The following is a 72,089-nucleotide window of genomic DNA, read 5'->3' on the forward strand; positions in this document are numbered from 1 at the left end:
ATTGACTGTGGCCTGACCTGCAAACTCCATCTAGGACTGAAACACATCTGCCCATTGTGATTCAAATCACATTGATCTTCCTATGTAAATAGATTTTAAGCTGCCTCAGGCCATGTCTATGCCCGAAACGACCTCACTGCATGTATGAATTCATTGGTGTTATGGTTGCTGAGAAAATAATCTCTAATCATTCCCAGAAAGTTGTTTAAAGGGAGAGCACAGCACGTATTGTTAGAGAAGGCTGGATTCCCAAGAGTGTAGGGTTTTCTCAACTAACCTGTCATTGCAACATTGTTTATTTTCACCATTGGATAACAGCAGTATGCAGCTTGCAGGATGCCATGTATGTTGAAATGTGTCATGCTGAATTTATCTTGTGCCATTTCCTAACATAACTAGACTGAATTGGTGAATCTAGGGAAGAATGTACACTTGAACCCTGGCACCAGTTCAAAAGCTGCAAACTACAGCTGAGAGTAAATGCAATGAGGCACAAGCCTTCATAAGGAATCAAACAAAGCATAACATTGGTAACCCAGAGATATGAAAACAATAATGAGGCTCTGCACGCTTTTGGAACTAGAATTTTCTGAAAAGAATAAAGGAAGTGTGTTAGAACCTGATGACTTATCAATTGTATGAAACTGTGGAAAGAAATATAAATCAATTACATCTAAAAGATAACAAATTTAATTAAAAACGTATGTTATCTCAGCAAAATCATTGCTGATATTTCTGGTGAACTCTCTGAAAACTGCATGTTCCCACTGTCCTCTTCTTGAACGCAGCTGTCATGCACACCAACGTATCCATCTCCTGATACCTAAACCTATCCCACCACAAATTAACTCACCTAAGTGAAAATTCACCTCACGTGAGTAATTTGTTACCCTAACAGCATTTGATTTTCTACCATTTACAATTCTATTCCTCAATAAGTTTCCCTTTTGCGATTGCTGCTGAAGCTGTTTCTTTGTGTAGATGCTACCCCTGTAATAGAAGGAAGTAAAGTGGTTGTTCAAAGATATCAACGAATGTCTCCTGGGATCGAAGTTGCAGTCCTTATCTTCAGAACCATTGAAATTTCGACTTCAGCCAATTCTTCAACATAGTGAAAATTCTCCACTGTAGCTAAAGGTCCATGCTTTCCAAAAATATAATCTCAGCAGGATAGCAGAGTAATTTGAGTCATCTTATTGCCAATAACATGTCCCATGCTTGAGACAATGAGCCACGGCAAATGGTGGGGCTGGCATTTTTTTTTGTTGGTGCACTTCTGAGGAAGGATCACTGGATCTGAAATGTTAGCTCTGATTTCTCTCCACAGATCTCTATGGTGCTATGACATCTAGCATTAGCATTTTCAAAGCACAGATGTTCAGTTTTCTTGCACCTGCTGTGTCAAAACTCTAGAGCACTATTAAATGGGAGGGATTAGCAAGGCCCCTTTGGTTCCCATTTTTAAAATGGATTCAAATATCCCCATACTCTGTAATAACTCAAGACTCTTTCCAAATAGGGCATTCTGAGCTGTATTGCCTTACATAATACTTTGTAGCTAAATAACTTTCTTCTGCCATTTTTGGATGCAATTTTACACCCTTATAAAGGATGACACATCAAAGTGTCTTTCATGTTAGTGGTACATCAAGTAATTGAATTAGTGCAGTGAAGATGCGGCATTATAATGGTTAAGTCTTTCGTTAAATTTGGACAGGATTATAATTCTCAGCCTTTTTTGGTATCGTTCATGAGAGCACAGAGCTGGGCAATTTTATTTACATTTCAAAATTTTGAACCATCTTTATGTTTACAATTTTTCAGCTTGATATCACATCTCAAGAATTTCTGTGATAATATTCTCAAACTATTACAGATTATAAAACACTTTGATAAGACGAAAGGTTCCAGACAGCAAGCATCTTGCAAAGAAACATGTCAATCATACATAAAATACCAATCTGCAGCATAACGGTCTCATTGCAGCATTCAAATAGATCTGTTATTTTCCATGATTCTGTGATGCATTAATAGACAATTGAATAGCTATATTACCTCCGATTTTACAATTCGGGTCAATTGGACCAACATATTGGTCACAAGTTTAAGATCCAACTTTACTTGACATCGCCCCATCAGCATATTCTTCATTCTTTTTGCCCTCAGATAAAGGGGTGGCACGGTCGCTCAGCGCCAGGGATCTGAGTTCAATTCCACCCTTCGGGTGACTGTCTGTGTGGTGTTTACACATTCTCTCTGTGTCTGTGTGAGTTTCTGCTTGGTGCTCCAGTTTCCTCCCACAGTCCGAAGATGTGCAGGCTGGGGTGGATAGGCCATGCTAAATTGCATATAGTGTCCTGGGGTGTGTCGATTAGGTGTGTTAGTCATGGGAAATGTAGGGTCACAGGGAAAGAGTAGGGAGATGGACCTGGGCGGGATGCTCTTTGGAAGGTTGGTGCGGACTTGACAGGCCAAAGGATCTGTTCCCACACTGTAGGGATTCTATGAAGTACCTGGCTTCTCCATATGTGCATCTACCCCAGTTACCTCAATGACTCCATGTGAACATGAGTCACACATTTTAACTGCACTCTTTGAAGCTGTGATAGTACAGAGGAAAAGTGCACTAGTCTAGTATACAGGACGCTGTAAACTCATAATGCAGCCATTGATAACTTGAATTGCATCCATACGTAATTAGAAGGAGTGTGAAATTAAGCCAGCAGATGAGTAGTTAAACTAATTTACTGATGTCCCTCTAAAATGTAACTTTTCCTGCTTCCCCTAAGCTTTAACCTTGCTGTACTAAATGCAATGATAATTGATGATCCCTCGTTGCAGACTCAGAAAAATGTGAATTTGTCTTCCTGAATTCTCTGTATCGAAATACCCCCTTTTTAACAAAAAGGCCATTTTTTCTTAATTCTTTTCCACAAACCATGCTTTTATCTGTCATGATACAACATTTCTTAAAGACTTTTTAAAAGTTATCCTCCGATTTAATAAATACACTTTACTTGTCTCATCATAGCTAACCATCAGGAGCTTGCCTTTGTGGCTATTCTTCATATGTGACCCTCGTGCTATATGCTATTCAGCCATGGGAGCATCATTACTGAGCACCATTCTGTCCTTATGCAATGTCCTAGCATTAATACACACAGCAGGAAGAACTGGTTGGCTATTAAGTCTGGAAAGCCTACCTTTAAATTGTCCTTCCTGTAGCCCTGGAATGCTGGGGCCAATTATGATGTCCCTCCAATACCATGTTGTTCTGTTAATTCAATGTGGTCTGGATATTGATCCATAAAACGTTGTGTGTGATGGTTCTGGAAGAGCCCAAAAGGTTTATTATTTGGTTGGGTGCAGCAAAAAGCACCCAACTTGATAATGGCACAGTGACTTGGTCAGAGAGTAAAGAAGGAGTTTAGAGGAAGACAGACCTGGGGCTAGTGTGCTCTGTGCACAGTCCCTGTGACAGTGTGGTTCATACTCATACAATCTTAAATAGTTACTTCCATACAATAAATTCGAAATGTTTTCTGAACAAGATTCTTCTATTTGGGCCAGAAGGGTGGATGTTCTGATTTACACTATCACACCTTAGATATGAAAGAACCCATATACAACATGTAACAATTGTGAGCCCTGCCACGAAATGGTGAACAGTGTCTATCAACTCTATTTCTAAATAGTGCCAACTGAGAGAAATTAGAATAAGGACTTCATGAAAAAAATAGAGTAAGAAAGAACTACTGGTGACTAGATAGCTTCAAAAAGACTATTACCACTTGCTGAATCCCAGATACTTTGCAGCAACACTCAACACAGAAGAATATTTCAGAGAACGACACAGAAAGCATTCCAGACCTGACAGGAGATACGCAATGAAAGAAGCAGTCTGCAGCTCCCAGGTACAGGTGACATTGCAGTGTGGTCTGTGGGAGTGGTGGTGTTTCTCACTTAACCTGGAGAACCAAAGGGACATTGAGATTGCTTCATTTCTTGTACAAAAGGGGAATCTTGAAAAGCACAATATTTCAGGCTGAAAGAAAATGAATTAACAAAAAAGGTTGTGTTCATTCAGGCATTATTGCCTTAGCACACGGATACCACAAGGCTGGGCTGGAAAAACAAAACTAAGAGGTCCACGACAGAAAACCCAAATAATCTGCGAGTGGAAAGTTGAGCAGATCACTAAACAAGCAGTGGAATGCCCCTAAAAATTGAACAAATTAAAGAAGTTTTTTGAGGCGAAAGGCAAAAGATTTAAAAAAGCTATGAGGGGCAACTTATTTTCACACAAAGTGGTTCATGTGTGGAATGAACATCCAGAGGAAGTGGTCGATTTGGGCACAGTTACAAGGCTTAAAAGACATTTGGATGGGTACATGAATAAGAATATCTGTTTCCATGATATATGACTCTGTACCTGATTCTGGTCTAACACAGAATTAATGTAGGGATTCCAGGAGAATGCATGAGGAGTCATAATGAAGCTCCAAAGCACAGGAAGACATCCTTTACAACTATAAAGGATTGGAAAACCTTCATTATAATTATGGAGTATGGAAAGCCCTTAAGTACAGTGAAGAGCAGGAAATGCTATACTCCAGAATAAATATCTTTTAAGAATATAAATTATCTATTTGCAGGCAAGAACTCTAGCATCGGGAATAGTATTGCCGGAAAGATTTAGTTTCAGAGGTCAGTCAATAAGGACACAAAACTGGACATCTTGGAGAAAGCAATTCTTGAGCTATATAATAGATTTTACATTGAATAGTAAACCACAAACATAAAAAATAAATGCACTGCTGTACATAACTGGGAGCACAGCAGATGCTTGCCGAGGTATAAATTAAACATCAGAAAAAGTTTAAGAGGTTTTGGAAGCCTTTTATAATTGTTTCAATCATGGAATGAATAAAATTCCTGAATGGGGTAGATTTAACAAAAGGGTACAGCATCCAACTGAATCCATAAGTGATTCATTAATAATCGCTACAGGTTATTGGAGATATGCAATGTTGGCTACTGAAAATCAGAATTCAGAAGAGACTTGACTATTGGAGGGACACTGACCAGAAGACGTTATTCAAGAGAAAGCCATTCAAATGGTCAGTGAAGCAGAGATACAGAAGCTACCAGTTAATCCTAAGAGTAAAAGATAAACTTGCAAAGGAGATTTTCTGAAGAAGGGTCCAGACCTGAAACGTCAGCTTTATTGCTTCTAAGATGCTGCTCTGTCTGCTGTGTTCATCCAGCTCTACCCTTTGTTGTCTTAGATTCTCCAACATCTGCAGTTCCTTTTATCTTTGATAGAATGCATTCACAGCCACATACAGTGCCCTGCTTTTAGAGTTAATTTCATAGGGTCACAGAGGCATACAGCATGGAAAGAGGCCCTTTGCCCAATTTGTCCATGTTGATCAGGTTTCCTCAATTGAACAAGTCCCGTTTGCCTGCATTTGACCTTAGTTATTTACCTTATTTATGTTCCTCATGATCTTATAAACCACTATAAGGTCACTCCTCAGCCTCCCATGTTCCAGGGAAAAACGTCCCAGCCTAACCACCCACTTCTTATAACTCAAATCTTACAGTCTAGGTAACATCCTTGTTAATATTTTGGCATCCTTTCCAGTTTAGTAATATCCTTCCTATGATAGGTTAACCAGAATTGTACACAGCCCTCCAAATGTGGTCTCACAAATGTCTTATACAGCTGTAACATGGCATCCCAACTCCTCTACTCAATGCTTTGGTCATTTGAAGCAAACATGCTAAATGCCTTCAGAGATAATGGGAACTGCAGATGCTGGAGATTCCAAGATAATAAAATGTGAGGCTGGATGAACACAGCAGGCCAAGCAGCATCTCAGGAGCACAAAAGCTGACGTTTCGGGCCTAGACCCTTCATCAGAGAGGATGATGAAGGGTCTAGGCCCGAAACGTCAGCTTTTGTGCTCCTGAGATGCTGCTTGGCCTGCTGTGTTCATCCAGCCTCACATTTTATTATGCTAAATGCCTTATTCACCATGCCACTGACCTGTGATGCTACTTTCAAGGAAAAAAGTACCTGTATACCTAGGTCTCTGTGTTTGACAAAACTCTCCAGGACCCCACCATTAATGGTGCAAGTCCTGTCTTGGTTTATCTTACCAAAGGGCAACACCTTGTATTTATCTGAAATAATCTCAATCTGCCATTCTTCAGCCTACAGGCCCAGTTGTTCAAGATCCCATTGTGCACTTAGATAACTATCTAGTCTACCATGCAGAACATTGTTGAAGGCCTTGCTTGAATCCATGTAGACAATGTCTACCATCCTGTCTTCACCTGTCTTCTTGGTCACCTCTTCAAAAAATTCAATCAAATTTGAGAGATACAATTTCACATGCACAAAGCCATTCTGACTATCCCTATCAACTCTTGCGTCTCCAAATGAATTTACATTTTATCTCAGAAACCCTTTCAATAGCTTACCCACCACAGACGTTAGACTCACTAGTCTATACTTCCCTGGCTTTTCCTTGCAGCCTTTCTTAAATGATGGCACAACATTAGCCATCCTTCAATCCTCCGGCATCTCACCTGTGACTATCAATGATACAAATATCTCCTCAAGGGGCCTTATCTTTCCACAATGTCCTGAGATACACTTGATCAGGCCTTGGGGATTTATCTACGTTTATGAGTTTCAAGACCTCAAGCACCCTTCTTCTATGATGTGTACTCTTTTCAATACATCACTATTTATTTCCTGGCATTCCCTACCTTCCATTTCTTTCTCCATGGTAAACCCTCATGAGAAATATTTTTCCAATGAATGCTTTCAGTGTGGGGAAGGGGGTCACTTTCAATAAATGTTCTGAAGCAGGAAACAGCTATAGAAAAGTAAAGGATCACAGGCCTGGCCAAACGAAGAGATAATTAGGGCCTAACAGTCTCCAAAAGAAGATGAACCTAAAGCTTTTCTTGGCGAAATTGGTTTCCAAGACAAATCACAATCATGTAATCTGTAATTAGTTTTAGTGAACCAATAAACCTCATATCATTCACTTAAAAATACTTTTCTAGATAGACCAGAAAGACAGATATCTTAATCCATGCTACATCACTTTGGGCTTGAAGGAACTCGTACACTGAATTACCGTTTGGTTTCAGTCAATGCACTGCTATTACTATACCCTTATTTATACTGAAGTTTACAAAGTAGCTCTTACATTAATTGGGAACTGACGGAATCCTGATTTGTTTCTCACCTGAGAATTGGAGCGGGAACAGGGATTACAAAACTTTATAAGACTGCCATTAATCCCAACCAAGTTTTGCTAGGCTGCTTTTCATTCCACACAGCACACAGTTTCATCAGAGATAATGGGAACTGCAGATGCTGGAGAATTCCAAGATAATAAAATGTGAGGCTGGATGAACACAGCAGGCCAAGCAGCATCTCAGGAGCACAAAATTGCTCCTGAGATGCTGCTTGGCCTGCTGTGTTCATCCAGCCTCACACAGTTTCATCAGTTTGATTTTAGTTTTCTCTGTTGCATGATAAATATGTCTGTACACTGCAAAAATTTGCACAAAATCTATGTTGAAAATGTGCCATGCCTGCATGTTATTTTTTGCAAATACATTTTTAATTTATTCTTGGGATGCAGGCATCATCCTCACAGCCAGCATTTTATTGCTCTTTAATAAAAGTCCTTGAGAACAAGGTATGGAGGGACCTTCATGAGCCACTGCAGAGTCCATGTTGTGTAACAATACCCACAGTGCTATTAAAGAGGGAATTCCAGAATTTTGACCCAGTGGGAATGAAGAAACAGTGATATAGTTCCAAGTCAATATGGTGTACAACTTTCAGGAGAACTTGCAGGACAAGTGTTCCCATATGTCTGCTGCTCTTGACTTTCTAGGTAGTATTTGAAGTTAAATTTGAAGACAATTGGAACACAGACTTAGAAAACAAATAAAATGTGAGATTCAATACAATAGTGGGTTTAAACCAGCCATATTCATGTTAACAGCCAGTTATGACTATTCTGGCTTAAACATACCACATGGACAGTGATAAACCTGTTAACACTGAGGAGACAGATAACAATTGTGTAAAAGTCAATCTTCATGTGCCATTGAAGTGCTCAAAATATTCTGGTATGTAGCTTCTGGCCATGAGTTCAGAGAATTGAGTCATCATCCTTGTTTATTAGTATAATGGTGGAATTTGGCAAATGCTGAGTTCTTTCTACAATCTGACTGCCAGTGTAAACAAAAAATTATTTTAGTTCAAAATCTAGAACAAAATATATTTTATCTTGGTCATATTTATGTTTCAGTTTACATTACTTCTGCTACTTTATCCATCTGAGAACACACAGTCTGTGAATGGGGTAAGTGACAGTGAGCTCCGAGTATCTACATGTTTTGTTCGCACACTTAAACTTAAGAAAACAATGAGGATTACAGTGGAACCACATTCATCTGTGTCAAGCCCTTCACCTAGTGCTTTGCAAAGAAATTCATATGTAGAATTGAATACCCTGCCCTTCTTGCAGAAATACAGAGTATTTCTGATCAAGATGGCAGTGAAATAGGATGCTCTAACTGGAGCTCCTCCACTCCTTCTGCTTCCTTTTCTTCTTTGTCCCCCTTTGGTCACTCAGTGGCTTTCAGCCTGGTCTCTCAGCAGGTCCTGGCCAGCCCTGGACTGGTTTCTCAGCAGCTCCTGGCCAGGTCACTCAGCAGCTCCTGGCCAGTCCCGGCCTGGTTTCTCAGCATTTCCTGGCCAGTCCCAGCCTGGTCTCCCAGTAGCTCTTGGCCAGTCCCAGCCTGGTCTCTCAGCAGCTCCTGGACAGTCCTGGCCTGGTGTCTCATCAGCTCCTGGCCAGTCCCGGCCTGATCTCTCAGCAGCTCCTGGCCAGTCCTGGACTGGTCTCTCAGCAGCTGCAGGCCAGTCCTGGCCTGATCTCTCAGTAGCTCTTGGCCAGCCCAGGCCCGCTCTCTTGGCAGTTCATGGCCACTGTCAGCTTGGTCTCTCAGCAGTATATTGCTCAGTCTCTCAGAGGCTTGTGGTGGTGTCTTGTCTCGGCGTGTGAGTGGATCCTGCTCGGATCTGCTTCCTAGACACCGGGGAAGATCAGAAAGGAAGCCGTTTCAGTAGCAGCGATGGTCTCTGTGGCAATGGCATCGAGAACTGAGTGAGATAAGCGGAAGACTAGACAAAGACTGTTGAACTTTTAATTTATTCCTTCATTTTCCTAGTTTAAAAAAGGATAGACTTGATTGTAAACTATTACACTTTTTAATTGTTTCTACTATGAAATAATGCTTAACTTATTAACTATTGTTTCTCTTACTACTTTTTAACCTAAGCTTTTATGTACCAATGTGTCCAGGGACCTGAAAGGGCACCATGTTTGGCGATATTATACATTTTTCACTATACTCCTGTACTTCTATACGTGAGAACACATGACAACATAATCTAAAATCTAAAATGGAAAGTCGTGAAATGGGTGCTCAACTCAAATCCTCCTGCAATGAAGGTCTATATATCATTTGCCTTCCTAATTGCTTGCTGCACTTCCCTGTTTCCAAGGCCATCAAGATCACTTTGTATAACCGTGCTTCCAATGTATCACTATTTAAGTGACACTCTTCCAAATATTGCAGAAAAATGTGTTGTCACCAATTTTGATAGAAAAAAACACGCAAATGAAAAGTGTTTCTTAAATGGTTTGATATTGAGAAATGTTGAAGTGCAAAGATATCTGGTTGTTTTTCTTCACAAGCTTCAGAAAGCTACCGTGCAAATGCAGCAAGTGATTCAGAAAGTAAAGAGATCGTAAGAACTGCCAATGCTGGAGTCAGTGATAACACAGTGTGGAGCTGGAGGAGCACAGCAGGCCAAGCAGTATCAGAGGAGCAGGAAAGTTGATGTTTCATGGCAGAACCCTTCTTCAGAAATGGGGGAGTGGGAAGGGAGCTCCAGGCTAAATAGAGAGAGTAGGGGTGGGGCAGGGGAAGGTAGGTGGGATGGCGATAGGTGACTGCAGGTAGGCAGTGGTGGGGATTGGTCATTGAGGTGGGAGGAGTGGGCATGTGGGAGAATGTCGGACAGGTTGTGTCATGCTGTGTCAGGTCAACGAGATGGAGCTGACAGGGAAGGTTTGTCATGGGATGAGGCTGGGGGTTGGGGAGGTTTTGAAACTGATAAAAGTTCAGAAAGTAAAGAATTTGTTGGCCTTTATTACAAGAGAATTTGAGCACAGGAGTAAAGCGTCTTGCAGTAATTTTGTAGGGCTTTGGTGAGACTTTACCTAGGGTATTGTGTACACTTTTGACCTCCTGAAGAATGGAAGGAGATACTTACCGATTGGAAGTGCAATGAAGATTCACCTGACTCACCCTTGGGATGGTGGGATTGTCCGATGAGGAGAGATAGAGGAAACATTTCCCCAGAATTTAGAAGAATGAAAAATGATCTTATTGCAGTATACAAAATTCTTTCAGGGTTTGAATAGTTTGATGTAGAAAGGATATTTCCACTGGCAAGTCTACAGCTGGGGTCACAAGTCTCAGAATAAGAAGTACTCATTTCGAACTAAGATGAATAGGAATTTCTTCATTTAGATGGTGGCAAATGTTTGGAATTCTCTATCCTGGAGGTCAACTGATTTCAGTCATTGAATAGAGTCAAGACAGTGATTGATTTCTAATTATCAAGGATAAGGAAAAGATGTGGGGAAAAGGTGTTTATGGAGGTAAGTCAAAAAAAAATTGAGGAAAAAAAGTCATTTGGAATTAAGAATTTACTGATGACCATGAAATCGTTGCTGATTGTTAGGAAAACTGCACCTGGCTCATCAGGGAAGGAAATGTGCCATCCTTACCTGGTCTGATCTACATGTGACTCCAGACCCATAGCAATGTGATTGTCCCTCAACTGCCCTCTGAAATAGCCCATCAAGCCATTCAGTTCAAGGACAGCTGGGATGAGCGATAAATGCTGGTCAGCCAGAGATGCCTATTTCCCATGAGTGAATAAAAAAGTAACCGAGATCCAGCTGAAGAGTGGAACAGTTTTGAGGGTCTGAAATGCCTCCCCCAGTTTCTATTTTGTGTATTTCTGTGTAATTCCATTGAATATTGGCATTTTTTTATCCAGCACATTTTGTTTTCCATTTTTCACTCAATAAACTTAACTTCAGTAAGGCCTCAGATAATTTCCCCCTGAATGATAACTGCAAGTAACTCTCAGACAGTTTCAGCTTCACGGAACACTTAACCAATATTTTAAACAATGCAATGAAAGCAAAATCTTGCAGATGCTGCAAATATGAGGCAGAGTCGTATTTGACATGAAAAACTGTTTCTCTCTCCATAGATGCTACCAGACCTGTTGAGCTTCTCCTGCATTTCAGTTTATGTTTCAGTGTCACAGATTCTTCATATCTGCAGGATTTTTAAACAGCTTTGGTAACTTGCAGCATTTTGAAACTATTCAGTGTGAATACTCTCTCCATTGTTTAACTAGTTTTGTGAAAATCATAGCTCCAATTTCAGACTTCTTTGAATCATTGAGGACAAATTACTATCAACTCTAAATGTGGTACTATTGTTTAATAACTATTCAGCTTTGAATACTGTCTTTCATGCCTTTGGTTCACTTGTGGGATGCGGGCATGAATAGGTGGCCAATGTTCATTGCTCGTCCCTAGTTGCCGTTGAGACGAAGGTGGTGAGCTGCCTTCCTGAAATGCTGCAGGCCACCTGCTGTAGGTAAACCCACCATTAAGGAAGGAATTCCAGGACTTTAACCCCAGTGACAATGATACAATAATGATATATTTCCAAGTCAGTAATGGTGAGGGAAAACTAACAGGTAGTGTTTTCGCAGACCTGCTGCCTTTGTCCTTTTAGTTGGAAGTGATAATGGGTTTGGAAGGTGCTGTCTAGGATCTTTGATAAATTTCTGCAGTGCATCTTGTAGATAGTACACACTGCTGCAACTGAGCATTGGTGGTGGAAGAAGTTAATGCTTCTGGGCGTGTTGCCCATTCAGGGCTGCTTTGTCCCTGATGGTGCCAAGCTTCTTGAATGTTGTTGGAGATTCTCTCATCCAGACAAGTGGGGAATATTCCATCACACTCCTAACTTGTGCCTTGTAGTTGGTGGGCAGGCTTAGTAGAATCAGGAGGTGAGTTACTTGCCACTCCATTCTTAGCCTCTGTCTTGCTCTTGTAGCCATTATATTTGTAAATTGAATCCAGTTGACTTTCTGGTCAATGATAACTCCCAGGATGTTGATAGCAGCAGATTCAGTGATGGTAAAATCATAGGATGTCAAGGGACAGTGGTTAGATTCTCTAATTTTTGGCTATAGCCACTGCCTGATATTTGTACAGTGTGAAAGTTGCTTGCCACTGTCAGGTAGGTAGATATTGAGATATTGTCCAGACCTTGCCGTGCTTGAAAATGGACCACTTCAGCAACTGAGATGTCATTAATGATGCTGAACATTGTGCAATCATAGTCAAACATCCCCACTTCTGACCTTATGATGGAGGGAAGGTGATTGATGAAGTACCTGAAGATGGTTGGGCCGAGGACACTACCCTGAGAACACAGGCAGAAGCAGTGGTGTGCCATTTATTACAGCAACAGGTTTCTGGATCGTGGACAGAGCTACCTTGCTTGCTGTTCTTGTCAGCTAACTTTGCTTTCCATTAAGTTACCCAAATTTGCTGTTGTCATTTAGGGGCGGTGCAGTGGCTCAGTGGTTAGCACTGCAGCTTCACAGCACCAGGGAGCTGGGTTTGATTCCAGCCTCGGGCAACTGTCTGTGTGGAGTTTGCACGTTCTCCCCATGTCTGTGTGGGTTTCCTATGGGTGCTCTGCTTTCCTCCCACAGTCCAAAGATGTGCAGGCCAGGTAGATTGGCCGTGCTAATTTGTCTGTAGTGTTCAGAGATGTGTAGATTGGATGGGATAATCTGAGTGTCAGTTTGGGTTTGTTGGACTGAAAGCCCTGTTTCCACACTGTAGGGATTCTATGATTCAATGATTAACTCTTGCAGAGATGTCCTGGAACTGAGATGACTGACCTCCAACAACCACAATCTTCTTTCTATGTAAGACCTTAAGACATAGGAGCTGGAATTAGGCCATTCAGCCCATCAAGTCTGCTCCACCATTCAATCATGGCTGATATGTTCCTCAACTCCATTCTCCCACTTTCTCACTGTAATTCTTGATAATCAAGAACCTATCGATCACCGTCTTAAATATACTCAATGACCTGGCCTCCACAGCCTTCTGTGGCAATGGATTCCATAAATTCATCACTCCCTAGCTGAAGAAGTTTCTCCTTATCTCCGTTCTAAAAGGTCTTCCCTTTACTCTCAGGCTGTGCCCTTGGGTCCTAGTCTCTGCTACCAATGGAAGCATCATCCTAACATCCACTCTGTCCAGGCCTTTCAGGTTCTGTAAGTCTCAATTGGACGCCCCTCATCCTTCCAAACTCCAATCAGTATAGACCCAGAGTCCTCAAATGTTCCTCATATGTTAAGTTCTCCATCCCTGGGACCATTCTCATGAACCTGCTCTAGGGTCAGTATATCTTTCGTGGGATAGGGGGCCCAAAACTGTACTCCAAATGTGGCCCAAACAGAGCCTTATAAATTTCAGTTGTACATCCTTGCTTTTGTATTAAAGTCCTCTCAAAATAAATGCCAACAATGGATGGCACAGTGGCTCAGTGGTTAGCACTGCAGCCTCACAGAGCCAGGGACACAGGTTCGATTTCAGCCTCTAGCGACTGTCTGTGTGGAGTTTACACATTTTCCCCTTGTCTGTATGGATTTCCTCCAGGTGCTCCGATTTGCTCCCACAGACCAAAGATGTGCAGGCTAGGTGGATCAGCCATGTTAAGTTGTCCACAGTGTTCAGGGGGTGTGTGGATTATAGGGGGATGGGTCTGGGTGGGATGCTTCAAGGGGAAGTGTGGACTTCTTGGCCAAAGTGCCTGTATCCACACTGTAGGGAATCTAATCTAATCTAAACATTGCATTTGCCTTCCTGACTACTGATTCAACCTGCAAGTTTACCTTGAGAGAATCCTGATTTATAACTTCCAAGTCTCTTTGCACTTCAGACTCCTGAATTTTCTCCTCATTCTCCCTACTGGGCTTTTATTCTTCTTATCAAAGTGTATGGCCTCACATTTTCCCACATTTTACTCCACCTGCCACTTCTTTCCCCACTTTCCTTACTTGTCCAAATCCTCCTGCAACATCCCCACCTCCTCAATACTACCTGTCCCTCCGCCTATTTTTGTATCGTCTGCAAACTTAGCCAAAATGCCTTCAGTTCCTTCATCTAGATCATTAATGTATGAAGTGAAAAGCTCTGGTCTCAAAACTGGTCCTTGTGGAACACGACTTGTCACCAGCTGCCATCCTGAGAAAGATCCTTTTATCCCCACTCTCTGCTTTCTGCCAGACAGCCAATTTGCTATCCATGCTAGCAACTTGCATCAAACACTGTGGGCCCTTATCTTACTCAGCAGTTTACTGTGTGGCGCCTTGTCAAAGGCCTTCTTGAAGTCCAGGTAGATGACATCCATTAGGTCTCCTTGGTCTATGCTACTCATTACTTACTCAAAAAATTCTAGCAGATTTGTCAGGCATGACCTGCCAGGTATGATTCCAACCAGCAAAGAGTTTGCTTCCTTGATGCTGGTGGGTTCCAGTTGTAAGCCATCTATGAGATATACTGCAACAACTCATTAAACCTTCTTCAACAGCACCTTCCAAATACTGACCTCTAGCACCTAGAATGTTAAGGTAAACCATTAGGGAAGAACACAAAGTCTGCAAGATCCCTTTCATGCAATACAGTGTCCTGACTTAGAACTAAATCATTATTCCTTTACTATCTCTGGGTCAAATGCCTGGAATTCCCTCTCTAACAGCAGTGAAAGTCTAACATCTCACAAATGGACACAAGAAGGCAGTTCACAGTCATCTTCTGAAGGGCAATTAGAGCAATTAGGGCAATGAATACAGGCCTCACCAGCAATACCCAAATCCTGTGAATGAGTGCAGAATATTCGGTGAAACTGGAGGATGTTTATCCAGCAGTGTTTATTAATGTCCCTTCACTTGCCCTCGGAATAATCTAACATCTGTTCAACATGCCTTCCCCATAGTGTACACAACACTCTCTGAGTCCATGTTTTAATCATATTTCCTGCAGTCAGGAACAAAGAATAAGCATGCCATTGAATATTTTTGCACCTCCTAATGGGTATAGCTTCTTTTCTTACAAAGTTGAGTAGGTCCAGTGTGGTATGTCAACATCTCATTCTGTTGTCCTTACATAATGCCATGTGATAGTCTTCAATAAGCAAGCAAACTTGATGCCAATCTATAATTATGAATATTAAGGGAGAGAAATTGCACCATTTCTGGCGTCAAATCAGCCCACAATCAAATAACTTTATCTGGCACAAAAATGAGGCAAAAGCTGTTTATTGAGTTCTCAGATTCAAAGTTATCTTGCACAAAACTCTCTTCCTTTTCTTTTGGCTCTTCCTGCAACCCACAAGCCAAGGCCTGCGTGAATTCATTTGAATAAATTGTAATGAGTACTGTAGGCATGGTAGTTTCAAGTTTTCTATTGTTATAAGCACAAAGCACTTATGCTCCATTTGTCACATATTTGTCCATTTATTTAACCCCTGTCTATCTTTGTATAGGACAAAAAGAAAATGGTGGAAGGAGAATAGAATGCATCTTGCAGTTGCTCCTGAGCTCGGAAGTCTTTTTTCTTGTGATTTCACTGTGCTTCCTCAAACTGATTTTATTTTCAAGAAATAGAGGCTCGGGAACTCGAGAAAACAAATATTGATGTCTTGAAAACAGTCCACATTACAGAGGAGAAAGCTCTGGCAGTCTTAAATAAACTTAAAGGTGGATTAATCTCTGGGACCTGACCATGTGCATCCCAGGATATTATGGGAAGTTTGGGAAGAAATTGTGGGGCCCTTACCAGCGATATTTGTATTATCTACAGACATGGATGATGTGCTAGAGAATTGGAACATTGTGCCTTTATTTAAGAAAGTCTGTGAGGTGAAGTGTGGGAACTATAAAACTGTGAATTAGTCATCAGTGGTGGTTAAGTTATATGAGGGAATTCTGATACAGGAGCTATATGCATTTGGAGAGGCATGGGCTAATTAGGGATAGTCAGCATGACTATGAACTCTTGTCTCAAAAGCTTGATTAAGTTTTGTTTTGAGGACATGAGGTCCGAGGGTTAGACATTGTCTGCATGGACTTTAGTAAAGCTTTTGGCAAGGTTGCATGTGGTAAATTAATTAGTAAAGTTCAATCACATGCGATGCAGGGTGAGCTCTCCAATTGGATACTAAATTAACTTGATGGTTGGAGACAGAGGGTGGTGGTGGAGAATTGTTTTTCATACTGAAAGCCTGTGACAAATGGTGTTCTGCAATGATCAGTGCTGAGTCCATCTCTATTTGTAGTTTATATGAGTAATTTCAATGAGAACTTAGAAGGCAAGGTTAGTAAGTTTGCAGATGACACCAACATTTGTGGTATAGTTGATAATGAGAAAGGTTATCTGAGATTGTCTGATCTGGATGAAGGTATAGATGGTCTGATTAGCAAGATTGCAGATGACAGTAAGATTGGTGGAGTGGCAGATAGTGAAAGGGTCTGTCAGAGAATGTAGCAGAATATAGACAGATTGGAGAGTTGGGTGGGGAAATGGCAGACGGAGTTCAATCCAGGCAAATGCGAGGTGATGCATTTTGGAAAATCCAATTCAAGAGCAAACTATACGGTAAATGGAAAAGCTCTGGGGAAAATTGATACAGAGAGCAATTTGGGTGTTCAGGTCCATTGTACCCTGAAGGTGGCAATGCAGATCGATAGAGTGGTCAAGAAGGCATATGGCATGCTTTCATACTTCGGATGGGGTATTGAGTACAAGAGTTGGCAGGCCATGTTGCTGTTGTATAGGACTTTGGTTCGGCCACATTTGGAATACAGCGTACAGTTCTGGTCACCACATTACCAAAAGGATGTGGATGCTTTGGAGAGGGTGCAGAGGAGGTTCACCAGGATGTTGCCTGGTGTGGAGGGCACTAGCTATGAAGAAAGGTTGAGTAGATTAGGATTATTTACATTAGACAGACCAAGTTCAATGGGGGACCTGACTGAGGTCTACAAAATCATGAGAGGTATAGACAGGGTGGATAGCAAGAAGGAGTGGGGCCTCAGTTACCAGGGGTCATGATTTCAAGGTGAGAGGGGATGATGGGTCTAGGCCCAAAACGTCAGCTTTCCTGCTCTTAAGATGCTGCTTGGCCTGCTGTGTTCATCCAGCTCTACACCTTGTTATCTTTGTGAATTTCTTTGTTCTTTATTCTTTGATTACAAAGGAATCATGATCAATTGGGCTAAAAGGCTGAGGAGTGGCAGATGGAGTTTATTTTGGATAAATGTGAGGTATTACATTTTGGTAAAATAAACAACAGCAAGATTTATGCAGTTAATGGTAGGGCCCCGGGTAATGTTATAGAACGGAAAGACCAAGGATTCAGGTATATAAACAGAAACAGAAGTTGCTGGAAAAACTCAGCAGGTCTGGCAGCATCTGTGAAAGAAATCAGAGTTAATGTTTTGGGACTGGCGACCCTTTCTCAGAACTGTTGGTAGCTAGGGAAGGTTGGTTTATATGCAGAAGGTAGGGTGGAGAGAGGGTACAAGGAGTAAATGATGGGTGGAGATAGAGCCCAAAGAGAGAGAAGACAGTTCGATGGACAAAAGAGTGGATAACAATTTGGCTGGGAGAGTGAATCCCTGTTAATGGGGACTGTTAGTGATTAAAATAGATAGTGTGTTAACTTGGCCTGGTGTGTGGGGTTGGGAGCTGCGATATGGGGGGGTTCAGGCTCTAAAATTATTGAGCTTGTTATTGAGTCTGGAGGGCTGCAGGGTCTCCAAGTGGAAAATGAAGTGTTGCTCTCCCAGCTTGCACTGGGCTTTGCTGGAACACTGCACCAATCCAGAGACAGAAATGTTGGCTGGGGTACAGGATGGTGTCCTAAAGTGGCAGGCAACTGGAAGCTCAGTGTCGTTTTTTTCAGGTAGAACATCGAAATTCTGTGAAGATGTTCAGGCACATAGTTCTTTCAAAGTTGCATCACAGGTAGACAGGCTGGTTAGGAAGGCATTTAGCACATCATCCATGTCTGTAGATAATACAAATATCATTGGTAAGAGCCCCACAATTTCTTCCCAAACTTCCCATAATGAACTGGGATGCACATGGTCAGGTCCCCAAGATTAATCCACCTTTAAGCCTATTTAAGACTGCCAGAACTTTCTCCTCTGTAATGTGGCTTGCCTTCATTGCTTAGCCCATTACAGAAAGGAATTGGGATGTCACATTGAGGTTGTACAGAATGTTGGTGAGGCCATGTTGAAGTACTGTGTACAGTTCTGGTTGTCCTACTATTGGAAGGAAATTTTCAAATTGGAGAAGGTTCAGATGAGATTTACCAGGATGTTGCTTGGACTAGAGAGTTTGATGAAAAGGATAGGCTAGATAGTCTGGGGCTTTTTTCACTGGAGCATAGGGGTTTGAGGGTTGAGGGGCTTTAAAGAAGATTATAAAATTATGAGACTCAAAGATGAGGTAAAGAACAAAGGTCTTTTCCCTAGGCGAGGTAAGTTCAAAACCAGGGGGCGGGGTGGGGTGGCATATTTTTAAGGTGATAGGACAAAGATTTAAAACAGACCTGAGGGGCAATGTTTTCACACAGTGGATGGTTCCTGTGTGGAATGAACTGCCAGAGGAAGTGGTAGAATCAAGTACAGTTACAACATTTAAAAGAACTTTGGACAGGTATATGATTCGGAAACGTTTAGACACAAATGGTTCAAATGCAGGCAACTAGTTTAGTTTGGGAAACTTGATTGGCATTGATGAGTTGGATTGAAGGGTCTGTTTTGTCCTGTATGACTGTAACTCTTTATCATCTTCACAATTACTTTGCTGCCCATTTTTGTGGCATTCACAAATTTGGCAACCAGACATTCCATAAGAACGTAAGAAATAGAAGCAGGAGTAGGCCATCTGGCTCCTCGAGCCTGCTCCACCATTCAGTAATACCATGGCTGATCTTTTTCATTCCATCCCTTCATACTGCAGGATGCAATTTTTCACTATAAATTCTTAGCAATCCCCTTCTATTGTTTTGCAATGTTATCAACAGTTTACATTTTAACAGTTAAGATCATGTTCATTTTCTCAGAAAGCAGGACCAATTCAGAGGACATGTCAGCTCATATTATCTCTGGAGCTAACGTGACAATCTATCCACTACACAGACCCATTTAAGAGCTGTAACGGGGTACATTGTGGAAGTAGCAGTAAGTAGTCTCAGTAATATGGTGCTGAACAACTAAAAATTCAGATCATGACTGTCACTGCTTGAGGCCAGGCAAATATCTTCAAGCTGAACACACAACACAGGATCAGTTTCAAATGTATTTCTAAACTTCTCAACGCGTTCAATTTCAAACAATTTTGGAATTCAATCTTCACAAAATGCATTTGCATGCTTAAAACACCAAGGGACCTTACCACATTTTATTGTCTTCAGCCATTGTTACATCTTATATTATTTAGCACTGTCTGTCAGCAGTAAGTTTGAGAAACATATGAGATTCAATCCAGTGACTGAGAAAATTAAATTTCAGGAAAGAGTTTTCATACAGCTCATTTATTTGCTGCACATTCTCAATTCAGGTGAAATAGAGTTCTTTGAATACTTAAACTTCATCCTTCATTAGGGTAGACATCTACAGTGTTTAATGTCTGGGATACAAAACACACAGTTTGAATTGGATTATTTCCATGGACAAATGGAAGATGTTAATTCTCATCCCTTTATTTGGCGGGAAAATATTGTAACAAATATCGTTTGAGAGTAGAGTTATTTTGTCACTCTTGGTGTTGCCTCTCTGTAAAAGTAATGGTGCAAAGGAAATAATGTATAATTACAGTCTAAGGGGTGGTGTAGTAGCTCAGTGGTTAGCACTGCTACTTCACAGCACCAGCGGCCCAGGTTCAATTCCACCCCCAGGTGTCTGTCTGTGTGGAGTTTGCACATTCTCCCCATGTCTGTATGGGTTTCCCCGGGGTGCTCTGGTTTCCTCCCACAGTCCAAAGATGTGCAGATTAGGTGGATTAGCCATGCCAAATTGCCTCTAATGTGCAGGCTATGTGGGGTAGCCATGGGAAACGTAGGGTTACAGGGTCTGGGTGGGATGCTGTTTGGATCGTTGCTGTAGACTCAATGGGCCAAATGGTCTATATCCACGCTGTAAGGATTCTAGAAAAAAGACAGTGGTATGTCATATATACATACATGCTTTTTCTTCGCTGTAAACTCTTAAATAGTAATTTTCAAAATGATCAGGCCACTATTTATGACCGACTCCTAGTTGTCCTCAAGAAGCTGATGTTGGGCCTTATGTTTGTAATGCTGTTGTTGTGGGATGAAAGTGCTGTGAGCTAGAGTTTAAGGACATTGACTCAGCAACTTTGAAAGCAATAAAGGAATAGTTAATGGAAATTTAAAGAGCAGTTGGTTGCCTATTAGACACTTCTTAACAACATCAAAATCAACTCGTTTCTCTAAGTCTTATGAACATAGGAACATGGAATAGGAGTAGGCCATTCAGCCTGTTGAGTTTGCTCTGCCATTAAATACAATTATGGCTGATGGAAGACTTCAATGCATTTTACCACACCACCTCCACAACTCTTTTTGCTATGAGTAATCAGGATCTCTGCCTTTAATATTCTCAAAGGCTGAACATTCACAATATTCTGAGGTAAAGAATTCTAATGATTCTCAAACCTCAGAGTAAAATAAAATCTCCCTCATCTTAGCCCTATCTAGCTTAAATTGTGCCACCTGGTTCCACCCTCTGAAGGGGAACATCCTACTTGTGTCTACCCTTTTGTATGCTTTATTGAAAGCCCCTCACATTCTTTGAAACTCTGGAGAATGTAGCCCCAGTTTGTTCAATCTCTCTTTATAGGACACTATATAGGACTATCGCAGGAATGCTTGTGAATCTTTGTTGCGCTCATTCTATGGAGATAATATCCTTCCTGAGGTAAGCAGGCCAAAATTGCACACATTACACCAGGTACTGTAACTCAGCTTCTCCACAATCGAAACAAGACTTCAGAACTTACTGTAATAAAAGCTAACATTTGATTGGCCTTCCCAACAGGTTGATGCACCTGCATGATAGTCTTCCGTGACTTATAGACAAGCACATCAAAGTCTTTTTGTAAAGCTACATTTTACAACTTCTCACCATTAAGAAATACTCTGCAATCCTTCTCCCATGTGGATAACTACACATTTTTCCACATTAAATTCCATCTGCAATGTTCTTACCCTGTCAATATGTCTGCCCAAACCCTTCTGAAGCCACTTTACATCTTCTTCACAAAATACATTTCCACTTTGTATCATCTACAAATTTGGAAATTATGCTATAGATTGTGAACAGCTGGAGCTCTAGTACCCCACTGGTACCCAATGTGTCACAGCTTGCCAACATGAGAATGCCTGTCTATTCATAGACAGCCTGTTTTCTGCCTGTTCGCTAATCTTTAATCCATACCAGTACATTACCTCTCGTCCATGTGCTTTCATTTTTCTGAACAAACCTCTGGAGGAATTTATCAAAAGCATTCTGAAAATCCAAGTTTATTACATTCATCAATTCCTTGTTATCAGCTTTGTTAGTAACATAGACACAGAAGCTCCAACAGGTTCATCAAACAAATTTTCTACTTACAAATCCACATTGACGATATCCAAATACATCAGTATTACTCAAGTGACTTTTATTCCACTTTATAATAAATTTTAGCATTGATATGAAGCTAATGAGTGCTGTGGTACTCTGTTTAATTTTTCACTCCCTTCGTAAATGATACAGCGACAATTACACGCTTACTGCTACATTTGCAGTAGTCGTTCGACAATACATTGATTTTGGAAGATGATCACTAATACATTGACAATCTCTACGACCACCTCCTTCAACACACTGGAATGTACAATATATTGTCCCGAATGCTTTTTGACATTGAGCCCCATTAATTGTTCCAGTAAAACTTTCTTATTACAATAATTTCCTTCAACACTTCATTCACCCAAGTCACTTGGGTCTCTAATTCTGGGAGATTTATTGTATCTTCTTCGGTGTAAGCAGACACAAAGTAGACATTATGCTTTTCTGCCATTTCTCTATTCCTCATTATGAACTCTCCTGCCTCTGCTCTTAATGGACCCACAATGTCTCAGGGAAACATTTGTTTTTCATGCGCCGATAGAATCTTTCACAGTCTGTTTTTATTATTTTGTAAATTGCGGTATTACTTTCTGTGTTTTCCTATCAGTTTATTTGTCACGCTTTTCTGCATTCTAAAAAATATTCAGTTCATTAGATTTACTTCTATTTCTGGCAATAATGTAAGCCTTTTCTTTTAAACTTGCACAATTCTTAACTTCGTTTATAAGCCATGGTTGACTGAGTTTTTCATCTTAAAGGAATGTATAATTGCTGTTAATGTTCTCTCTAAAATGCAGGGTTGCACGTGCGTGCAGCTATTGCAAGGTTCCATGCATGGTGACTGGCGTCAGCACACCGATTACAGCATTTACTTCCAGTTTCAGTAGTTGCTGCCACACATGGGCCTCAGAGAGCCATATAACCAAAGAAAATTAGAGGGAACACTGCTCTAAGCCATGCAATAGGTCTTTACTACTATCTGTGGTCTACATACATTTAAGTCTTTTTATGAATTTTCTCAATCCATCTCGACTAATTTATGCATCATACCTTCATAATTTCCTTTATTCAAATTTAACTTGCTTCAGATTGAATTGCTTCACTTTCAAACATAATGTAAAATTCTATCATATTGTGGTCATTCATGCTTAAGATTATTTTACAATGAGTTTAGTAATCAGCCCTATTTTCATTACATAACACTGGATCTAAATTAGCATGTCATTTATCAGCTGCTCACATAATGTAGAAAACCATCTGTAAGGTACACCAGAAAATCACCTTCCACAGCTTAGGTGCTCACTTAGTTTACAGTCTGCATTCAAATTAAAGTATTCATGATTACTGTGTTGCCCAGGCTTCTCTCATGTCCTAATTAATATCATGTCCAACACTACAGTGGCACAGTGGCTCAGTAGTTAGCACTGCAGCCTCACAGCACCAGGGACCCAGGTTCGATACCAGCCTCAGGTGACTGCCTGTGTGGTGTTTGCATATTCTCCCCGTGTCTGTGTGGGTTTCCTCCAGGTGCTCCCACAGTCCAAAGATGTGCAGGTTAGGTGGATTGGCCATGCTAAATTGCTGTAGTGTTCAGGGGTGTGTGGGTTGTAGGGGAATGGATCTGGGTGGGATGCTCCAAGGGGCAGTGTGGAGTTGTTGGGCTGAAGGGCCTGTTTCCACACTGTAGGGAATCTAATCTACCACTCTCATTAATCATTACTAACTCCAACCAATATTTCTTAGTTCCATTGAAACAAATCTCACATATTTTCTTCTAGTCTCATATACTCCTCTGTTAATGCACTGATTCTATATTCTACTTATTATCAATACAAATTCACCTCCTTTTCCTTCTTGTTTGTGCTTCCTCAACGTTAAATACCCTCAAATATTCAGTTCTCAGTTCTGGGAGACAAGCAGCCATGCTTCTGTAATGGCAATTATATTATAGTGATTTATCTTTATTTCTGTCTTGTTGTGAAGGCCGCATGCATTCAAGCAGAGCACCCTTAGCCTTTTTGGCAGAGGTCTGCATTCGAAGCACCCTCAACATTTGGGTTTTTCTCTTCTGTCTTCTAGACTTCTTGGCAGCTTTCCTACTTATTGTTACTGACTTTTCTTCTTTCCAATTTGAGCTACTTCTCAGGTTCTCATCCCCCTGACAAGCTCATTGGAGCCACATGGAAGAAACCTTGCATTTCGCGGTGTACCTCGGAACCTGTTTTACTTGTCCTTCATAAGGTTTTGTGATTTCTGAAATGCTACCATAGAAGCTTTGGTGCACTGCTGCAGTACAACCTATAGATAGTCTGTACTATCAGAAGGCCTGAGATTTTTAGTTTAGTGGACGAGGTGTCATTGAGTAGACTTTCTTTCCTGGATAGTGTTGGACATTTTAAATGTTGTTGCAGCTGCACACATTCAAGGAAGTGGAAAGTGTTCCTCACACTCCTGTATAAAATGATTTTGGGAGCCACAGCAAGTTACCACAAACAGCTGTGAAATAGTGACTAAGTAATCTTTTTTAATGATGCTAATTGAAGGCTAAACATTGGCCATGATACCAGAAATGATGCCTCCACCTTTTTTGGAAATAAAGTCAGAGTTTTCAGTGTCCACTTGAGAGGGCAGCTGGGTCCACGGCTTAATCTAAAAGACAGCAACTCCATGTGCAGCACTTTCTCAGTGTGGCATGGTTCAAGTCTCAAGTGTGATTGAACCCATGACCATCTGATTCCAAGTCTAAATTGCTACCGACTGATCCTGAACATGTGGTTTTTACTGTTCATAATGTTTGTATTCTTGATTATGCACAATATAGATATATCAAAAATGAAACATCACGTTGGTTACAGATTTTCACAAGGAATCTGATAAAAAGCATTATTAACTTCAGCTGGAAAATCACAATCTATCCCACTGAGCAAAATATATTTTTGAAGTGATCTTTTTTGGTTAAATCAGCCCTAAACCAAACAATTAACAGTATAAGTACATCAAGTTTAGCATGGCAATGCATTTCAACTTATGGCAAAATTAACTTTATTCTGCAAGTATTCACAAGGTAATTGAATTGCTTTGCATTATTGCCTAAATGCACTGAAAATACATTTAAAACTTCTGCTGCTTTGAATTTCCTTTTCGTTTTACGTTTCAGAAAATAAGCTTGGCATTTGGCTTCAGCAGTTATAAATTTGTTAAAAAAAATTCTCAAGCAGTAAAAGCTAAGTGATGTACATCCATTTACTGATTTATTCCAGAGACCCATTAAATGTGGAGTGCATATTTTTCTAAAATTGCAACCATATAAGTACATGCAGAGATGTTAACAGTTTCTACTCTAAAAGCTATTTTTGTGCCCAAATAAAAGCTTGAGAATTTACAATCATGCTTGAACCAAGTAAGCACAGCAAGTTAACTTTTGTTTCCAGTGGATTTTCTTCGGAAATTGCAAAGCTAGTTTCTTTTCTGTGCTTTTTTCATATTTAATATCCAGGCTAGGAATAAATAAATATGCATAAATGCATTAGTATCTTGTTTTTATTAACAGATTTGCAATGAAATCATAACGGTAAAATTTGATAATGAAGAAAAATTAGATTTCATAGAGCAAGAGCTGGCAAACCATTTATACCTGTACAAATGTAACAGAAGGATTGCCAAAAAAAGATTATTGATAGATGCTGAAAAAATGACATTTCTAAGCCAAATGTATCGTAAATTACTAGTGTTTGAATGTTTCAGTTAAATATATAATCAATAAATTAAAGATAGTGATTATTAACACAAATAATGAATTAATTTATGGGCAGAATTTAATTCCATTGCCCGAGGTGGGTTTCCTCAATCAGACAATCCCTGTAGTACAGGTAGACGTTAGTAAATTTACAGACGACACTAAGGTCAGTGGAGTTGTGGATAGTGACGAAAGATGTTGTAGGTTACAGAGAGACATAGATCAGCTGCAGAGCTGGGCTGAGAGGTGGCAAATGGAGTTAAATGCAGACAAGTGTGAGGTAATGCACTTTGGTAGGAGTAACCAGAATGCAAAGTACTGGGCTAACGGTAAGCTTCTTGGTAGTGTAGATAAGCAGAGAGATCTCAGTGTCCATGTACACAGATCCTTGAAAGTTGCCACCCAGGTTGACAGGGTTGTTAAGAAAGCATACAGTGTTTTAGCTTTTATTAATAGAGGGATCAAGTTCTGGAACCATGAGGTTATGCTGCAGCTGTACAAAACTCTGGTGCGGCCGCACTTGGAGTATTGCGTACAGTTCTGGTCACCGCATTATAAGAAGGATGTGGAAGCTTTGGAAAGGGTACAGAGGAGATTTACTAGGATGTTGCCTGGTTTGGAGGGAAGGTCTTACGAGGAAAAGCTGAGGGACTTGAGGCTGTTTCCATTAGACAGAAGAAGGTTGAGAGGTGACTTAATTAAGACATATAAAATAATCAGAGGGTTAGATAGGGTGGATAGGGAGGGACTTTTTCCTAGGATGGTGACGGCGAGCAAGAGGAGGCATAGCTTTAAATTGAGGGGTGAAAGATATAGGACAGCTGTCAGAGGTAGTTTCTTTACTCAGAGAGTAGTAAGGGAATGGAACGCTTTGTCTGCAACGGTAGTAGATTTGCCAATTTTAAGTACATTTAAGTCGTCATTGGACAAGCATATGGACGTACATGGAATAGTGTGGGTTAGATGGGCTTCAGATTGATATGACAGGTCGGCACAACATCAAGGGCCGAAGGGCCTGTACTGTGCTGTAATGTTCTATGTTCTATGTTCTAAGTCATTCACCCCACTGAGTCCACACCAAACCTCCAAAGAGCATCCCACCCAGATCCATTTCCTCACCCTCTCCCTCTAACGCTGCATTTCTCATGACTAATCCACCTTGCCTCCCCGGACACTATGCATAGTTTCCCACAGGCAATTCACTTAACCTGCACATCTTTGGACTGTGGGAGGAAACCAGACCACACAGAGGAAGCCCATGCAGACATGGGGAGAATGTGCGAACTCCATACAGACAGTCGTCTAAGGGTGGAATCTAACGTGGGTCCCTGGAGCTGTGAGGTAGCAATGCTTATCATTAAGTCACTGTGTCGCCCTTTGAAAATGGGGACGTATTTATTTTTGTTCGAGGGTGAGGGTGTGGGCATTACCAGCTTCTCATCTCTATACCTTGTGAACAGCCTTCTGACTTTGACACCAACTGAGGCCCTTACAGCGACATTAAAGTGGGAAATGAAGGATCTCATCCTGCTACCGCCAGCAGCAGGCAGGGGGAGTCACCAAGCTTGGAGCCTGGAATGACTACTCATGAAAGGTTTGCTTGTGTGGTCCTGGGGAAAGATTTCATTCAAAGTGCCTAAGGGAGGGACCAGCATTAGGAATGGGATGGAAGTCTCACTGAAAGGTCCCCCCACTCTTCTTTCTCCTGGCCCACCTGCATCCTCTAGCGAGCAATCCCCTTTACATGACCCCATATTCTGACCTGACTGAAGAATGGCCTACATCCCTCAATTGAGAGCTTTGGCTGCTGCCACCATTTAGGTTGCTACCTGCAATTGAGAATTGCCAGCCTCTGCTTGACTGGAAGCTCTTGGGAGATGTGAAAGGCAGGATGTCTACCTGACGTGAAGACTCTCCAGCTGCTGATGAGAATCAAGTCCCCTGGACTAAATTCCATCCAATGTATTCATAGAAAAGAAGTAGAATCATACAGCGTGGAAACAAACCCTTTGGCCCAACTTGTCCATGCTGACCAAATTTCCTAAAATGAACTACTCCGCTTTGCATGCATTTGACCCACATCTCTCTAAACCTTTCCTTGTCATGTACCTGTCCAATTGTCTTTTAAATGTTGACAACTTGTTCAAAATATGCACGCCCATCTATGTGAAAAAGTTGCCCCAAAGTTTCTTTTAAACCTTTCCCATCTCACCTTAAGCCTATGGCCTCTAGTTTTAAACCTACCCTAGGGAAATAATTTTTGTTATTCAACTTATCTATGCCCCTCATAATTTTATAAACCCCCACAAAGATACCCCTCAGGCTCCTACACCCCCAGCCTATCCAGCGTTTCTTTATAACTCAAACCCTTCAGTGTTGGTAACATCCTTGTAAACCCTTGCCGATATAATAACATCCTTCTTATGAAGGGTGACCAGAATTATCTGCAGTACTCTAAATGTGGCCTTACCAATGTACTGTACACTTGCAACAAGTTGCCCAACTCCAGTACTCGACGCTCTGACCAATGAAGGCAATCATCCCAAATACCTGTCTACCTTTGACACCACTTTCAAGGAACTAAACACCTGATCCCCTAGGTCTATCTGTTTGACAACACTCCCAGGGCTCTATCACTAAATGTATAAGCCCTGCCTCGGTTTGTCTCTCCAAAATGCGACACCTCACGTTTCTTTTTAATCCTATGCTAAATACAGGCTCTTGTTTTCTCAATATAACATTTGAAGCTGTTTCATGGTAATGCAATGCAGAAAAGTTTGGGAACTGCAAATAAGATATTAAGGAACAGTGTGTATGCTGACCATTGACACAGAATGTGGACTAATGAATCATTGGTGACAAAGGTGCAAGTATAATTTTATCATTTAGCTTTGTAGGTAAGCATAATACGTCATTTGGACTATGTGGCATGATCACAACTATTGACATATGAAGAGGATTGTTCTACAGATTGGGAACTTAATTCACTCAATTCAAAATTATAAATTCAGAAACTGCATATTTCATTATTGAATGTATTGCCCTCTACGTGGAGTAGCCAGCTCTTTGGGATTACGTATAAAGAAATAATAACTTACATCGAATACCTTAGGCTGCCAATGCCAAAAACAATCCAGCTCAGCACACATAGGACCGAAAGTACAACTAAGTCCATTTGCACGTGGCTGTATTCTCAATGGGACCTGTTTTATTTCTTACATGTCAAAAAGAGGGAATTGGATCTGGTTGTTGCTTGGCTGCTTTTCCAGTTTGTACCAACTACAGATTTTCTACATAAAATACTAAATAGTTTGCACCAATCAGATGTAAACTTTGGCATAGTTCACTCTTAAAGTGTTATGTGGCCTTCACCGTACAAGCTTTACAGCTGTCAATACTGAAGCTGTATTTTGTACTAGCACTGTTTAAAATGTCCAGTTTGAATTGCAATAAGATAGGTCGAGTATTAGGAACAAATGGGAACAATCAGTTAATTTGATTTAATGTGTCAACTTCTCCAGAGTATGAAATGCCCTCCTAGCAACTTACATAAGAGCCAAGAGCAGGAATTAGGCTACCCACCTCCTTGAGCCTGCTTCACTATTCAAGAGGAGAATCATTGATCTAAATTGGTCTTCATTGGTGCTTGATTTCTCCAAATGCGTTTGTCATTATTATGGTTTGACGAGAGTGAAGTGATCGATGATCTAAAATGTGAACTGATTCTGGAAAGAGAGCTGTTAACTGCTCTTTTCTGGGTTAATGTGCAGACAGTGGTGGGGAGAAGCAGAAAGCAGTCTTAAGTGACCAAGTGATTTATAGGTGGGGATATTAAATTACTCAGGCAGCCTTGACTTCCTGCCACTCCAGGCCTTGCCCATAATATTGACGACAGGTCAGGGGTGTCATAGAGTCAAACAGGTTTACATCACAGAAAAAGGCCCTTTGGCCCATCAATTCTGCTCCAGCCAAAAACAACCACCCAATTATTCTAATTCTGTTTCCCAGTTCTTGGCCCGCAACCTCATATGGAATCAAATCCCTGCTATAAAGTGGATTCCAAAACTTTCCACAATACTGTACTTGTTGGCTAATCAGCATTTTAGACAATTCCAGCATAGCCTCACTGATCTTAAATTCTATGCTTCAGCTACTAAAGGCAAGAAGCCCATATGCCTTCTTAACCACTTCATCTACCTGACTCGCTATCATAAGTGACTGGTGGAAATGCATACCAGGGTCTCTCTGATACTTGGTGCTTCCTAAGGGCCTATCATTCATCATGTAAATTCTTGTCTTGTTTGTCCTGCCCAAATGCATCACCTTACACTTACCGGATTGAATTCCACTTACCACTGGTCAGTTTATCCGACCAGGTCATCTATATCCTCTTGTTACATAAGGCTATACTGTCTATTTGCCATTTGCTCCAAACTTACTGACCAACCCTCCTTATTTGACATATACCAAAAACTGCAAGGGACCCATCACTGAGCCCTGTGGGACTGCACTGGGCACAAACCCCACTAGTCACAAAAACACCCCTCGACATTCACCCTCTGCTTCCTTCTTCTCAGCAAATTCTGTATCCAATTAGCCAAATTTCCTTGGATCCGATGGGGTTTTATCTTTGTTATTGTCTTCTCAAGTGGGGCCTTATCAAAAGCTTTGCTGAAGTCCAAGTAGGCTACATTGAATGCATTGCTTTCATCTGCACACCTAGTTACCTATTCAGAAAACTCAGTCAAGTCGGCCAGACATGACTGTCTCTCCACAAAACCATGCTGAATGTTTTTAATTAATCTCTGCTTCTCCCCAAGTGCAGATTAATTCTGTCCCTAAAAATTGCTTCCAATACTTTCACCTCCTCTGAGGTGAGACTAACTGGCCTGTAGTTTCCTGGTTTACATCTTCCTCACTTCTTGAATGACAGCACCACATTGACAGCTGTGGCCAGAGTGGAATTGAAAATTATTGCCAGGGCCCTTATTATTTCCTCCTTTACCTCACTCAATAGCCTGGGATAAATTTCAACCAGCCTTGATTATTTATCTATTTTAAGCCTGTCAGATCACTCAGAACCTCCTCTCTGTCTATGCTGACTACTTTAAGTATATTACAGTCCTTCTCCCTGATTTCCACACTCATGTCATCCCTCTCACTGCAACACAAAGTATTCGTTTCAAACTCTACTGACATCCTCTGGCTCCAGGTACAAATTACCAATGTAGCCCTTAATGGGCCCCTCCTCTTTCCCTAAATATACTCTGAAAATAGCATAAGATTTTCCTTTATTTACCTGCCATTATTTCCTCATACCGTCTTCCTGTTCTTCTTACAATTGAATTCCTTTACCACTAAGACCCTGCCATTCTTCTTCCCTCCCTCTGTTGTAGCAGGCCCACCCATGGGTACCATGAGCATTACGGCATATAGGCATCTCCCCCAGCAGTTTCCAATATGATAGTGGCAGGTCTGTGTAATTCAATGCCATCTCCCAGCCCAGCTAGGTTGAATATCATGGTCCAGCTCCAAATCTCTGGTGACCTACTTTTGAATCTTATCAGATGTGAGAATATGACAAAGGCTGTGATTTTCCCATTTTAAGCCTGAGAGTGGGAGACTTTCCAAATGGGAATTTTTGACCCATCGATTTTCACAACAAACAGACTGCCAATTGCAACCAGGATACCACCTCCCACACTCCAAATGGGGGTTCATTGCCAGAAGAGCTAGGTACAGTTCAAGCAGCAAGGTTTCCTTTTTTCTAGAGTATTGAGTTGTGAGGAGAGGAGTCGGCACATTCGGAGATGAGGGTGGAGTGTGGCTGTCAGAGACCACTCCCCTCAATTGGGTCAAGTCCCTTTGTCTTGCTCAAATTGATGCAGATTGAGGGTTCCCTGTTTCATAACCACCAATGCTGAGAGTCTTCCCACGCTGGTTTACCAGTCAGTTCATTGGGCGAACACTTTCATGCCTGGCCTGGAGCTGAAATAATTGCAAACAAGGAGAGATTAGACCCTTATGGGCTTGTTAATTGACCTTTCAAGCGCCTCAGTTGATGGCAGGGTGAGGAGTTCAATCTTTTGCCATCCTGCCCGGAATGTAATTCCCATGGTCGGGAAGGTTGGCAAATATCTTCCTGATACCGACCTGTCTGATTATCTGTCCCTCCTGCCAACTTCCCTGCTGCTTTCCAGGAAGGGAAGCTTCCACCCACAATCTTACTTCAAATATTGAATTAAACCTGAAGGTTGTGATGACCTGCGATATAAATCTACACCAGGGAAACTTGGGGTAGGAGATGTCAGGGAGGACATGGGGGTATCATGGTGGCTCAGAGGTTAGCAGTGCTGCCTCACAGTGCCAGGAACCCAGGTTCAATTCCACTCCCAGATGACTGTCCACGTGGAGTTTACACATTGTCCTTGAGTCTGCATGTGTTTCCTCGCATGTGTTTCCTCTGGGTGCTCCAGTCTCCTCCCACAGCCCAAAGATGTGCAGGTTAGGTGGATTGGCCATGCTAAATTATCCATAGTGTCCAGGGATGTACAGGCATGGTGGATTAGCTGTAGGAAATGGAAATTCACAGGGATAGAGGAGCGGGTGAATCTGGGTGGGATGCACTTCAGAGGGTCAGTGTGGACTTGAATGGCCTGCTTCCACACTATGGAATTCTGTGATTCTACGACATAACCAGGGCAAAAATAATTGTAGCAATATATTCTATCTCTTTCGGAGCATTATATTCCATCTCTTTAATCATGACCATACCTATAGAAAGAAGAAGTTATTTAGAGGCATTCAAGAGGAAATTAATTTATAACTTGAAAAAGAAAAATACGTAGGGGTGGAAGACAGGAATTTGGCTGTGGGTGCATTGCTCGTTCAGACAGCAAACAAAGACATAACAGGCAGAATGGCAGCCTTTGGTGGTGTAAAAATTCTGTGATTCTGGAAAAACCTTGGCTTTGTCTCAGGTTCTTGTGTAGATTTGTACCTTGGGTCGTGGATGCTGCGGTTGGTTCGCTTGCTGAGCTGGTTCCTGAATTTGCAGATGTTTTGTATCATGCCGTTCTTGAACTCAAAACACCCCAAAGTGCTTTGCAGCCAACTTTTGAATTGTAAACGCTGTTGAAATGTGAGGAGCCATGGAGTACATAAAAACATAATGTAGTTGACTATGAAATGTTATTTTTGTTATTGTTTCTACAGTTCATGTACAATCTACAGAGCCAGTTAATTTCCTGAGGAAACATCCTGCATTATTCCTTGCTGCCTCCCCACTACCTAAGTAAAAAAACCTGAATATTTAACAGCTTATCCAACCTTGTCCAGCTTTCTTTCTACATATGATAGTTCAGTGACTCTAGAAATTAGAGGACCAACAGATCACAAACCAATGTGTGGTCTGTGCTTTGGCAAGTTTATGTATTAAAATCATTTTACACGTGTGCTCTTTTCAGTGAGGCAGACAAAAGGAAAAAGAATTGAGTTTGTGGTTCAGCTTGATCTATTAACAAAATATTTCTTGTTAAAAACACTATGTGAGCAGTTCCCAAATTCCCACATTATTTACTCTTTATCTAATCAGTGCTTTGAGTATAGGAATTGGCAGGTCATGTGTGGCTGTACAGGACATTCATTAGGACACTTTTGGAATACTGCACACAATTCTGGTTTCCCTGCATTATGAAAGATGTTGTAGAACTTGAAAGGGTTCAGAAAAGATTTACAATTTGTTGCCAGGGTTGGAGGGTTTGATCTACAGTGCGAGGCTGAATAGGCTGGGGTTATTTGTGTACCATGAGGATCTGTCCTGGGTCCTCTTCTAATTGTGATTTTTGTAAATGATTTGGATGAAGGAGTGGAAGGGTGGATTAGTAAGTTCGAGGATGATAAGAAGGTGGGTTGAGTTGTGAATAGTGAGAAAGGCTGTACTAGATGACAAGGGGACATTGATAGGATGCAGAGCTGGGCTGAGAAGTGGCAGATGGAGTTTAACCCTGAAAAGTGTGAGTTGATTCATTTTGGAAGGGCAAACTTGAAAGCAGAATACAAAGTTAATGGAAAGATTCTTGGCAGTGTGGAGGAACAGAGGGATCTTGGGGTTCATGTCCACAGTTCCCTGGCAGCTGCCACCCAGGTGGATAGAGATGTTAAGAAGGCATACAGTGTGTTAGTTTTCATTAATCGATGGATTGAGTTCAAGAGCCATGAAGTTATGCTCCAGCTATACAAAAACCTGGTTCAGCCACATCTGGAGTATTGTGTCCAGTTCTGGTCACCTCATTGCAGGAAAGATGTGGAAGCACTGGAGAAGGTGCTGAGGAGATTTACCAGGATGTTGCCTGGACTGGAGGGAAGGTCTGATGAGGAAAGGTTGAGAGAGCTAGAGCTTTTCTCTTTAGAACGACAAAGGATGAGAGGTGAGAGGGAGAGAGATAATGGGAACTGCAGATGATGGAGAATCCGAGATAACAAAGTGTGGGGCTGGATGAACACAGCAGCCAAGCAGCATCTTAGGAGAAAAAAAGCTGATGTTTCGGGCCTAGACCCTTCATCAGAAACAGAAGATGAGAGGTGACTTGATAGAGGTGTACAAAATGATCAGAGGTACAGATACAGTGGACAGCCAGAGACTTTTTCCTAGGGTGGAGGTGGCTATTACCAGGGGGCATAGTTTTAAAGTGATTAGTTTTAAAGTTTTAAATAAGGTAGATATAGGGGAGAGACGTCAAAGGTAGGTTCTTTACTCAGAGAGTGGTTGGGGCATGGAGTGTATTTCTGGAGAGGGTAGTGGAGTTGGTCTCATTAGGGGCATTTAAGTGGCTATTCGATAGGCATATGGATGATAGTACAAGGTAAAGGTTGAGGTTAGATAGATGTTAGGTTGAGGGTAAAAATTTAGCACAACATCGTGGGCCAAAGGGCCTGTACAGTTCTGTAGTGTTCAATGTTCTATGTTCTTTCTATTTTCCTTGGACAGTTGGAGGCTAAAGGATGAACTTAGCTAGGTTTATAAAATCATGAGGAGCATGGATGGTGTAAATAGGCACGGGCTTTTCCCAAAGTAAGGGAGTCAGAAACGAGAGGGCATAAGTTTAAGGTGGGAGGGAAAAGATTTAAAAGGGATCGAAGGGGAAACTTTTTCATGCAGATGGTGTTACATGTATGGAATAAGCTGCCAGAGGAGGTGTTGGAAGCTGGTTACAATTAAAACATTTAAAAGGCATCTGGATGAGTATGGGCCAAATAGGATGAGATTCAATAAGGATATATGATTGCCATGGGAAAGCTGGGCCAAAGGGCCTGTTTCCATGCACTATGACTGTATGACTCTATGATCAGCCTGAGAAAGGAGATTACCCACATTCATCCATGTGTTCGAGTTGGAATCTTCTCCCTCTCCCACATAGGTTGGCTGTCTTCCACAAAGTTGCATCTCGCAATCATGGTGGATCTTCTCGTGGGTCTTCTTGGGTTGTCACATGGCCTTCTGCCATGAGCCTTCACTAAGAAGGCGGCTTTTGGGTGTATTTTTTAATCCACCCCTCAACCTGGACCTTCCTAAATGTTCGGGGACCGTTAGCCAATGGTCATGATCAGGGTTCAAAGTATCCAATGGGATCACACCAAGACTCTGTACTATTGACATGCCAGGGAGGCATAAAATGTATGGCCTCAGGCATTGGTTGGGGATCAAGGTACCTGAAAGTCTGATTGATACTGCTCCAATACCCAAACTTGGGCTGGTTATAACTGATTCGCCTTGAACTTTTGTAACCTCTTTGACTTTGGTTTCTCTTTAGCCAACAGCTGCTGTCTGCTAGAGATAACAAGGTGTGGAGCTGGATGAACACAGCAGGCCAAGCAGCATTCCTACAATCTCTCAGCTTCTGTCTGCTGTTTAATGTAGCTTGGCCAATTTTCTTTTGGGCCCAATTTCTCTAGGTGTGGGTCAAATTAGAATCTCCAATTTTGGGCCCATGTTTGCTTGATGACAAATGTTTAAAGTGGTAGTGTGGTTATACTTAAATCTCTGAACAATGAAAATTAAGTGGGAAAACGCTGAAGCAGAATGATCATTGTGCAAGCTTGCAGTGCAATATCCTGCTGGAGACCAACTAGTTAGCCTTTGTTGTGCTTGCTAAACCATTGTGTTCTTCTGACTCCCTGGTACATGTGGTATTAGCAGCAGCGTGTAATGAAATTTTTAATTTTCGTGATCAAACTGTCTTTTGCATGGCACAATACTATTAAATATCAGAACTGAAGCTGTGGAGACAGAATGTTCTCTTAATACCTATTAGTCAGAAATTATTGTCACAGAAGCTTGTGTGTTGCAATGCATTTTGTGTGTGCTACTTCAGAAGAACACAAAGGAATTGAGGCAAATTAGTCATCTTTTCTGTGGTTAGAAGTATTTCTTGATAGATGCAGGAAATCTACTCATCTACACAAAAGAAATACACTTCACTTTTGCTCCTCACTTTGCAACCAGTTTAATGCTTTTTCAGATTTGTGTAATGTTAGCTAATTCTGTTGGTGCATTTTACTTACTATCATTTTTTACTTGAATTATATGCAGTTGCTTTGGCCAGCTCCTATGCTGTGACATACCTCATAAATCTTGACTGGAATTAAATCGCGATCCAGCTTTGACAGGATTTTGAAGTTCAGTAACTAAATCCATTGTCTTTTTACTACACACTTCAGTTTATTATGATTCTCAATAAAAACCAAAAGAACTGCAGAGCTATAAATCAAGAACAAAAACAAAGTTGCTGGAAAAGCTCAGCAGGTTTGACAACATCTGTGAAGGAGAAAGCTGAGTTAACGTTTCGGGTTCGGTAACTGTTCTGAGGAAGGGTCACTGGGCCCAAAACGTTAACTCTTTTTTTCCCTTCACAGATGCTGTCAGACCTACTGAGCTTTTCCAACAACTTTGTTTTTGTTATTAAGATTCTCATTGTTTGCTTTTCCAAAATGAGTAGTTTACATTGGAATATTTTGTGAATTTTCACAATAAACATTGTTACATAATTTATAAGAACTCTTTAATATTCAATTTTTGTTCAATGGCTCTGGCATGCTGAAGCTATTTTGTATTGATTTATAATTTTTCAACTGGAAATCATAGGTTATTCTCCTGTATGAAAGATCAATTTATCTTATAATGTTAAGGAGTCATGGCAAATAACACAGGAAAGTTGGAATTTTGGGTCTTGAAAATAATTGAAATATCAGATAAATAGTGTTAAATAACTCTGAATGATCAGTAGGCTGCAATGTAGCTGAATGCCTGAATGGACATACAGATTATGCATTGACTGTTGTGAATTGTAATGTTACTCAAATGACTTGCAGAAAAGATTTTTCAAAGTGGCTAACTATCTTGGTCTTCTACATGCCTCTTAATACCTTTGCAACCATGTCCAATTTGGCAGTGGTGGGTTGACTTTTCCATCCCTGGCCTTTAAGAAGTTGTTGAGCAGCATGCCCAAAGCTGCAGAATTAGCAATCAGCTGGGGCCACATCGTGTAACTTTTGATCAACAACGGTAACATTTACGACATGTTATAACCAACTGATGCAAAATAAGCAGAACAGCGACTCAGTGGTCAGCTCTGCTACCCCACAGTGCCCGGGACCTGGGTTTGGCACCACCCTCGGGCGACTATCTGTGTGAAGTTTGCACATTCTCCCCATGACTGCGTGGGTTTCCTCTGGATGCTCCAGTTTCCTCCCACAGTCCATAGACGTGCAGACTAGGTGGATTGACCATGCTAAATTGCTTGTAGTGCTAGGGTGGGAAATGTAGAGATAAGGTTGGGGTGGGCCTGGGAAAGATGCCCTTTGGAGGGTCAGTGTGGACTTAATGGGCCAAATGGCCTGTTTTCACACTGTTGTGATATTAAGAAGAGACCATTTACTTAGGGAGCATTAAAAGTGAGGAACCTCACCCATTGCCAGTGTCTACAGAAGAAATGCAGGTGGACATGTTGAAAGTTGCTGGCTGCTGACTCGTGAGCTAAATTCCATTGCTATGTATCAGTGTCAAAAGTACTGAAAGTTGTAAAACACAAGACTTTGCCTGCAGACGAATTCACTTACTTTCAAAGAACATAAAAATCCTGGGTGAGATCCAAAATAAGTCACAAATTTGCTATCATCCATTTTTCACTGTAATGCCAAGTTGAATAAGGACCTTTGATTTTTAAGTATTATTCTGTCCAAATAGATTTCTTCTGCCATCACATCATTGTGCACATTTGCTATCTGGAAGTGGCTACCCACCTTGGTACAATGAATTTATTCCATGAAAACCATACACACTATTAATCTCCGGCAGTTTTTGTCTTCATCTGTTAGCTGACGTGAATAACTACAGAAATGACCAATACAACTTATCTGAACATCTGCTGAAAACTCAGCCCAGCTTGTTAGGGATTCTTGAATTTGATTGAACTCCCCACAATGATTTTACAGGGAAAGGAATACAAAACAATGATGAAACAATTCAAATTGACCAATATATTGCGCACATTTTTGTTGGAATTACGAGCAATGAGTGTTTCTTGTGCGACAGAAAACAGGTTCCTTACAAGATAGATTGAAAAATGAATTGTTCTTACTGTTTGCTTTGCACATAAATTTATTAACAAGGCAATTGCCTCACTTCCATATTACAACCATGCTATTAACTATAATACAAAACACAAAGAGTGACTCAATATTAGGAAGTATTACTTCACCTTTTTCCCAGTTTACAGCTTGATGATAAATTGCTGATTATTTTTTTAAAAATCTGGTGACACAGAAATGGGAGATGGCCAATCAACCCTTTGTCCCTGTTCCGCCATTTAAATAGATTATGGTTCATATGAATCTGGAATCGATTTACTTGCGACTGCTACATATCCCTTCATACCCTTCTCTATCTATTTCAGTTTTGAATTCTTCAACCGACCCAGCTGCAACAATTTTTGACAGAAAGAATTTCAGATTTTGACAGCTACTTGCATTTTAAATAAATAACCCAAGAGCTTCCAGTGAAACGCTGGTGTTATGTCCCGCTTTCTAGTTATCTGCTTAGGTTTCCTTGGGTTGGTAATGTCATTTGCGTTGGTGATGTAATTTCCTGTTCTTTTTCTCAGAGGGTGGTAGATGGGCTCCAAGTCAATGTGTTTGTTGATGGAGTTCCGGTTGAAATGCCATGCTTCTAGGCATTCTCGTGCGTGTCTCTGTTGGCTTGTCCTAGAATGGATGTGTTGTCCCAATCAAAGTGGTGTCTTTCCTCATCTGTATGTAAGGATATGAGTGATAGTGGGTCATGTCTTTTTGTGGCTAGTTAATGTTCATGTATCCTGGTGGCTCGCTTCTAACACAAGGATCAAATACAATAGAAATTATTATTTAGGGAAATAGTGTTATTGCTTTTAAGGAAGGAAAACTGCAGCAATAACAAGTGACTGTCTCAGTATCCAGATTACAAGAGAGCTTACCATCATCAGAGCTTTGTCAAATGGTCAAGTGTTACCACCACTGCACTTGGTGAAGTGTGTTTGTCAATTAGGTGATTAATTTTGCGATGGGCTCATTCACAAATCAAAAAATGTGGTACCTGATGTTTGCGCTAAACTAAGTTTTTGCAATATGAGGCTTATAAATTTCCAAAAAAACTCTTGCTGTTTAATTCAATGTACAGATATCAATCTGTTAAGCAGAGGAAAGGTTATCCTGTGTAGAATTAGGTTCCCCTGAAAGCTAGGGTACTGAAATAAAATCATCTAATATGTAAGAAATTGAGCGAAGCTATATGATTGGTGAAGGATTTATATTGCTACCAATGCCTTGAGTTACCCTGGCCACTTGTGAGATTATTGGATCGACCCTGCACTATGTGACAGTTGTTCAGATGGTTGGAGGTTCCATTGACTAGACTGTTACCTCCCTCTAGCAAATGGTCTGCAAGCATTAAGTCAAAAACATGTAGCTCAATACATACAAGCAGAGGTGTGAAAACCCAAGTCAGACACTAACATTTTATGGAGGCACTCTGTACAAACCAACCTGTGACAAAGAAATGTTATCGTGGGGTGACTAGTAGCTTGAGATGTCAACTACAGGTGCTGATTGTTGACAACAACCACTTTTCAAATGGGGAAAGGAGACTTCTTAAACTACTTCCCAGAATGCACATCAGAAATTAAACAAATTATTCTGACTGTACATGTTTAGTTTCTCTGAAATACATAAATTCCACATCATATCACCTATTGTAGAGAACCATTGATTTATCTCAATTATACGTAAACTATTCCAGAAAATATTTCAATTCATAATTTCATAGGATGCAAGTTCAATGCCAGTTGTGTAGTTAGACTTAGGTGAATCCAAGAGGTAGACATCTTTTGCGAACATGTAAATGGAAGTAGGCATTCAGTCCCTAGACCCTGTTCTGTCATGTAATTAGATTATGGTTAATAAGAATCTGGGTTCCATTTATCTGCCACTGCTGAATATCCCTTCATAACCCAATGTTTTTCAGTTTTGAATTCTTCACGTTCCATGTTACTTTATTTATGGGGTAGTTAAACACCACTGAACCTGTGAATAGTATACTACCTAACCACCAAAGTCAAGTACGTCAACGTCAATGCAGATTATTACATTCCAACCTGGATAAAATTCCAGTTCATTGCCGCCGCAACTAATATCCAGACATTCCTTTAAGGGTAATATAGATCATGCCTTACTTCTGAAATTACCAATGTGACACAATATTTGGTTACAATACAGATAAACTACAAAAACTCAACTGAGAGAGCATCATCAGTATCATTTAATTTTGAATAATGAATAATAAAGGATTTGCACTTAAATAAAGCCATTTGCAATCTCATCTTGTCCAAAGGTATTTTCCTTTTAAATGTTGTAATTGTACCAACCTCCACCAGTTCTTCTGGCAGCTCATTCCCCCCTTTTTATATCTTTCCCCTCTCACCTTAAACCTAAGCCCTCTGGCTTCAGACTCCCTCATCCTGGGGAAAGGACTTTGGCTATTCACCCTATCCAGCCCCTCATGATTGTATAAACTTCTATAAAGCCACCTCAGCCTCTGATGCACCAGAGAAAATAACCCAAGCCTATTCACCCTCTCCACATAGCTCAAACTCTCCAACTCTGACAGCATTCTTGTAAAGATTGTCTGTACTCTTTCAAGCTTAACAAAATTTTTTCGATAGCAGGGAGCCCAAAATTGGTTGTAGTATTCCAAAAGTGGCCAAATCAATGTCCTGTACAGCCTCAGCGTGACATACCAACTCTTATGCTCAATGCACTGACCAATAAAGGCAAACATACAAAGCATCTTCATCACTCCCTTGTCTACCCTGACTCCATCCTCAAGAAATTATGAACCTACACTCCTAAGTCTCTTTGTTTGGCAACCCTCCCCAGAACCCTACCATTAAGTGTACAATTCCAGCCCTGACTTTCCTTTCCAAAATGCAATACCTCACATTTATCTAAAGTAAACTCCATCTGCTACTCTTTAGCCCATTAGCCCATCTGATCAAGATCCCATTGTACTCTGAGATAACATTCTACACCATCGATTTTGGTGTCATCTATAAACTAACTAATGATTCCTTCTACATTCAAATCCAAATCATTTATATAAAAGACAAAACACAGTGGATTCAGCAGCAATTCTTGCAGGACTCTGCTGGCCTCCCATCCTTAAGAATTCTAAATTTCAATGTTGACACAAATTCTTTAGATGTCTCAGGAGCACAGATCCAACTTTCTCAATCTTTCCTCATAAAACAATTTCACCTTCCCAAGGATTAACTGGCAAACCTCTGTAGCATTCTCTCAATGACATGTCTATCCCTCATCAGATAAGGGTCCAAAAGAAAACAAAATACTCCATGTATGGTCTCACCAAGGATCTATTCAGCAGCAGCGAGACATTTTACTCCATGTGTGTAACTGATTCTCTTCCATTTAACATAGATCCTAATCTTCACCTTGTTAGTTCTACATTTCCTTTTTTGTTAGTGTGTATGGATTAATCTGTGTGTTGGAATGTTTGAAGTGAGTGATTGAAGACAGTTATAGCCAATGGCAACTTTGCTTTACCTATCATCTAGAAAAAAAGGCTGCAATTTGCAAGATTCTGACTATAACCTAATTTTGTAGAGAATATTCCACTGAATCAGGACATATTTCCAATTCCCATGTTGGCTTTATGCTTTTTCTAAGAAAATTATTGGTTTTAAATTGGAAGTTGGATTGAGACAGTTCCAATATGTATCACATAGCAGTCATAGAGATATAAGGACACTCATTCTTTTTAGGTTTTTTTTCAAGGTCTTGTAGTTAAAATGACAATATACAGAAGCCATGGCTGTCAGGAATAAGCCTGGCTGTGTATTATTGAATTTAATTCACATATTTGTGAATGGAAAAGTCTGCTCTGGGCCACCAGGTTCTCTGCATTAGTACCATCCACCCGATGAAACACAAAATATATATGCTATGAAATTAAACTCTGTAGCACTATTAATGCCAAGTGGATCATAATATTAAACTTGGCTGAACAGCTAGTTTGTGATGCTGTGTGATGCCAATAGCATCGGTTCAATTCCCACATTGACTGAGGTTACCACAAACACCCTGGTTTCTCAACTTCACCTCTCACCTGAGGTGTAGTGACCCTCATAATAAACTCACCACCAGTTGCCTCTCTCTAATGAGAGAGCAGCCTTGTGATCTTCTGGGAATATGATGATGTTTTCTTTACTGTATATCAAACAATTCCAAACCTTATTTTGCATACGATTTGCATATGGAACTTCTCAAATACAATGAACTTTTTTTCTTAATCAATCCCAGCTAAACATATGTTTAACTGCACTGGCATCTCCATGAGCATCACTTAAAGGGCTAACCAATCAACGTTCAATTTGAGGCACTTTTGACTTGCTTTCTTTCAAGCAGAGTGAGTGGAGGTGCTGTATTGATGTCACTGACAGATGTTTCTGATTCACAAGGGAGACTGCTAGACTCTGCCAGGGAAATCAGAGAAATTGGAAAAGTCTGTAGTCAGGAGAAAGTCTTCTCTCTGTGATGAGAGTTATTGTTAGTAACCTTCTTGGACCTCAGCGTTGTTCAGAGGTGGAACACCAGCAGTAGAGAGGCAAAGCTATGCACAGTGTGGGCGAAGGGGAAGGCTCTCAATAGAACATCCACCATGAGTCTATCGGGGGAGCATTTCCTTCCTCCAATCTCAGCCAGAAGCAGTTTCTGAGGCACCAACATTTCATTAAGGAGATGGTCCACCTCCTGCATCTGGACCTGCACTGCTGCACTGTAGGTTGGGGAAAGTGCTGCTAGTAGACCTGAAGAGAATCATAGACTACAGTCTACACCAATGGGTCATTTAGACCAGGAACAAGTACCATTGTCAACATTTCATAGCTCATCATGCTTCATTACTTCAGGGATTTTACGTAGGCCTTGTACGGAAGGAGGGGGCTCTTCAATGTTTTCACTCTTATTGGAGACAAACAGAATGAGAGAGCAACAAACAAAACCATTAATTGCTGGAAAATCTCAGTTGTTGAAATCTTTTCAGCAGATCAACCAGATCCTCAGGAATACAACTGCAATAGATTTGATGTCTCCGTCTAGCTGCTCCCATTCCCATTTCAGAGTGTGCCTTGAGGAACATTGACCCATTACCCTCTTCCCTCCTACTCCCTATTGGAGACATTGTTTCTCTGCTCCTTCTCACACTTCTGACTAAGGTCTATTTTTAAAATTGACTTGTGGGATGTGGGTGTGGCTGGGTGGCCAGCATTTATTACCCATCCCCAAGTTGCCCTTGAGAAGGTCGTGGTGAGCTGCCTTCTTGAACTGCTGCAGTCTATGGGCTGTTGATTGACCCACAATGCCATTAGGGAGGGAGTCCCAGAATTTTGACCCAGTGAGTGAAGGTGGACCAGTGAAGGAATTTCAATGTATTTCCAAATCAGGATGGTAACTGGTTCGGAAGGGAACTTGCAGGTAATGGAGTTTTCATGTCCTTCTAAATAGAAGTGGTCATGGGTTTGGAAGGTGCTGTCTGAGGATCTGTAGTGAGTTTCTGCAGTGATTCATGTGGATAGTACACACTGCTGCTACTGAGCATCAGCGGTGGATGGAATGGATACTTGTGGATGTGGTGCCAATCGAGCAGGCTGCTTTGTTCTGGACAGTATCAAGCTTCTTGAGTGTTGTTAGAGTGGCACTTATGGGAGCAAGTGTGGAGTATTTCATCATGCTCCTCACTAGTGCATTGTAGAAGGTGGACAGGCCTTGGAGATTTAGCAGGTGAGTTATTAGCCACAATATTCCTAACCTCTGATCTGCTCTTGTAGCCATAGTATTTATGCGGTGAGTCCAGTTGAGTTTCTGCTCAATGATAACCTCCAGGATGTTGATAGTTGGAAATTCAGTGATAGTAACGCCACTGAGTGCCAATAGAATAGCCTTTATTGCCACTTGCACTCGAATGACCACAGTGAAAAGTTTGAAATGTCACCGCTTGTCTCCACCTTAGATGCAGACTACCTAGGGTACAGGTACTTTGTGTTGTTACCGAATTGAAATAGACAAAAAAAAGACTAACATGGGAACACAGAGATTCAATAGTCCAGACGAGAATAAAAAGTGTCTTTAAAACACTCGTTATAGTTCTTTCTTCGCTGAGTCCTTGGCCTCAGAACAAGAGGGCAGACTGCCTCCATGCGTTGGCCTCTGCCCAGGACTGGCCTCCAGGGCTTAACCCCCTGAGCTGGCCTGAGCTTGCCCTACTCCTGGTCTGGCACCAGCTGTGTCACTACTCCCAGCGTATCCTGTGCTGTCTCTGCTCCCCACTCCTCGCTCCGGCTATAACTCGCTTCCGGGACTCGGCCCGCAATCGCTCTTCTCCCCCTCTAGCTGTAACCTGCTCCCGGGACTCTGATCGCAATCGGTCAGCACCCGCTCTGGCCCTGACTCACGTCCTGACCCCAGCTGGTCTTGGATTCCGTTTTTCATTCTCACCAGGTAAGGTACTTTAAGAAGTTAAAAGTTGGGGCCAGGGTGGAAGAAAAACTGCAGCAAGAGGGAAATAAAAGGAGGAAAGAGGAAAAAGAGCTGGCAAGCAGAGGAGCACCAGCTGGAGCATCTTTTTACTGCACCGCCATCTTAACCGAAAAAGGGCGATGATTGGATTCTGTCTTATTGGTGATGGTCATTGTCTGGCATTTATGTGATCTAAATGTTACTTGCCACTTGTCAGCCCAGCAGATGCCAGTGTTGTAACTGTACTGGAAGAGCTGGGCTCGGGGACTACAAGTCTTCAGTCCTATTGCCAGACTGTTATCAGGGCCCATTGTTTTTGCATTGTTCAGTGCTTCCAACTGCTTCTTGATATCACATGGAGTGAATCAAATTGAAGACCGGTATTTGTATCACTGGGAACCACTGGAGGAGGCTGAGAGTAATCATCCATTTAGCACATCCAACTGAAAATTGCTGCCGAAAAGTTTAGGCTTTAACTTTTGCACTGATGTTTTGGACTCTTCCATCCTTGAGGATGGGGATATTTGTGGAACCTCCTCCCCAAGTGAATTGCTAATTGTTCACTGCTATTCTTGACAGGATGTGGCAAAACTGCAGAGCTTAGATCTGATCAATTAGTTGTGAGATGGCAGAGCTCTGTCCATCATTCGCTGCTTATGCTGTTTAGTTTGCAACTATTCCTGTTTGTTATCTTTACCAGGATGACACCTTACTTCTACATACGCCTCAGGCTGCTCCTGGCATGCCGTCTTGTACTTTCCATTTAACCATGGTTAATTCCCTGGCTTGATGGCAATGGTTGAGTGGGGAATGTGCCAGGACATGAGTTTACGGATTGTGCTGGAGTACAATTCTGCTGCTGTTGATGGCCTGCAGCACCTCACGAATGCCTAGTCTTGTATTGCTAGAATTGTTTGAAGTCTGTTACATTTAGCAAGGTGATAGTGCCATACAACATGATGGAGGGTTTTCTAAATGTGAAGGTGGTCTGTTCTGTTCCTCCTCCATCTTCCAGATCTTGTTTCTGCCGTTTGTCTGAATGCACCTTCCCTGTCAGAGAAACTGACTGCCTATAAGGTGTGCAGGCGATCTGTACTTTGTGCTAAATATGGATGCTGGTCTTCCCATATTAAACAGGCAACAGTCTATGCACTGGGCTCCATACTATAATCATGTTGACAATTAGGCAGCACATTGATTTTATGCTACCTGCATAAATGGAGCCAGGAATCAAAGGCACCTGATATTGGGTCTAAACAGATTCCCCAAAGTGTGTATCACTTTACTTAACCAAAGAGTAATGAACATTAGAACTTTAATTTCAGCAACATTAAAATGATCATAGAAAATTCAGGTTATGCAACCATTTTCCACATTGCAACTTCACTTTCTATACAATGGAAGTGTTATGGATTAAGTCTGTGGTTTAAATGCTGGATTCTAACTGGATTATACCTGATGAAATTAGGGATATTATGCCTACAGGGGTAAACTTGTCATTCTAGCTGAGTCAGATGGTTACATCAAATCAAATATTGAAATGTAAAATAAAACCGGAGGTAGCAGAAGAAATATTATACAAATATGTCAAATGTGTACTGAATCAGACTTTAGACTGCTCCTTCACTTCCACACAGAGACTTGACATCTAGACAGACAAAACTTGAAAAACTGGGATCAAAACTCATTATGTTTATGTACCAGGAAAATTGGAAAATATCATAGGTCAATTTCAAAGCAGATTGACATGCAATTTACTGGAAGCACAATCTCAAATTGAGTTGTGTTGCTTCACAGCCATTTTTCTTAAGAATTCTCAAATATGACTTAACTAAACCAGTGAAATAAACATAATTTTAAACAATTGAATTTTAGACCTTGGAGTCAAACATTTGACAAGAGAGGTTTTTGAACAAATCATAAAAATGCAAGATTTTGTCAATATGCTTATGATAAGGTTACTGCTACATCCAAATGTTTTCTCAACCCCTTTTACAGTTCAGTACAAAATGATAGTTTCCATGAACCCACTATTCATCTAGAAATCTGTAACTTGTTGGATATTACAAAGAAGATAGCATCCTTCAAGGCTAACAGTTACCCTTTAATGGCATGATTTCAATTTTACATTGTTCATAGTGAACAGAACATTTAGAGAAAGTAGTTTTATGTTATTTTTCACATTTGGTGCTTACACATGGAAAAGTAATTCTCCTGCCCAGCATACAGAATCCAGAATCTACAGATCTGAACGTTTTGAGGGAAATCTGTATTCTATACCCAAGTACAAAGTATCCAACCTACATTCTAAGACAAAATTGGAACTGCAGAGAGCTTAGGGAACAACTCCCACCTGAGTGGGTTGTCCAGAGGAGTACATAATGTCCAGTCTCTTTATCATCAAACTGTTGAGCTGTGGTTGCCTGTGAGATGACCCAGAAAGCTTGCTGCCAAAGGGGAATAGAAGCTCCTCTCAATTCGTCAAAAGGGAGTTGGAAGTGAAGGGGAGAATGGAGCACTTGGGAAGAAGGATAATTGTGAAGAAGGGCAATTAGGAAGCAGACAACAGCATTGGGTGAGCAGATTAGCAAGGAAAGTAGTAATGTTGGAAGGTTTGTGATGCATGGAAGAGGTGAATAGTGCAATCTTGAAAAGATGCTTTAAGATCTGAGAAGTTTGAAGAAAACAGGTGTTTGAGTGACGACTGGAGAAGGTTGAGATTGCAATGAAGGAGAGGTGTGGATGCTCCTGGATTGATTTTATGTGAATTTTAAGCCTCTTTTCAAGTGAATATATTTGAAATACTTTTTTGTTGTTTGTGTAGCCTGCGGTAGTACCTTTGAGAAACACTTGTTAGATCACATGTTGGTAACCTAACATTGTGGAAGCGGCTTCTTCACATAGACTTTTAGGCCTCATATTTGAAAAGGCCTAATGTATGCTTCAGTTCACTGCTTTCAAGATCAATATGGCAAAACTACATGACCAATTCGTAATGGGCGTGAACTTCCTGCCAGCTACATTGAAGGCTTCACAGGCCTGGAAAATAGGGCATGGTTTCTGAATTTTTCAATGTTCTTGATGAGATGCAAATCAAATACTGACGAAGCATTGTATTTGTACTAATGCTTTGGCTAAATACAATTAAATTAGTACCTGCAAAAATGCTTAGGCATCAGGGTACATTTGTACCAGGTACATGTCCATTTGGCCAGGCCTGTTCACCTTGCTATGATTTTGACTGGGTTCAAGATGGGTCCAGGCTTCTGGTTATAGAATGAAGATTGTGGACTGTATGTCTCCCAACATTGGCATGCATGCTTGTTAGTCAGTCTGGCCCCATGCATGAAATAGAACAACAACATGATATATAGGCAAGTTTGACAATACATTGTGCTCCCAAAATTATGTAAATAGAACTGTGATGAACATTACATCAAAAAAGTGATGTATAATTCATGTAAATTTAGAGACGACTTTTCAATAGGGCTTCCAGATAACGCACACTTAATGAGATAAAAGGCAGAACTACTGATTAGTTATTTTGTCATGCTTTTTAACAGGTTGACTAACACAATGGACCTGTCATTGGTTAAAAAAAAATTAAGAAAGATGTGAAGGAGAGATGCTTGATGAAATTATCAGACAGTGGGAGAATAATACCCTGATCAAAATGGATTGCATCTAAATTAGGAAAAGGAAGAGTGCCTAATGACACCTAATATTTATCATAGAAGCACAGAATTATTACAGTGCAGGAGGCCATTCATCCCTTGTGCTTGCACTGGCTCTATTACTTAGCGCCATTCACCTGCCTTTACCCCATGTCCCTGCACACCATTTTTTTTATCAAAACAATAATTCAATGCCCTTATGAATGCCTCATTTGAACTTGTCTCTATCACATTTCCAAGCAATGCATTCCATACTCGCACTATTCAGTGTGAAAATTTTTTTACATCAGCTTGCTCCATTTACTTTTCAATTTAAATCTATACCCTCTTGTTTTTGTTTCCTTTTATGAGTAGGGATGTCTTCTTCTTAACTACTCTATCCAGCCTGCTAGAAAACCTCTATCAAATCTCCTCTCAGCCTCCTCCTCTCCAAAGAAATTAGCCCCCAACCTTCTTCGATCTATCCTTTTAGTTGAAGTTTCTTATTTCTGCTGTGCTCTCTTCATTACATTCACATCCTTCCTATAATGTGGCACTCAGAACTGTACACAAAACTCCAGCTGAGGCCTAGCAAGTGCTTTGCACATTTATACAACCCATATTTTTGTATATAATTTAAATGATTAAAAGGGAAGGCAGCAGAAGTCTGGAGAACTTCAAACCACTTACATTAATATAGGGAGGATAGTAAAGTCTTTGCTCAAAAATGTAATCAAAAACATTTGCAACACAAAAATATAATGAAGGATAATCCACATGGTCTTCAAAAGAGAAGTCCAAACTTAACAAACCTTATTCAATCCTTTTAAGGAGTATTAGAAAGAGTAGACAGGCTAACATAGTAGTTGTGACAAATTTGGATTTGTATAAAAATATCTGAAAATTTAATAATAGACTCTTGACGAGAAGAGCATGGGAGTTAGAGTATATGCATCAAAATATGCTGGATGCAAAACATCAAGTAGAGAGTAGGGATTAGGAGTAGTTTCTGAGACTGGCATAAGGAAGGGGGTGGGTGTCTAAAGTACTGGAGATGGTTTATGACTTCTGCACTTCTCTCCTAGCCTGCTTCAATTTCAATCCATTTTTTTAAGGCCCTACTGCTAATATTCAAATCTGACACCCTCTATGCTCCCAAATTACATGAAATTTGTGCCAATGTAGAGGACATTCAAATGTGCTCTTGTTACAAATTACGCTGTTGTCACAACAGGATTTTGGCAGACATTGTTCGCAGCTGAGGAACACAATGAGAAATTTAGCTGCACGGAATTTCTCGGTCAAATTTGTCACTGTAGTTAAAAATAAATTACACAAAAAAGAATCAATCAAAATCGAATGTTTATTTATTTTAAACAAATCTTTAAATTAAAGATCCTGTTTGTGTGAGGATGCCAAGTGTGCAGTAAATCAGCAGCATATTTTTAACAGACAATAGTTGATTTGATTTAATTTGATTTATTGTTGCCACGTGTATCTAGATAGTGTGAAAAGTTTTGTTTGGCGTGCAGTACAAGCAGATCGTACCATACAAAATGCAAAAGGGTAATAGAAGAGAGCAAAAAATACAATGTATGGCTGCAGACAAGATTCACAAAGAACTAGATCAATATTAAATTTAACATTTGAGAGGCTCATTCAGAAGTCTAAGAACAGTGACGAAGAATTAGTGAAGATCGTGTATAAGTAACCAGCTTTAACTTCTTCACTCTCAAAAAAAGTAACTGAAATTATTGTGGTGACAAACTGGCTCATGTTTTGACAAACAGTTGGCTGAACCAGAAGACAAAATGCAGTGCTGAAAGATTATACAGCCAGGAAGTAAATCTAGGTGCAGTTTTTCATCTATACTCATTCAATCTTCAGAGAAAAAATCTTTGCCTTGAAAGGTCTAATAACATTTCATGAAGGCAGACCTGCTTGGCAAGGGTCTGTATTGTACACATGAAAATGTTTAATGGATATTACAACCCTTAAAAACAAACCGTGAAATATGCAAATATTTATTCCACATTATATTCTCTACCAGAGAAAAAGACCTGAATGCATCAGATATCTTGGAAACAGAAGCAAAGATACAGAAACCAAAGCTTATGCACTTAGCTTCTGCCTTGAATTTACAGATTATCAGAAAAGTCATTTTACAAAATATTCAAGAACAAGTGCATTTCAGATCTGAATTAGTTACGGTGTGAAAAGATTTTTTTTCATATCACATTTGTGTCCTCTGGTTCTCTATCGTTTTACAATTATGACTCCCTTCACTTCAAACATATACTTCAAACTGACAAACAATGTTTTAAGAATGATACATTTCCAGAATTAAAGTTAGAAAAATCTTGCATACACATAGCAGCTTTCATATCTTCTGGACATTCCAATTTGTAAGTGAAAGAATTGCTTACTGATTGTAGTCACAGTCATAAATTAAGGAAACGTCATGGTCAAGTGATGCACATCAAGATCTCAAAATTAACAGTAAGTTCATTTATCAGATAATTGTTTTACTGATGCTGATTCAAGGTTAATATTAGCTCAGATTTCCAAGCAAATTGAAATAGCCCTTTGCATCTTTAATATCTATTTGAGAGAACAGCTGGGCTGGTCAAACACAGCAAAAATATTGTCTTAACAGAGTTCATAGGCATGTTATTAAGATCTGGACTGCACAGTATATCCCAGATGACTGAATACAACGAGTAATAGCCAAGCTATCAATGAGAGGAGCCAAAGGGTTGGAAGAAGTGTGGACTTTGCCACAATCAAATCAGCCATGTCTGCTGGAGCAGGTGAGAGGTCACATTCCCCTGTTTCTTGTACTATAACAGCTGCAATGGAGGGCCATAACATTGCTGACTTCAACAGGTTACTTGTTAAATGACTGTGAGCAGAAGTAGATTGTACCCTTCATAAAGAATAGGCAGGTTTCCAAGGTGGTAGATCATGCTATGAGTAAATGTTTACATTCAGGAGCAATAGAGAACAGAGTCTGGAATATCAGAAGCCACTTGTAATCAGATTCAGTGATTTCAAGAAGGGTTCAGTTGTAATCATTGGCAGTTACTCACGTAGATAACAAGACAGTGCAGCATCATTGAGTGGTACATATCCATATGCAATTGCATACACTCCATCCCTAGCTGCTACATGTAGACCAAAGGGTACACCACAGACAGCATCGCCTTAACCCTAATCCTACTGACGTCATCAACAGGAATATGGCATAAAGCATACTCTCCTCTTCCTTTTCCTACAATGCATCATGAGGAAGGTGATGGTAGTGTAGATTTTAGAAGCCCATACCTGACGGAACAGGATTTTGTGGACAACATCACTTTGCTGGAGAGTAATGGAGTCAAGCTTGGTGAACTCATCAACTGTGAAAAGACCAAGATAATGACGATAAAGCAGCAACAGGCTTCAGAACCCCATCATCCATCATCATTTGAAGTCAGAAACAGAAAAAGTGTAGAAAGTAGAGGTAGAGTAGGCCATTCAGTCATTTAAGCCTAGCTCACCATTCAAAGTGTTTGTGGCTGATCATCTCACTCAGTACACTGTTCCCCCGTCACCCCATGCCTTTTGATCCTTCAAACCCTACAAACTATATCTCCTTGAAAATATCAATGTTTTGTCCTCAACCGCTTTCTGTGGCAGAGATTTCCACAGATTCACCACTCTCCAGATGAAAACATTTCTCCTCATCTCAGCCCTAAATGGCATATCCTGCATCCTTTGAACATTAAGGAGATCAATCATTTCCCCTTCCTGAGAAGCAACATCTCCAGTCAAGGTGATGTCATGAATGGTAACCTCACAAGAACTGACAAAGCATCATTGCTTATCCAGCAACTTCACATAGTCTGGCCATCTAACACCACCAACAAAGCCATGAAGCTGTGCCTGTTCATGTCTGGAGTGGAGCCAACTGTAGTCTATTCTAGTGGGACAAGGAAGTGAACAGCGAAGGTGCCACATAAGTTCTTCTACTTGGCAACAAAACATCAGCATTGAAGATGTGCTACACAGGACTGACCAGAGAGGGATAAGAACATCATGACTTAGTGATTACTAAGACTGGGACAACACATACTTCACCTCTTGGATGTATGCCCTGCCAGAATGACAGTAGAATGAACACCACAAGATTGTGCCAACCAAAGAAGGCCCACAAAAACACGTTCGAGGGGGAATTTTAGGAGCAGAAAACAATCTAAGCTGGAGTAAAACAGAAACAGTAATTGCTAGATAAAACTCAGTAAGACTGGTGGCATTTGTGGTGAGAAAACCAAGTTAACTTTTCCTTCCAGTAAGCCTTCATCAGAACACCCATCAGTTTTGAAGAAGGATCACTGGACCCAAAGCATTAGCTCTGTTTCTCTTCACAGATGTTGCCAGACCTGCTGAGTTTCGCCAGCAATTTGTTTTTGTTTCAAATCACCAGCATCTGCAGTTCTATGTCGAGGCTAGAGTGATTGTTGAAAGTAGTTTTGATGGGCTGGGAACAGTAGCAAAGTCTTGCTGCTCATTGTCCTGCACAAGGAACCAGAAGAACAGTGTATATTCCTAAATACAAGAGAACAGCTAGGGCCTCAGTTTCTCATCTAATCTGAAACACGCTGCCTCTGGCAGCGCCACACTGCCCCAATAATGCATTGAAATAAGACTTGTTTTGTTTTACTGTTTCCTCTTCCTTTGTGAATTGACTGACTCATGGTAGAATTGGATTCCTTTTGGCATCTCTTCATTGTTCATGTGTACATCCAAAATAAGAGAGACATTTGATTAGTTAACATTTCCAGGACTGCATCTTTCACCACTGGCTGTAAAGTCTACTTCAATTCATGCCAAAATGGAATACTGGAGGAGGAGGCAAATGCTATCCATTTAGAAATTGTCACCTCTGAAATCTGACCTTGACTTCTCTGTCATTACTCTGCTGATTTTCCCTTCATTACTTGTTTTATTTTGTTCTGCTAATGCAGCAGACAAAGAGCTTGCCTGTCTCATGCTGATGAAAAGGAATAGCATATGGTCTAGGGTGGCTTGGGCCACTTTCCAACGAAAATAGCACACCCCATTCCTCACTTGAATTATGGGATCTCACTTTGCACTTGGATGTTAAGTTTTTCAACATAATCATGACTACATTTCCAAAATATTCATTGGCTATTAAAGTGCTGTGTGAGGAACCAAGACTTTGGAAGGTGCTATTTAATGACAGTGCTTCATTTCTTCCTGCTTCCCATGTGCATTACACAAAAAGAATTAAGCAATCTAAGCTCTGAATATGTTCTTCTAAATGTTGTGGTAATTTTTAAGATTAGAAGCTGAACCTTTTCCCAGCTTGAATTCCATAATCTATTGTATTCAAACATATTGGAGAGAATGCAGAGAATCACTATTCAATATGAAAGTTGAAATGCATTATCACTTTAAAGGTTCAAAGTAAAGATGCCAGACTCTGCTCATGCTCGTCTTCCATGCAAGTCAATGATTGAATGCCAATGATATTCTGCTCTGACAAAATCCATTCTCCTAAACAATCACTGTTGGTGATCTCACGCTATGTGAGCAAGTGATGGCATGGTTTACTCTAACTTGACATGGGGAGGCAGTGGTCTAGTGCTATTATCATGGATCTGTTAACTCAGAGATCTGGGCAAAGTTTCAGGGACAAAATCCCACCCTGGCATATGGTGGAATGTTAATTCAAAATAAACCTGGAATTAAGATTCTAATGATGACTATGAATCTGTTGTTGATTGTTGGGAAAAAAAACACTTCCTTCACAAATGCCCTTTAGGGAAGGAGACTGTCATTCTTACCTGGCCTGGCCTACATGTGACTCCAGGCTCATAACAATGTGGTTGACTCCTAAATGCCGCCAGGGTAATTCAGGAATGGGCAACAAATGCAGGCTTGGCTGGTGCTGCCCTCATCCCCTGAATGAATAAAAAATAATTCCAAAGCCCCCAGGCTCATTCTCTAGGGACATGGGTTCCATTCCTGTTGGGACTGATGATGAAATTTAAATTCAATTAGTAAATCTCAAATTTTTAAAAAATCACCTGATGGTAACCAGGCAACAGTTAATACAGAAAGCCATCTGGTTTACTAATTTCCCTTAGGGAAGGAAAATCTGCCATCCTCATCCAGACTGGCAACATCTGACTCCAGACCTACAGTAATGGAGTTGGCTTTGAAATGGCCTGGTAAAATTCAAGCACATGTAGAAATTCTGGCAGTGGTGATGATGTTCACATCCCATAAAATAATTTTAAAAACACATACCATTTATCAGAGGTTCAACTATTCTCTCAGTTGCAGGGAAATTCCTTGATAATATCTTATTAACCTACCACATGAATGATATGATGCTGAAATGTCAATGTGTTTTAGGGGGTAAATCTGGGAATGTTGATATAATCCTGGAGTGGAACTTGAACTTCGAATCATGAGACTTTGAGACAAAATATTTGTGAACTGATCCACAAGGAAATCAATGCAAATGCCTCTTAATAATCATGGACAGAAAGCAACAGAAATAGATGGTGACTCTTTTAACAAATGTAACAGATTCACGCTGTATGTTATGCTTACACATTTAGGCATACATCTAAGTTAGATGATACAATTTGAACTGTGCTTTTGTTTTAAATTTTGCAATGAACAAACTAACACCTTTTGGGTCTTTCACTGCTGCTGCAAAACTCAAATCAACAACATCATGGTGTCATGACAACTGATTAGAACCCCAAAGCACTCTTGGGCATACCAATGGCACCCATATCCCAGAGTGAATTAAAAAAAATTTCCTGGCAGACAGTCAGTGAACTTATATCTGCAGTTGTCGTTTGAGTATAGCACTCCTCTTTTAAAACAAACACATATTGGAACTAAGGTAATAAAGTATGAAGCTGGATGAACACAGCAGGCCCAGCAGCATCTCAGGAGCACAAAAGCTGACGATTCGGGCCGAGACCCTTCATCAGACATGGGGATGGGGTGAGAGTTCTGGAATAAATAGGGAGAGAGGGGGAGGCGGACTGAAGATGGAGAGAAAAGAAGATAGTTGGAGAGGAGAGTATAGGTGGGGAGGTAGGGAGGGGATAGGTCAGCCCAGGTAAGACGGACAGGTCGAGGAGGTGGGATGAGGTTAGTAGGTAGGAAATGGAGGTGCGGCTTGGGGTGGGAGGAAGGGATGGGTGAGAGGAAGAACAGGTTAGGGAGGCAGAGACAGGCTGGACTGGTTTTGGGATGCAGTGGGTGGAGGGGAAGAGCTGGGCTGGTTGTGTGGTGCAGTGGGGGGAGGGGACGAACTGGGCTGGTTTTGGGATGCAGTGGGGGAAGGGGAGATTTTGAAGCTGGTGAAGTCCACATTGATACCATTGGGCTGCAGGGTTCTCAAGCAGAATATGAGTTGCTGTTCCTGCAACCTTCGGGTGGCATCAATGTGGCACTGCAGGAGGCCCATGATGGACAAGTCATCTAAGGAATGGGAGGGGGAGTGGAAATGGTTCGCAACTGGGAGGTGCAGTTGTTTATTGTGAACTGAGCGGAGGTGTTCTGCAAAGCGATCCCCAAGCCTCCGCTTGGTTTTCCCAATGTAGAGGAAGCCACACCGGGTACAATGGATACAGTATACCACATTGGCGGATGTGCAGGTGAACCTCTGCTTAATGTGGAAAGTCATCTTGGGGCCTGGGATAGGGGGAGGGAGGAGGTGTGGGGGCAAGTGTAGCATTTCCTGTGGTTGCAGGGGAAGGTGCCGGGTGTGGTGGGGTTGGAGGGCAGTGTGGAGCGAACAAGGGAGTCACGGAGAGAGTGGTCTCTCCAGAAAGCACACAAAGGTGGGGATGGAAAAATGTCTTGGGTGGTGGGGTTGGATTGTAGATGGCGGAAGTGTCGGAGGATGATGCGTTGTATCCGGAGGTTGGTGCGTGGTGTGTGAGAACGAGGGGGATCCTCTTTGGGCGGTTGTGGCGGGGGCGGGGTGTGAGGGATGTGTTGCGGGAAATGCGGGAGACATGGTCAAGGGCGCTCTCGACCACTGTGGGGGGAAAGTTGCGGTCCTTGAAGAACTTGGACATCTGGGATGTGCGGGAGTGGAATGCCTTATCGTGGGAGCAGATGCGGCGGAGGCGGAGTAATTGGGAATAGGGGATGGAATTTTTGCAGGAGGGTGGGTGGGAGGAGGTGTATTCTGGGTAGCAGTGGGAGTCGGTGGGCTTGAAATGGACATCAGTTACAAGCTGGTTGCCTGAAATGGAGACTGAGAGGTCCAGGAAGGTGAGGGATGTGTTGGAGATGGCCCAGGTGAACTTGAGGTTTGGGTGGAAGGTGTTGGTGAGGTGGATGAACTGTTCGAGCTCCTCTGAGGAGCAAGAGGCGGTGCCGATACAGTCATCAATGTAACGGAGGAAGAGGTGGGGTTTGGGGCCTGTGTAGGTGTGGAAGAGGGACTGTTCCACGTAACCTACAAAGAGGCAGGCATAGCTGGGGCCCATGTGGGTGCTCTTGGCAACCCTCTCCCCACTGCATCACACAACCAGCCCAGCTCTACCCCTCCCCCCACTGGATCCCAAAACCAGCCCAGCCTGTCTCTGCCTCCCTAACCTGTTCTTCCTCTCACCCATCCATTCCTCCCACCCCAAGCTGCACCTCCATTTCCTACCTACTAATCTCATCCCATCTCCTTGACCTGTCCGTCTTCCCTGGACTGACCTATCCCCTCCCTACCTCCCCACCTATAGTCTCCTCTCCAACTATCTTCTGTTCTCTCCATCTTCAGTCCGCCTCCCCCTCTCTCCCTATTTATTCCAGAACCCTCACCCCATCTGCCTCTCTGATGAAGGATCTAGGCCCGGAACGTCAGCTTTTGTGCTCCTGAGATGCTGATGGCCTGCTGTGTTCATGCAGCTCCACACTTTATTACCTTGGATTCTCCAGCATCTGCAGTTCCCAGTATCTCTGATACATATTGGAACTAAAGTTTGATATGTCCATAAATACTTTGACGTTCTAACCAGTTGTTATGACACCAAGATTTTGTTGTTTTGTATTCTATTGCCAATCTCTGGTTGCCCTTGAGAAGATGGTGGTGAGCTGCCTTCTTGAACTGCACAGTCCACATGCTGTAGATGGACCCACAATGTCCTTTTGGGGCAAGTGACTTGGAGGGGAACTTGCAGATGGTTGTGCTCCCATGTATCTGCTGCCCTTATTCTTCTAGATGGAACTGGTTATTGGCATGGATGGTGCTGATAAAGAACCTTTGGTGAATTTCTATAGTGCATCTTGTTGATAGAACATTATACTGTTACTGAACATCAGTGGGGGAGAGGGTGAATGCTTGCGGATGGGGTGCCAATAATGCAGGCTGCTTTCTCCTGTATAAGTGTTGTTGGAGTTACATCCATCCAGGCAAGTGAGGAGTATTCCATCACACCTCTGGATAGTGCCTTTTAGATGGTGGAGGCTCTGGGGAGTCAAGAGGTGAAATTCCTGGCCTCTGACTTGTCTTGTAGCCACAGCAGATACGGTGAGGACAGTTGAGTTTCTGCTCAATTTTAGCCATCGAGATATTGAAAGTGGGTGATTCAGTGATGATGACATCATTGAATGTCAAGTGGGATTGATTAGTTTGTCTTTTATTAGTCCATGCCTACTCCCTTTTACTGGGTGTATCTGGAATGTTACCCATTGTCAGGACCAGTGCCTGTGGGAGTTTTCTTCACTTTGCCTGTGGATGAGGTTGACCTGCTGCTTGGCAATAATCTGGCAGGATCAAAAGTAAAGGCATCTCTCATGGTCAAAACGAAACAGAGGAAATGAAGGACTCTATCACTGTGAATATTGATAGCCAACAGCCATCCAAAGGAAAATAAGACAAAAGAATTTCAGCTGACCCACCAAGCCAAGAACCTCAAAATTGATAGTTTGGCTCTGCACTCTTCATGAATGACTCAGAGGCTGAACTGTATATCATTTCAACCTTTTTCTTTGTTTAGACTAACTTCTCATTTCTAATCTGTGTGTCACGTTATTATTTTCTTCTTGTGCTTAGTAACTAGTAAATTCACTCTTTTCTTAACTCAAAAAACACAGATTCAGTTGGTCTGTGTGGAAAATATCTACAAGGTAACAGTTCCTTTTAAAATTAACCTTGTTGTAACAATCTGAGAGGCCTTATCTTGCCTTCCCAATCACACAAGCAGGCAGCCTGCCTTGCTGCTAAGCATTACTCAGTCTAGTGGGCACACATCTTGCTGTCTGGCAATATGCTACATCAATGACACATCTGCATTATGTGCCAACAGCTTATGTGGGAAACACACTGCATGGACACCAAACAGACAGCCTAGTATCAGACTCTTACGTAATTATCCTCTAAAAAGTCCTGGGAAGTACCTGCCAGATAGGGAGTCCTGGCACCGTAAGTGAAGGACAGCCTCCCATGTCTACCAAGGGCATTGGCCATGGTTAGGTGGGCACGTGGATCATTGTCCGTCAGGTGATCTGTGCCTCTGCTGTTCAGTGAGTCCTTTGGCTCCATAGTGGTCAGTTTTGGGATTAGGGTTATTGTAGTCTGGGAGAATGTATAGCTAGCAGTGAAGGGCCTGGGCAGAAGGTCCTGTCTGTCTTGTCATGTTGCTTGGAGTGAAGAGATGGGATAAGGTTAATCAGTTGAGCCAGTCCACAGAAAATAAGAGAAAATAGAGAGTAAACAAGTGTGGTTCTTGCAGCAGAACTGAGCCTTGGTACAATACTGAGGAATTCTGTCTCTGGAGAAGGGTGCAGCACAGTTGTGAAATGGGTGGTGGAAGGTATGTAGCAAGATTTACAAGGAGGGGTGCAGGATAGCATGGCTGGGAAGGGTGTAATACAGAAGCAGATGCCATCCAAGGTCAGGAGCACCCAAGCTCCATGAGATAGATAGCGTATGACCACACCTGGCATTGTCACCCCATTTACCATGATATAAAGGTGTAGATGCATTTATTCAGTTGGATAGCGATTGGGGAAAGTGTGAGACCCGTGGGGTTAATGGAATGGGCTACGATGAGGACAATATGGATATCCGTGGGCTCACCACCACATTCAGAATGAGATTTGAAGATGCTGGAAGAGGAGCGCTCACTATTGCCTTCCATTAGGATGAACATCAAAAGCTTGTACTGCTGGAGGAAATGGCTGAAGGCATATTCAGAGTGGGTGAACTAAGTGAGTCAGCTTGTGGGAGAGGGGCCTGCAGCAACAATTTACACTTTGGGCTATTAAAATGAAACAGCATTTGCCACAGGTCTATAAAAGGTGTGGCACTGAGACACACAGCCGTTGAACAGCCTTGATGTTCTGTGTTTGCTGCACATCCATGGTGCAACCACAGCTGGACAGAGTCAAACATTATCGATTATGGATGTGGAGAGCTAAAGGTATCAGCATTACATAAGACTTTGCATACATATTGTTCCCACTGCTTCAGATGGTGCAGTTGGCTCTCAATATGGATCTCCATCCATGGAGCTTCTCTATGGTCATGAAGTGCAGACCGATAGTGTCAAGATGTCTTCAGCACCTACAAGGGGAAACTCATATTTACACAAAAGCAAAAATTACAACTATTTATCCATAATTACCAAGAGATGTTCAAACCTTTTTCAGCCATGCCACAAAATTGTTCTCAATAGGTTTTAATCTTTCTTTCTGTGTCACTACATCTTAGTGTACTCGCTGGTTTTGCAGCTGGGGTTCAGTGACCTGCTCAGCTCTTTCACCCATCACCCCTGAAGGTTTAGTGGGGTGACCCTGGAGGCAATTGGGTCTAGATGGGCCAGGCATTCCATGGGTATTCTTCTCAGGGGCATGTTGGCTCTCCTCTTCAACATCCAAGGGTCAGATGAGGCAGTGAGGATGTAGGTGGAGAACTTGGCCACTTCTGCAGTGTCCTGAGTGGGAAGTGTAAAGGGGTTTGCATGTGGCACCACCTAGTCTCCTTGTGAAAAGGGGGCACCCGGACTGTCGTCAAGGTTCTGTGCCCTGCTGTGCCCGTGTCTTCAGTCCTGAGGACCAATGGCTGGGTGATGGTATGTCCATATCCAGCTGTCCCTGACAATGCTGGATCTGCCTCTCCACGACAGCCGCCAACCTGCCCAGGGAAGCATACACTGCTGCAGCTTCTGGCCAATGAGAGCCACTGCATCCCAAATGTCGGTCTGCCACTGCTACTCCTACCTGTGCCCATTCAGGAAGTTCACGATGGCCGGCAGCACAGTGTCCTCTCCCTGCCGGGAGCTGAGGAGGTGCCTGGCCTCTGACAGTTCTCTGAGTGCTAGTGACCTGGGCATCCCTTCCTTTGCCAACTGCAGAGCTGTCACAATGAGGCGCTGTCCAGATTGTGGATCCTCACTCTCCATGCTTACAGTTTCCCCTAAGAGATGCCAGTCTCAGATGTGCAGGAGACAGTGTTGCTGACAACTCCTCCAAGGCTTCGGTACTGTCGTTCTCGAAGGTTCAGAATAGAGCTTCTGGGGGAGCCTGGTGTTTCTGTGTTGACGAATGAAGCTTGACAGGGAAGAGTGGTAGTGGAATGAAGCATGACAGGGGAGAGTGGTAGTGGAATGGAGCTTGATAGGACATGGATATTTATGCATCACTTTAGCAGCATTCCTGGCCTTTGTCTGTGAGGGAAAGGGTTCTGCTCATAGAAAGTGAGGAGCTGGACGTTGGACGCCTCACTCTACCTTTCGCAGGGTTTTCGTCTCCTGCAATGACAGTAAGTAGTGGAATGAGTGAGATGACATTAATAGTAGTGGCAAGATAACAAAATGTGGAGCTGGATGAACACAGCAGGACAAGCAGCATCTCAGGAGCACAAAAGCTGATGTTTCGGGCCTAGACCCTTCATCAGAGAGGGGGATGGGGAGCGGGTTCTGAAATAAATAGGGAGAGAGGGGGAGGCGGACCAAAGATGGATAGGGGAGAAGATAGGTGGAGAGGAGTGTATAGGTTTGGAGGTGGGGAGGGGATAGGTCAGTCAGGGGAGGACGGACTGGTCAAGGAGGCGGGATGCCCTCCATTTCCTACCTACCAACGTCATCCCGCCTCCTTGACCTGTACGTCCTCCCCTGACTGACCTATCCCCTCCCAACCTCCCCACCTATACTCTCCTCTCCACCTATCTTCTCCTCTATCCATCTTCGGTCCGCCTGCCCCTCTCTCCCTATTTATTTCAGAACCCTCTCCCCATCCCCCTCTCTGATGAATGGTCTAGGCCCAAAACGTCAGCTTTTGTGCTCCTGAGATGCTGCTTGGCCTGCTGTGTTCATCCAGCTTCACACTTTGTTATCTTGGACTCTCCAGCATCTGCAGTTCACATTATCTCTGATCATAATAGTAGTGGACATTGTTAGTGCTGGTGCATGTGAAAGAAAGATGGCGAATTGCTCTGAAGGATGTTGGGACTGAGGAGTGCATGCAGGATTAGTGGTGTGGGAGATGAACATGTTTAAGAAGGTAAATAAGATAGTTTTCTTTACTAATAGAGATATAGAGTATGGGGAAAGGAAAAGTATGCTGGAACTGCATAAAAGTAATTGGGAGAATGATGAGAGAGGAAATAAGAGAAAATGCTTTCAGCCAGAATGCAGGGCCTGGGCTCGAAACGTTCGCCTTCCTGCTCCTCTGATGCTGCTTGGCCTGTTGTGTTCATCCAGCTCTATACCTTGTTATCTTCCTTATCCAGAATGTGACAGGTCGGGACCACACTAGCTGAACAGGTAGTAGAAGCAGAATCACTCGTCGAATTTAAAAAAAGTACTTAAATGTGTACTTAATGTTTATAACGTACAGGGCTATTGACAAAGAGCTGGAATGTAAACAAAATACTTTCGAATCAAGGATAGTAGGAACTGCCTATGCTGGAGTCAGGGATAACACAGTGTGGAGCTGGAGGAACACAGCAGGCCAAGCAGCATCAGAAGAATAGAAAAATTGATTTTTGGGTCAGGACCCTTCTTCAGAATCTTTTTGAAGAAAGCTCCCAAACTGAAACATCAACTTCCCTACTTCTTTGATACTGCCTGGCTTGCTGTGTTCCTCCACTTGCTAATCAAGCTGTTCTGAGATGTTATTACACGCTTCTGGAATAAGTAGGACTTGAAGCTGGACCTCATGTCTCAGAAGTAGGGATACTACCACTGTGCCACAAGAGCCTACACAAGCAATGGGTTAGACTGTGGCTTTGCATTCTGTGCACTCTGAATTTTCTTTGCTTTTATGTAAAAGGATGCATAAAGAATGAATGATCTATACATTCTATGTTTTGCCCACGTGTTCTTCAATGTTGTTTTATGGGGGTTTTAGCTCCTCCTATGATTACTTCATTAGAATTTTAATGGGCTTAATTCACTATTTAGGAGTTGTATGTGCTAAACAGTTCTTGTTGCATGTGGTAACAAAATAATGTCAATCAATTTCTCCAAACTACTTAAAAATTGATTGTAGACAACTTTTGTCCAGAAAACAGCTGCTTCATCTTTATAATGACAGATGAGGCACAAAAATATTTGCACAAAAATACTTGCAAAACTCCAGATATGGATTCTATCTCTTTAAAATCAATTCAAGTTGAAGCCATTGTTGCAGTGAGCAATGTCAGTGGCAGCATTCTACATGGACATGCCACATGCATCATTGAAACAAATAATTTTGCAACACATTGAGTGATTGCAAAATAAATTGCACAAGCAGCACATTGTTTGGCAAAGACAAGAGATTTTCTCAAGCACTTTTACAAGGTGTCTATAAAACTGAATAAATAACTCTGGCTTTCTGTTGTCACAGAACTTTCCACGCATTCGTTTTTGAAAGCCAATGGGGCTAATTTATAAAGGTATAAATGGGGCAATATCCTTGGTTATACATTGATAATTCACTTCCATTGAAATGAATGTATCTAATGTCCAAGATCAAAACTAAGCTCGTTCAGTGAAGCTGTATAAATGTTGAAAATACAGTGAATTTAGTTAAGACTGGTATCAAGCTATTATTTTCCAAATTACTTTTTTATCTATTCAGATAGATAGAAATTATACAGCCATAAGACTACTTAATACAAGTGGCAAGGTCACCCCAGCTTAAATATATTGCTAACACTGACACAATCCATGGGATATGGCCATGCAGACCAGGGTGGGGATGGAAAAATATCTTGGGTGGTGGGATCGGATTGTAGATGGCAGAAGTGTTGGAGGATGATGTGTTGTATCCGGAGGTTGGTTGGGTGGTGTGTGAGAACGAGGGGGATCACAGTGGTCGAGAACGCCCTTGACCGCATCTCCCGCATTTCCTGAAACACATCCCTCACACCCTGCCCCCGCCACAATTGCCCAAAGAGAATGCCCCCCGTTCTCACACACCACCCACCAACCTCCGGATACAACACATCATCCTCCGACACTTCCGCCATCTACAATCTGACCCCACCACTCAAGACATTTTTCCATCCCCACCCTTGTCTGCTTTCCGGAGAGACCACTCTCTCTGTGACTCCCTTGTTCGCTCCACACTGTCCTCCAACCCCACCACAGCCGGCACCTTCCCCTGCAACCGCAGGAAATGCTACACTTGCACCCACGCCTCCTCCCTCACCCCTATCCCAGGCCCCAAGATGACTTTCCATATTAAGCAGAGGTTTACCTGCACATCTGACAATGTGGTATACTGTATCCATTGTACCCGGTGTGGCTTCCTCTACATTGGGGAAACCAAGCTGAGGCTTGGGGACTGTTTTGCAGAACACCTCCGCTCGGTTCGCAATAAACAACTGCACCTCCCAGTCGCAAACCATTTCCACTCCCCCTCCCATTCTTTAGATGACATGTCCATCATGGGCCTCCTGCAGTGCTACAATGATGCCACCCGAAGGTTGCAGGAACAGCAACTCATATTCCGCCTGGGAACCCTGCAGCCCAATGGTATCAATGTGGACTTCACCAGCTTCAAAATCTCCCCTTTCCCCACCGCATCCCAAAACCAGCCCAGTTCGTCCTCGCCCGCCACTTCATCCCAAAACCAGCCCAGCCTGTCTCTGCCTCCCTAACCTGTTCTTCCTCTCACCCATCCATTCCTCCCACCCCAAGCCACACCCCCATCTACCTACTAACCTCATCCCACCTCTTTGACCTGTCCGTCTTCCCTGGACTGACCTATCCCCTCCCTACCTCCCCACCTATACTCTCCTCTCCACCTATCTTCTTTTCTCTCCATCTTCGGTCCGCCTCCCCCTCTCTCCCTATTTATTCCAGTTCCCTCTCCCCATCCCCCTCTCTGATGAAGGGTTTAGGCCCGAAACATCAGCTTTTGTGCTCCTGAGATGCTGCTGGGCCTGCTGTGTTCATCCAGCCTCACACTTTATTATCATGAAACTACCTGAAACAGGTTCCACCCTGAAATCCGATCATCAAAATTGAGTTGCGCTTTCATCACAGCTCTGTCTCGCCAAGACAACATGGACTTTTGACCTCTTTGTTTTTAAACTACAACAATTGCCAATCAGTACCTGAGCACATGCCAGGAGCAACAGACAAGCAGGGAAAGTAAGTAATAACTGGATGAAAGGGACGGTTTCAGTCCTGAATAACATTGGTGCCAGCTTTGTTTGACTGTGGGTGACTTTCATATACATCTTCTCCCAAAATCACTGGATTCTTATTAGTGGCAACTGAGACCTCAGGCAATGCATCTCAATTTGCTCCAGTTAACCTTGCTGGAATTTTTCAGCAGGTGGGAGTAGGGCAGTGGCTGTCGGAGAGGAGTGGGGGAGAATGTGGGTGGGTGGCTTGTGGCCTGGGGTGGGGGGTTGTGTAGCTGGAGAGATGGCTGCAGTTTTGCCTATTTGAGCCTTGGCTATGAAAGGAGCAGTATTTCCATATATCAGGCTGCTTTTCCAACTGCGGATCTGCCCTTAGCTTACCACTCAAACTGGTGTTCCCCCAACTTTTAAATCCCACCCAATGCTTTTGCCATAGCCTTCTGTTTTGGTTCTGCTGAGGTACCCCCAGACTTACCTTTACCTAGCTGTCCTGGTGTTAGAGCAGAGGGTTCCCAACCAGTGTGTGGGTTGGCAATGGCCAATGATATTACCACTAGAGTATTAATCCAGAAACTCAGACAATGTTCTGGGACCTGGCTTCAAATCCCACCATAGCAGATGGTGGAAGTTGAATTCAATAAAACAATCTGCAATTAAGGATCTAATGATGACCATGAAACCATGTCAATTGTTGGGGAATTGCTGGTTCACTTGACCTCCTGGTTCAGTGAGCACCCTTTTGGCCTGGTACGGCCGCAATGGAGACTTCCAGTCTCAAGGTGATTCCTTGCCTAAGCAGTCAAGAAAGACTGAGTGTTTGAACTTTCAGCTTTATTTCTTTATTTTCTACTTATCACTAAAAGGGTTTGCAATGTGTATCTTTTAACCTTATCTCACGGGTTTATGCTATACCATAGTAACTGCAATGTTTAACTTTTAATTTTGTTCTTTTTGTCTACCTTGTTCTTAAGATTCTCTACCCAGGAACGTGTACATAAGATGGTGCTTTGTGTGGGGACATTGTACACATTTCACTGTACTTTTCTACATGAGCACCCATGGCAATAAAATCATAGAAATCAATCAATCAATTAATGTCCTTTAGGGAAAGAAATCTGTCATCCTTACATGGTCTGGCCTACATGTGACTCCAGACTCAGAGCAATGTGATTGATTCTTAACTGCCTTCTGGGCAATTAGGGATGAGCAATAAATGCCAGTGAAGCCCACAACCCGTGAGTGAATCAAAAAATTCGATGAACATCAATTGGCTAAGATGGGAAAGGTGGAGAATGTTATTAATAAAGCATAAAATAACCTAGGCATTATTATTAGCGGCATAGAGTCCAACAGCAGTGAGGTTATGATTAATTTATATAAGGCTGAAGTCACACCTCAACTTGAACATTGTGAACAGTTTTGGGCACCACACTTTAAGCAAGGATGTGAATATATGGAGAAAGTACAGAAGAATTAAATGAGAATGTTTACAGAGATAAGGTACTTCAGGAATGAAAAAAGATTGATGAAGTTGGGGTTGTTTTCCATGGAGTGGTAAAGGCTGAGAGGAGATTTGGAACAGGTCTGGAATATACTGCTCGGACACAATTGTCAAGAGGACCTTAACTGATTATTTGAATAAAAATAATGTATAGGTTTATAGGGAAAGGGTGGGAGAATGGGCTATAAGTGATGATGCTCATTCAGAGAGCCAGTAAAGACAGAATGGGCTGAATGGTCTTTTTATACATAGTAACAATCCTGTGATTCCTCCTCAGCTGTGGGTGGAAGGCTACAATCCAAGAAATTAATACTCCTCAGAGCATTAAACGGCTGCAGCTGTCAGCACTTCAGAGAAGGGATTTAGTTTCCCATTGGCGTTTTTGGTGGTGAGAGCAGACAGTCTCTCCAGCAATAAGCTCTGCTCTGGGTGTGCAAGCCCTGATGCTTAAGCTCATAATCAAGTCTGATACCTCATTACAACATTGAGCAGTACATGGAATTTTACACCGAGGCCCTGTCTACACTTTTGGTTGTCCCAGAAGACTCCCATCACATCATTTTGAGAAAAAAAAGTAAGGAATTCTCCCAACATTTTGGGCAATATTTATCATAAAACAGAAAATGTGTTATTCTTACATCAGTATTTGTGGGAGCTTGCTGGGTCAGAATTAACTGCTGCATTTGTTACATTACAAAATGGATGTTCAGAAGTGCTTAATTACCTTGTAGAATATTTTGGGACATCTTCAGGTTGTGAACCGTGTTTTATAAATGCAAGTTATTTCTGTTTTTGTGAGATAGGACTCAAAAGAACACGAACAGGAAACAGCCAAAAATATGGAAACACAGCCATCGCATGAACAAAATGATCAATGTCAGTCTTCATACCTTTGTGAACGAATGACAGAGAAGCTTAGGCCCAGGAATACAACAGATTCATTTGGACTAGTTTTCTTCCCCTGAGTCAAGAGTTTAATTTGCTGTTCTTTTGCAAGATCAGCCTGTTGAATTGTTTATTGGCAGTTTATGCTGGCCATGTGTAAAAAGGGGATGAGTGGATTTGGGAATTAGAGTTTAGAAAGAACAAAATGACTGAACAAATAAGGCAACAGACTGGGAGAGCAATAGGTAAGTAGGAAAATTCCATTCACCCTTAGCTATACCATCCTTTTTTGAATATCCATCACAGTAGCAGACAAGATTAAAAGGATGTTGAAGAAGGAGGAGCTGATAACAATGATGAAGAGAACAGGACAAGTGGGAAGGAAAGGAATTTACTCATTGTGGACTTGAATAAAGGTGCTGAAGGAGATCCCATACTGTAAATCCTCAAGCAAGGGCAAGTAGGACATTTGGAACATGGGATCCATAAATTAAATAGAACTAATTACTCAACTGGATATAGACATTGCACACACAGGATGTTGCCTGCTTTGAATTGCCTCCCATTAAATTTCATCTCTAGTGTCTCTCATTGATGACCCAAATGAACCAAAGAAATTGAAAAGTTTATATGAAACGATCACTGCACCCTGTGAGGACCTGACCAGATGTATACAAACTCACAAATGATGTGCAATGTACAGAGTACGCTTTGAAAGCCACACAAGATTCAGTGAGATATGTGCATCCTAGATTTCTTTCATTGTTTCAAAAACTATCGAAATGGTTGGTTGTCTACGTCCTTAATGTACTTTCAGATTTCTGAACAGATGAAGAAAAATCGAGGAAGTAAAGTAGGCTTGTTCAAATAGCTTTGAATGTAAATTCCAATAATGATCTTAGAAATGAGCACTGATGATTAAAAATAACCATTTTTGCATAAACAAAATAGACATAGTTTTCAGCAGAATGAAATGTTATACTCAGAATCAGGTTGGATGAGGATACTTTAATCAGTCAAAGGAATGTTCTTGGACGTAAGTGAAACATTAAAGCAAACACATGGAAAATTGGATTGTCTTTAGCCATAAATGGGGATGTATTTTCAGCAGCTGTTATACAGGAAAAAGAATAGGTATTGAATATTTGTACCCATAAATAATTCACACTGGCAACACCTTCACTGTTCCAGAACTCCTTCAGTATTGATGATTTATAGCAGGATCTAAGGCATAAGTCCCGGGGGACAAACTTCTCATGCCTCTTGGCTTCTTAATAATAAACTTAAATTCAAGTTAATTCTTGATGGATTATCAGGATATCACTGTTGAGCTCTTCAGAGGAAAATTTTGGTCAAATTGAAAAGATGGCCACATGAGCTTGGCTCATTTCCTGAATCACTACTGTGTACTTTTAGTCTACATTCAGACAGTGTTAAACGATAAGTCAACTAAACTCTCAGCCAATTCTCTAATTGGCACAGCATGTCTGGCAGTATCTGTGGAGAGAAATCAGAGTTGCCGTTTTGGGTCAAGTGACCCTTCCTCAAAACTGAGTTCTGATGGACAGTCACTCGAACAGAGACATTAACTCTGATTTCTCTCCACAGTTGCTGTCAGAGCTGCTGAGCTTTTCCAGCAATTTCAATTTTTGTCTCTGATTTACAGCCTCTACAGTTCTTTCAGTTCTCTAACTGGCCCATCATGGCAAAAGTTTCATGTGTCAATTCATGGGCATAAATCTCTACGTTATGAAATTTGACCTCAGGGATGTCACAGTGTGCTGTGTATTGATATTTGTCTATGTCCCTGCGGGAAAGCAGACAGGACAGAAATATTCAGCAGTATTTCCCATAGGAATGGAAAAGAAAATCGGATGGCAAGTCTTTCAAACTAATGCACTCTTATCCATATATCAAGGTAATAGGTACACTCCGTTATATGTACTTATTTTCTTTTAAAAAATGGGTTATTTAATAATTATGTACTATTGTAAACAATTTTCCATAACAGATGTAATTGTATAAATTTTATCATGGAACATTTTTTCAAACAATAGTTTCTAAATAAGTTCACATTACAGTGATTCACAGGAGTTAAAAGGCCAGAGTACAAGAGCTGCTAGTGCTCTATGAGTCCTGATCCATGTACATTGTGTGCTTGGCTCTTCTTTAATTTTTCTCTACTCCCTCCCTTGTGCAATCAGTTCATCATATTCACCATTTTCGTCTTGCAGCCAGTTAGATCAGGCCACGACCAGTTCCTCATTACGCGGTAGACCACATAATGCCTCCGGAAGAAGGAAACAGTTGGAAGGGTCCCACATCACTTTCATACCCGTGACAATTCTGTGATTTTGTGACAGGTTTCAGTAGAAAGTCTGGCAAACAGAGGGGGAAAAACAATGGTCTCATTTGCTCGGCAGGGAGAACAGACTGTATAGTATCTCATTAAATTTCCTGCACAAATAAATCATCATATAAGCCAAAGCTCTGTGCTTCAGGCAGAAAGACTTTCAGTATCAGATTCACCATGTGCTGGTTGTGTGGTCTCCTCAGTTTTATTTATATTTGGCATTTTGTCTCCAAATCACAATCTCAGACCCTGCATTTTGTACGCAGTTGTTTCTTTTTTGGAGCCAATTCATTTCCTTTCCTGCAGGTTGTGTGCATTTTGAAATGACCATTCTTAAAAGACTGGAGAAAAAGATTTTCTCAATCTTAAATCATTGAATAAAAAGAAAGACTAATATTAATAGAGCATTTTCCATGACATTTTAAAATGCTTTAGAGGCAACAAATACTTTTGCAATGTGGTCATTGTTCTATTGTAGGGAATGCAGCAACCAATTCACCCATGGCAGTTTCATAGCAGCAAGGTCTCGAGGAAGGATCACCGGACCCAAAATCTTAACTCTAATTTCTCTTCACAAATGCTGCCAGACTGTTGAGCCTTTCCAGCAACTTCTGTTTTCGGAGATAACAATGAATAGCTGATCTAACTTGGTGACATTACTGGCCAGGGCACCAGAGACAACTCATTGTTAATGATGTTGCCATCATTATCTGCCTCAATAGTTACTGCTGGGATATTAGACAGCCTGACTAAATCTGTTGGTGTGTTTTTAAGTAAATATGTGATGAAAATAGGACTTTGTTTTATTTCAGATCTATACGAATCCAGATGAAGAAGATCTCAGAAGGTAACTTTCAGACAGGTTGCCTAGAAATTGCTTTATAATCAAACAAGGAGGAAAGATTAATGCTATCCATCCAGTAGAAATTGGCAAGGTGTACATTGAAAATGCCTTGAACTACTTACAATTAAATGGCGAAGAAACAAGAGTAAGCTACTTAGCTCTTTGAGCCTACTCCACCATTCAGCAAAATCGTGGCTGATCTGATTTTAACCTCAATTTTACCTTCCTGTGTATGTTGATATTGGATTCTTAAGGAGCTTGGCAGGGTAAATGCTGAGTGGATGTTTCACAATATGGGAGACTCGAGGATCAGAATAAACGTCTTGATAATTTTTCATCCCTATGATAATCAGTCTCCTTAAAAATATTTAAAGATTTTGCATTCACTGCCTTCTGAGGAAGGAAATTTCAAAGACTCACAACCTCTGAGAGAATGTTTCTCTTTTTAATTTATAAAATGGCAAGCCCTTATTTTTAAACAATGACCCCTCATTTTAGAGTCTGTGGTGTTGGAGGTGCTATATTGGCATGAATAAAGAATTGGCTTATAGCAGGACATTTCCGAGTGGGGATAAAAGGTTCTTTTTCAGGTTGGTGGCCTGTGATCAGTGTGGTTCCATATTAATGTCTTGGAGGAAGGAAGTGAATGCACTGTATCCAAATATGCAGATGACACAAAATAGGTGGAAAGACTGGTTGAGGGAGGGATACAAATAGTTTACAGAGCAATATTGATAGTTAAGTAAATGGGCAAAATGTCGGCAAATGGATTATAATGTGGGAAAATGCAAAGTTGTTCACTTTAGGGGGGAGAACAGAAGGACAGAATATTAGTTAAATGGAAAAAAAATCTGCAGAAAGCTGCCACACAGATAGCCTTGGGGTACCTGTGCTTGAAACACAGAAAGTTAACTCACAGCTGCAACAAGTAATCAGGAAGGCTGATGCAATGTTGGCCCTTATTTCAAGAAGGTTGGAGTGTAAGGTTAGAGAAGACTTTTGCAATTGTACAAGGTGTTGATGAGGCTACATCTGGAGTACTGTGAGCAGCTCTGTTCCCCTTATTTAATGAAAGATATCATTTCATTGGAGACAGTTCAGAGAAGGTTTGCTAGGATGATCCCTAGTATGGAGGGATTGTCTTATGGGCAAAGGCTAAAACAGGTTGAGACTCTACTCACTGGAGCTTAGAAGAATGAAAGTTGATATCATTCGGAACATATAGGATTCTTAAAAAGCATGGCAGGGTAAATGTTGAGTGGATGTTTCACAATAAGGGAGCGTCTATGATCAGAGGGCATGCTCTCTGAATAAAGGGGTGTCAGTTTAAGACTGAGATGAGGGGTGATTTCTTCTCTCAGATGCTTGTGTGTCTTTGTAACCGCTCGCCACAGAGGCCTCTGGGAGTAAAGTCCTCATGTAGATTTAAGACTGAGATAGATAAGT

This window comes from Stegostoma tigrinum, chromosome 16 (assembly GCF_030684315.1).
Source record: "Stegostoma tigrinum isolate sSteTig4 chromosome 16, sSteTig4.hap1, whole genome shotgun sequence".
In the NCBI taxonomy this organism is placed as follows: Eukaryota; Metazoa; Chordata; class Chondrichthyes; order Orectolobiformes; family Stegostomatidae; genus Stegostoma; species Stegostoma tigrinum.